At 36.4% G+C, this 72,089-nt stretch overlaps 1 protein-coding gene across 1 annotated transcript; it reads left to right on the top strand.

Moving 5' to 3' along the window:
* Nucleotides 1–59,468: 59,468 nt before the first annotated feature.
* On the top strand, nt 59,469–61,754 carry LOC132277558 (subtilisin-like protease SBT3). Its single transcript, XM_059779406.1, has one exon. It carries the CDS (start codon nt 59,469–59,471, stop codon nt 61,752–61,754), a length of 2,286 nt encoding a protein of 761 aa, XP_059635389.1.
* Nucleotides 61,755–72,089: the final 10,335 nt, after the last annotated feature.

Here is a 72,089-nt window from a genome sequence, read left to right as displayed (position 1 = left end):
ATTTGCGTGTTTTTGGGTGCAAAGCATTTGTGCATATTCTGTAATACCTCTAATTTTAAAAAGGATATTCCTGGTATTTAATGGTATTTAATTTATTATTTAAGTGCATTTTATTTGATTATGTGTCATTATTTTTTTATTAGGTGCTTAATTGTTTTCTTTTGTGGTGATTTAATTTATTTCTTTTGTGGTGATTTAATTTATTTAAATGATATTTATTTTTAGTTATTTGATTGGAATTACTTGTTAGTGTTTTAATTATTTAAGTGGCATTAATGGTTTAAGTGTAATTGGTTTAGTTATTTGATTGGAATTACTTGTTAGTGTTTTAATTATTTAATTGGCATTAATGGTTTAAGTGTAATTGGTTTAATTATTCTATGTGTGTCTTATTTTATGTGTGTCTTATTTGGTTTAATTGGGTTTATTAATTATTATTTTGTTCAATTAGATTATTTGTTAAGTATTTAATGGTGAATAGGGTAATTAGGTAAATACATCTAACTAGGGTTTTAATTACAGTATAAATTAGGGTTTTATATTATAGCCGTCGTAGGTTTCTACATTAATTGGATAGGCCGGTTAGGATTGTGAGTTGGACTTAAATGAACCTAGGGTTTAGGAAAACTCTATAAGTATAAGGTAGACGTCTGTGTAGGGTTTTTTTTAAACAAAGTACACGTTTTGTGGAAGATGAGAAGGAAAAACGTAGTTTTTCACATTCTGCCAAGGTTTGATCAAAGCTCCGATTCCGCTTCGTCCGTAGTCCGATCGAACTGAATTTTGGAGGAGAGGTTCATGACTCAGTGACGCACAATCTGAATGGTGGAGATCAGAGTTTGACCTCGGGAACAGTGATTCGTACTCGTGAACAGTAACTGGGTCGCATAGGTTTTTTTCCATTCTACCCAGATTTCATCAAACATCCGATCCTGCTTCGTCCGTGGTCCGATCGAGCTGAATTTTGGAGGAAAGGTTCATGACTCAGTGACGCACAATCTGAACGGTTGAGATCAGAGTTTGACCTCGGGAACAGTGATTCGTACTCGTGAACAGTAACTGGGTCGGACAGGTTTTTTTCCATTCTGCCTAGATTTCATCAAACATCCGATCCCACTTCGTCCGTGGTCCGATCGAGCTAAAATTTGGAGGATAGGTTCATGACTCAGTGTCGCACAATCTGAATGGTAAGATTTTGAGTTCGGGAATAGTGTTTTGTATCCGTGAACAGTAACCGGGTTTTGGAACTCGCCGGGATTTTTTAAGAAGACGACATTGAAACTTTGAACAAAAGTTTCTGAGGTAAGATTCTATCCTTACTCTTTCCCTTAGGCTTCATACTCTTTGCACTCTTAAATGATTCCAGGATTAATGAAGATTAAACCAAACTAAAATGATATCTGTTTTGCTATGAAACTGGTAGTTACAGTAGTGTTGTATGCTTGTTCAACCTAGACTAAGCATGTTTGTGGATGCATTGTGGTTCTGTGGTTCACGTTTTTCCTTACCACTGCTAGTATAAATTATTGGAAGGATGGGTCTAGATGATAGCTATCTTAACTTCTGTAATAGCAACTGTTGGAACTTAAATACTAGGAGGATTTGAGTTTAACACTAGATTGGTTTTGTGGAACACTATAATTTGAGCATGTGTACATACATACTGTAAATATTGTTTTGATGCTTACATTATCACAGTTAGTATCAACTATGGAGGTTAGGATTTTGTGATACATACCCTACATATCTGTTTGTCATTTGTAAGGTGTTAAATGGAAGTTTTAATTAATTCTGTCTTTATATCAGACTAAAGGGAACAACTTAAATTGGGCATGTATATGTTGTTGTTGTGACCCTGTTTATCAATGCTTATTTTATCACTGCTAACATTGAATGTTGGATGTTGGAATTTAGTTGATATGTATTTGATTTATTGGTATTATTGACTACTGGAGGATTGGAAAGTAGGCATCGGTATGGGACGGTGGCATACTAAGGATGGGTTTGGTTTTTAAAACAATACCATTACCCACCTACTTGGAATAAGGATGGGATTAACTAAAAGTTAAGTCCCGTGGATTTGTATTATCATGGCAACTACTTGTTGAGCGGCAATACCAGGGATTTTGGATGGATTTTATATATGTACTGTTATGGTGCCTTGGTATGAGCTTGAGCCTCAGGACCGATGGCTAGGGAGCGTATATGCATCGGGATGTGTAGCTGGCTACGATGGTTGGAGGTGTACCCTGTAGAGGTATAGGTACATATGCCCACTTCGTGTGCGTTTTAGCATGTTACCTCTATTCAGGTTGAGACCGGCCTGTAGTCCAGTGAGAGTCCTTTAGTGTGACTAGATATATATATATTTATGGACTATTAGCTATTGTTGAATTGTTTAGGATGTACATGCGTATCGGGCCTCTGTTTGGATTGTAGTAGTATAGAACTTGCGCGTAGGCCTGACCCACTTCTATTTTTCAAGTACACGACAGTTCCAGGCTTAGACGTATTTGTGCTGAGCAGAGGTCTCTATTCACTCTTCCGACGATATAGGGCTCTCTCTATAGTTTTATTTCTGGACGTTTATTACAGATGTTCTATCTTCCGTTTGGATGTTTAATAGGGGTCCACTAGAGATGGATTCCCAAGTTGGAAACTGATGGAGTTTTGGAGTTTGGGTTTGATGGATTTTAATAATTATAATATTTTGCAGATTCTATTTTTAGTTCCTTCCAGCTTTAATTTCATTTTTTAATTTATTTTGTATTCCGTGTTCATTATAAAATATTAATTGTTTGATATTCCCTCGGGTTTGGGCCTGGGCTTGATCAACCCGTGTCTCGGATCCGAGGGGTATCTCATATTCCAAAAGATGAAAGGTCCAAACTTGGTATGAAAACGCGACAGTGTATATTCCTTGGCTATGGCCAAGATGAGTTTGGGTACAAGCTTTATGATCCAGTTGAGAAGAAAATTGTGAGAAGCAGAGATGTCGTGTTTGTAGAAGATCAGACGATTCAGGATATTGAGAAAGCAGGGAAATCTATGCCTCAGCAAGGTGATATCTTGACTGATGTGGATCCAGCTCCTCTGAAGAATCTGCCATCTCAAGTTGAGAATGATGTTCAGGATAACCACCAGTGTACAGGTGATGTGGATGTTCCCCTACAGGTTTAGGGAGATGTTGAGACTGATGAGCAGTTGACAGCGCCAGAGATTCCACCAAAGATTCCATCCAGGAAGTCCTCCAGAGACTGACATCCTTCTACTTGGTATTCAGCAGAGCAGTATGTGTTATTGACTGATGGGAGAGAGCCCTAGTGTTTAGCAAAAGCCATAGAAGATGAACACAAGATAGAGTGGGTTGAGGCCATGCAAGATGAGATGCAGTCATTACATGATAACCACACAGTTAAGTTAGTAAAGCTACCTAAAGGAAAAAGTGCTTTAGAAAACAAGTGGATTTACAAGAAGAAGCCAAATGGGTTCTCTTCACGGCCACGGTACAAAGCTAGATTGGTTGTCAAAGGGTTCAGTTAGAGAAAAGGTATTGACTTTGATGAGATCTTATCCTCAGTCGTAAAGATGTCATCGATCCGTATAGCACTCGGCCTAGCACCTAGTCTTGACTTGGAAGTTGAGCAGATAGATGTGAAAACTGCCTTCCTTCATGGTGATTTAGAGGAAGAGATTTATATGAAGCAACCAGAGGGTTTCAAAGTGAAAGGGAAAGAGGATTATGTGTGCAAGCTGCAGAAAAACCTATATGGTTTGAAACAAGCACCAAGACAGTGGTATAAGAAGTTTGAGTCTGTTATGGGAGAGCAAGGCTATAAGAAGACAACTTCTGATCACTGTGTATTTGTTCAAAAATTCTCTGATGATGATTTTATTATTCTACTGCTTTATGTGGATGACATGTTAATTGTTGGCAGGAATGCTTCAAGGATTGACCAGTTGAAGAAACAATTGAGTAAGTCATTTGATATGAAGGATTTGGGGACAGCAAAGAAAATTCTTGGCATAAGAATTAGTTATGACAGGAGTGCTAAGAAGTTATATTTGTCACAGGAGGATAACATTGAAAAAGTGCTTCAGAGGTTTAATATGGACAATGCTAAAGTGGTTAGCTCTCCTCTTGCTACCCACTTCAAATTGAGTACAAAACAATGTCTTTTGACAGATAAAGAAAAGGAAGACATGGAAAACGCCTCAGCAGTAGGAAGTTTGATGTATGTAATGATTTGCATAAGACCAGATATAACCCATACAGTTGGTGTAGTTAACCGATTCTTGTCAAATCCGGGAAGAGAGCATTGGAATGCAGTGAAGTGGATCATGAGATATCTCCGAGGCACTTCCCATTTGTGACTTGGTTTGGGAAACGGACAACCATTGTTAGTTGGCTACATAGATGCAGATATGGTAGGGGATGTGGATACTCATAAGTCTACTTTGGGTTATTTGATCACTTTTGCAGGTGGGGATGTAGGTTGGCAATTGAGACTTCAGAAGTGTATTGCTCTTTCTACGATAGAGGCAGAGTTTATTGCAGCAACGGAAGCGACTAAAGAGTTGCAATGGGCAAAGAAGTTCTTGAGAGAACTTGGTTTCAAGTAGCAAAGGTATGTGTTGTTTTGTGATAGCCAGAGTGTTATTTATCTTGCTAACAATTCTAGTTTTCATGCAAGATCTAAGCACATTGATGTACGATACCATTGGATTAGAGATGCGTTGAACAATAAGTTACTTGAACTTGAGAAGGTTCACACTGATGATAATGGTTCTGATATGTTAACAAAGACCCTACCAAGAGAGAAGCTTGAAGTTTGTTGTTTGATCGCTGGGATGGCGATTCCCTCCACATAGTCGGAAATGGGGAGATTTGTTGGGTTTATTTCCTTCTATATGGAGGAAAGCCCAAGTGGGTTTTATTAAAGCCCAAAGTCTTTAGGGTGAATAACCCTAAGGAAGTCAAGAAAATTAAAAGTAGGTGAGATTAGCCGTAACTTTCCTAAGAAAGAGAGGAAAAATGCAGCTTTTTCATATATTGCCAGATTTCATCGAAACTCCGATTCTGCTTCGTCCATGGTCCGATCGAGCTGAAATTTGGAGGAGAGATTCACGACTCAATGAGCTACAATCTGAACGGTGGAGATTGGATTTTGAGCTCAGGAGTTGGGGTTCGTGCCCATGAACAGTAACCAGGTTTTTTGGTATATTCTTTCCAATTCTCTTTGTTTTTGCCAAGATTGGTGATATCTTGATGAGATGTATTGTAGCCTCTAATTGCGATTAGAAAAGATTTTGTGTACCCATTATTTGGTTGATAGTGGAGATTTCAACTGGACTAGGTCCCGTGGTTTTTCTTCCTCATAGTGGGGAAATTTTCCACGTAAAAAGTTGCTTGTGTTCTTGTGGCTTGTTGTGATTGATTAGTTCTTTATTATTTTCAGCATATATAAAAGTAGAGATACACTATATTTGCTTGCATATAGGGAGAAAATTTATTCCGCTATGTTTGTTTATTGTTATCTCTCCCAACACTCTCTTGGGTCATTATACAATGGAATCCCATGGGTCTTAACTGTCAGTGCTAGTTCAATTGAGCGTTCTTTTACCGGGACTGTGACTCTTGGCAATGGGCTAACCATCACTGGATGGACCATGTTCCCTGCAAGTGCCTTGGTTAATAACATCCCTCTCATTTACAACAAGACTAAGGCAAGCATAAAGTTACAACAAACCATTTTGGGGATAAAGCCTGCACCAGTTGTTGTTTCCTACACTTCAAGGGGTCCTGCACAGAGCTATCCGGGCATTCTGAAGCTGGATTTAATTGCACTAGGATCACTAGTCTTAGCAGCTTATTGTTTATTGTTTTGTACACTGACAAAACAACAATGATCACTCGACCATCCTCATTGTATGATTTCCATCCTTCTGAACCCAAACGAGCGAACCAAATTTGACTGTGTCAATTCTATCCTTTGTATAATTTATTGTCAAATTGTAGCTCTTCTTTTTCATACTTCTTAACAAAAACGATTTTCTTCGGCGAGACAAAGATGGTGGAATGCTCGAGTGCTGTAATCTCAGCCTTGTAAATTACCGGTCCATTCCACCATCTTTGTCTGGCCGGAGAAAATCATTTCTGTTAAGAAGTATGAGAAATAGAGCTATAATTTGACAATAAAGTACATAAAGGAAAAGAATGGCATAGTCAAATTTGGTTCCCTTGTTTGGGTTGAGGAGGATGGAAATCATACAGTGAGGAGTCCAATTATAGTTTCACTATTTAATGACCGTTTGTTTAGTCCTTAAGATGTTAATGCATGGACCATTTAGATTGAAGCATTGTATTTGTTAGTGTTGTGTGTTAAAAACAACATATCTTTAAAATACATGATTTTCTCAGGTATTGTGATTTATTTTACAATCTTTACACTCTCATTACATAATTTTCCTACTCTAATGATAGGGAATCCCGTTTGATTGAGGAATGAATTTTCGAGTAACCAAATAGATGGGTTGCCCCCAAGTGGCTTGCGCAATGGCACATATAATGTGAAGTTCAAATTTTACATGCCATGCTGTTTAGATTGAAAATATAAGTGCTTAACCAGAGCATAGCATTCAAGGCAATGTATTTATAGTGGCGTTGGTAAAAAAAAAATATTACATCTTCAACAGACATGCTTTTTCTCTAAGTACTGTGATTTATTTTATCATCTTTTTTTCTCTCATAAGTGATAGAGGGATAGAATTTTCCTACACTAGTGACTAGAAATCCCCTGTGGTTGAAGAATGAATTTTGAGTAACCAAACAGATAACCACCTGCTGTTTAGGATTATACTCGAGGCAACTAGGAACTTTAACTCAGTATGTTCGCTTATAAAACTTTTATCTTTTAGCATTTGATTGAGAGAGAAAATGTTGTTAATGGTTAAAACTAAAAGGGTACAAGATATTATCTGTTGATTGTTATGTATACATTGATAGCATTTGTAATATAGTCATCCAGATCCAAGCAGTCTTAGAATTATCTTCTCCTGCTGGCTGTGTCGTGAGTCGTACGCAGTGAAAAGTACTTAGAAAGTTTTGTTTAATTTAAAAACAAATCTTGTGTTTGTCTAACTTTCTTTATTTTAGGAATTAACAGATTAATATCATGCAATAAAATAAAGCAAAGTAAAGTTAGAGATGACACTAGGATTTTAGCGAGGAAACTCCAATTGATAAAAATATACGTCAACTATTTGTATATGAAAAACCTCGTGAACTGTGTAGTCCAAAGTAAACCGATCCATTATGTTTGAAACAAAGTACACTGAACTTTGACTCTGACTCATACCCTATCATTCTACCAAACACCAACTGCTGACAATCCTCTGGCTTTGCGACTTCCCGTCCAATAGCAACTTGATCTCAGGCTTATGCTTGATCTTTGAGTAGTAGGTAGATCACACAACACTACTCGAATGCTTCAACCCTTTCAAAGTGTGATTGCTTTTACTTCTATTCAACTTCTAGATTTGATATAGAAGAAGATCTGCTTTTGTTTGATTGATGTAGATACAACTGTATAATCATGATCAGGGTTTGAACAACACAACTCTAAACTCAAGTGTTTATGTGTAGATGTTCTAGAAAGACACACAGAAAATTTTCTAAGAATTTCTGAGACAAAAATCTCCCTAAGGGTTTTTGAGAATAACAATCTGATAATGCAAAAGCCGTGAATAAACCAATGTATATGACATGGCTTATATAGAGTATAAAATGACCTAATCCCTTTGAAAATAAGGAAAAATTCGCGCATAGGATTTGGTATAATTCTAGACCAACTGGGAAACAATCCAAGATAAGGAAATTGAAGTTGTATAGTGAACAAGACTTCTTGAACCTATTCCATAAGTCTTGAACCGGTTCAAGATGAACAGAATGTAAAATTTCCACTTTTGCTAAAGTTGAACCTGTTCAATTATTATTGAACCAGTTCAAGATGGACAGAATGTGTGATACCCCTGGATTTTCGGATACGGGTTGGCTAGGCCCATGCCAGAATACCCGAGGATATCAAAACAAATGGCAATAATCAACATAGAATACAAATATAATAAATAGGAATAAATACAATTTTTGGAAGAAAACTAAAACGATAATTCATTAATAAAATTTCAGAATAAATTTTCATTAATGAATTCTTCTGATATAAATAATCCTCCAACTTATACAACTCAAGAATCCATACTATGTGGACCCCTGGAAAACCAAACTAACCAAATGACAGCAAAACTGTTTACATCAGAAAAACTGAAACCTAAAGAAACTCCTAAGTAACACAATCCAGAAAAGTGAAGTAGATGATCCCTGCTCAGTACGAACAATCCCTACTCCTAATGAATACCTGAAAAATGATGGTGGGTCAGACCCACAAACAAGTTATACTCTATTACAGTCCAAACAGAGACCCGATATGCAGATACATCCTAAATAACCTCAACAATAGCTATATAATCCATAACTATATATATATTTCCACACTAAAGGACTTTCACTGAACTACAAATGGGGTCTCAACCTGAATAGAAGGCAACATGCAAAACGCACCTGAAGTGGGCATGTGTACCTAAGCCTAACAGGGTATACCTCTACCATCATAGCTAGCTATACATCCTAATGCATACACACTCCCTGACCATCGATCCTGAGACTTAAGCTCATATCGCGGTACCATAATATATATTTAAAATCCTTCATTTTTCAAGGTAGTGCCGCTCAACTATTCATTGCCATGACACGAAATATAAATAGGATTTAAATGTTATAGTTAAATTCATTTCTTTAATCCAGAATAGGTAGGAGTTAGTGTTTTGATCTAATCCGTACCTAACATGCCACTGTCCTATTTCGGTGCATATAATCCACAAAACAAACCAATAATTGATAAAATAGAATAAGAAGTTCATCAATTAAAATCCAGAATAGGTAGGAGGTAACGTTTTGATATAATCCGTACCTAATATGCCACCATCCCACACCGATGCATATAATCCACAATCAATCCAATAATTGATAAAACAGATAAAGCAGTTCATCAATTTAAAATCCAGAATAACATCCATGTAATTGACAGAACAAAATTTAATGGTTCATCAATTAAAATCCAAAATAACATCCATGTAATTGATTAAGACAGAATTTAATGGTTCATCAATTAAAATCTAAAATAATCATAATAAAATCTAATACATAAATGACCCTATTATGCATCCAAAACAAGGTTTAAAAATCATGTTACAATCCATTAAATTGTTAAAATAAAATTAAGCAATTAAATCCCCCTATCCGTTAACAGTATGCAAAATTGTTCAAGCTTTCATACTGTTAAATCCATTAACATATAGACATTAATTATGCAATATAAGGTTTTATATTACTTGAATTAATGTTTAGAATCCTCAATATTAAACCATAACAGTCCAGGAACCCCAAAAATATCAAAACAGTACTAAAAACCACGTCCAGTACACATTTAGGCATGAGAGCAAGCTCTCAAAAGTTAAGAACCAACTTTCATCCAACGGGAGCCGGCTCCCGTACCTTAGGATCTAGTTCTATGACTTAGGGAGCTAGCTCCCTCAATCCAGGGAGCTGGCTCTCTCAATCCATGGAGCTGGCTCTCTCTCTTATAGAGAGCCGTGGCCAAAAAAAAACTTAGGGAGCCGGCTCCATTCCCTTGGTAGCCGATTCTGTCCTTGCTTCCTGTCATCGTCTTCATCTCCGACGATGTTAAAAACCCTCTGTAATATCTTAGTTTAAGTTCCTAGAGGTCCAACTATGTTCCAAATCATCCAAAAAAATTATTAAACCCAGTACGCATCGTTACAAGAAATTTAAAACAGAATTGAAACAAGTTATACAGAAAAACAATTTCAATCATTCTACACATATATTACAGTTTAAAATCTGAATTAACATGCATACTTAATCAATTTTAATATTTGTTTAGTTCCTGGAGACTACCTAGGCATGCATAGAACACAGGTCAAAGGAAAAGAGCAAGAAGTAGAACTTGTCTCTGATTTCAGTTTTGAAACCTTAACGTCGTCTTCCTAATTTTTTCGGCAATCCGAGACTGTTCTCAACTCCTTTATTGCTCCTGGTTCAACCCATAGCAAGCGTCCAATACCCCTCCTCGGCTTAGCCCTTGTTCTTGGCCAAACACTAACTCGTTCTCTCTGTTTTTCTCAAACCTCAGTGTTCGTGAATAGGGTTTGTGTTTTAAACCCTAAGCAAACCTAATACGATCTATATATAGGCAAAATAGTTTTAACCTAATTCTATTCATGTGAGGAGTCGGCAAAGAAAACACAGAAATAAAATATAAAATACATATATGTATATAAGTCGGCAATTTTAATCAATATATCTAAAACCCTAAAACTTGATATTACATATATATAATAATAATAATAATAATAATAATAATAGTAATAATAATAATGAAGCTAATATAATTATTAACAATTACCAATAATTAAACTAACCTAAAATACATATATACCCATATACACATATATATCCATCCATGGGTAAAAACTATGCCCATTTACACTATCCAAATAGTCCATTGATCCTATCCAAGTCCAACTTCGTTTAAAAATAGAAATAATATAAACATTTACTTTCAATTAAACAATTTAAACAATTTAAACAATTATACAAAATTACAATTAAACAATTAATATAATAATTAAACATTTATAACTAGCCAAATAATCAATTAAACAATTAATTCAATTAAACACATACCATCAAGCCACATAACCACATAGCCACATAAACCATTAAAATACATAAGAAAATAAAAATTAAATTCCAATTATATCATTTTGAAAATTAGGGGTATTACATTCTTCCCCCCTAACAAAAGGAATTCCGTCCTCGGAATTAACGAAACTTTGAATTCTTTTCATTTTCGTTCCGTTGTGGACGCTACCTCTGTGTATGGGTTCCACTGAATCCCAACTCCTCCTAGAAACTTAATGGTTCCTATATTTAAGAAACACAAAAATATATGACACATAGGTTGTAAGTAACAATAACTCATCCGTACCCAAAATTTATATCAGGGTACAAATCCATATTCCTCCAAATTCGATAACATAGATTCGTAAAACTTTACACCCAACACTAATGTTTTGGTAACGCTAAATTATAGGCTGCTACCCAAAATTATAAACACCTTCCGTGAAAGGGCAATTTAAGATATAAGACTTTCTTTTCTCCAAAAACTCCTTGCTTCCAATATAGAAGACATCCAAAACAACCGTTTCTTGATAGAAACTCTAGTGGACGAGTTCACTATTTACAAAATCCTACTGCTACCACCAAACTGCGCGCAATTCATTACAAAGGAGAGTATTTTTCTCCGCCGTATCCTTAAATGAAGTTAAGGTCTGATTGTATAACCCTTACTTTCATTTAAAACCAACAAATGAGAGGTCTGCACTATAAAATACAAAACCTCAATCGTTGTCACACCAACCTCCTTATGCCAACAACATGACAGACAAAAATCTGAAAAGCGAATTAAACACTTCCAATTATCCATGAAAACCTAGGGCATATATCCTAAGCATATCCTCTATGGTCAAATTTACGTTCTCGATCAAATCCTCTGTCTAGAGATATGAAGCAAAACTACTGCTCCAAAATCCTCCTAAAACTCCTTCTAAATAGCACTTTTCATCCATTATAATGGACATCCACATGCTATAACATTACTATCAGTGCGATATAGAACTGATATGAAGCTCCAAAATGAACACTATTCGAACAATGTCAGTAAGAGAACCTATTTAATCCAGCATTTTTGATCCTATATAGAATTAAAATTCCAATTCAATATTGATAATTCTTACCGTCCATCCATTCCTGATTATTCCTACTCCTATTTTAATATTGGAAGGGCAAAAACCTCCAAGGATATCCAGTTACCAATTTTTATTTTTTTTATTTTTATTTTTTTTAACAAGTTTTTCACTTAAAGACAGTTATGTACATGTCCATATCCGTACCGATTCACCTCTACTAACATTAGATGTCTCAATGTAACACATAACCATCTTAGTGCACCATGAGAAATTTTCAAATTTTACATCTCAATCACTTCGACATCATTCACAAAATCTACTAATCCTTCTCCAGTACCTTAAGCTCTATCTGAGTAAGGTAACACTGCCTCCAGGGTCAGCTCCGATATTTGAAGTTGACCTCTTTAATTTCCTTGGTAATAGCAAGTGTTATTATTACACAAGCTAAAAACTTGAACTAGTAACTCAACAACTAATCGAAAGATTTAAATATCATATCGGTTGTTGAGAGCGTCCACTTCCATATTCTCGTCCACCAGACAAAACTTAATGCAAAGTGTGAATCACCACTTCTATCCATCTAAGTTGTCTCGTGATCTGTTCTATTTGTATGAACTGATATTTTACCAGTTCTAAATAGACAAAATAAAACTGATTTAATTTATTAGTCCACCAATGTTCTAACCAGAATCCTGACCCTTGTATAAAATCAGCAATCTCTCAACTAAATCCATGGAAAATACTCTGTCATTTCGACTTCATTATAGAAAATGACTGCAAGGATCTAGTGATCTCTGATGGTCCATTTGGAGTATTTAATAGATATTAGACTTGGATACAAAATCACTATGTGCCTCCTCCTGCCTGTCCTCCAAACATCTGTTTCATACTGTGAAATATCATATTTCCACCAGGATAAATAAAGTACTAAATGTTGTGAACCTCAGTCCTTACATCCTCCTTCCAATTTGTCTACAGAAAGTATCGTTAGTCTGGTACCACCAGCTTTCGTCTGCACCCATTGTTTAAATTGGAGCATCTTCAAAAGCTCACTCTGCAACTAAATTCTTACATACTGATTCATGATAAACTGACCGCTATGGAAAATCAATCGGTAAATCCATTTATTAAAAGTCAACTAACTACATCTTTTCCATATACACCATGCACCTCTTCTTTATTTAGGTGTTCGGTCTCACCTTCATGTCTTTGGCACATCCTACTTCTCTAACACAAGTAAGTGTCAATCTGACTTCTTGTCTAACTTTAAAAGAATATGGAACCTTTCCATCATTCAAACAAGTCATCAATTTTGTAGCAACAACTAATTGTTGCGAATTAATACCTTAAATTTTTTTTTTTTTTTTTTTTTTCCATATTTTATATAGTGTAGATACTTTGGTTCCTCCTCCAAGTGCAACACCGGCAACTCCTCCAAATGACACACTCATGAATAGTGTCTTGGTTAAGAATAGACTGATGAAGATTTAGTCAGTCCACTATCCTCTCTTAGCATCATTATAATAAGTACCAAAACCAGCACGAAATCCTCCTTCCGTCTTGGTGACAACTTTTGGAATGTCTAAGAAGATGTTCAGCAATTCCAGCACCTCTAATAAATCAACGTGGCGTTACAGTGATCTTTATTTACCACAACCTTACGAATACCGAAATATTAACAACCACCATTATCATGGCGTCGTAATATTATACGAATCCATACCTAGGGTAGAGTATATCAACTAATCATTCCAGATTATTTGACTCGTACTAATGGTTTAACTATCCTATCCTAATTAATGTACCATATTTACGCATGTCCAGGTCCATTAGATTGGCTAGATTTACGTATATCTCCTAAATCCTATGACCTCATGCTCACAATCTTAGCGTAAATACCGCTATTACTCTATGTTATTACAACCAATAGTTGGCTGATCACATACTTGTGTCCCCAACTAAACCATATTCTCAATCCTGAATAATTGCAAAAAAACACGTATGATATACACAATAAAACAAAATATAATCCTACTTAAGACATCGTTCTTTCTAGAGCAGAAAGTCTCCGTTGGAATCAACCTTACCAGATTGGTTCACAATTTCCTTTTTTATAGTTTTGTAGGTAACTATCCAACCTCTAAACATAAACTTTAAACATAGCTTAATAGCAACATCCATTTGCCTAAGCAAATACCAAAGGCTTAACCCTCATCCTCCTTATACGCGGAATGCAAACCGTCTAATGTGGCTTTATAAAGCAACTTAGAACGTCACAACCTAATCCTCATTCTCTCCAGATTATGATATAAAATCATTGCTTCGTTCTGATAAGAACTCCATCCGATTCCTAAACTCCTAAAGAGTATTTTTTTATCTACCTCTTTTAAAGATTATACGAAAGTTTAACTATATGTAGATTGATCCATACCAACTCTACTAGTATCATTCACTATACTACTAGCGAATAAGATTACCCTCCTGTGATCATTATTTAGTACCCTCTTTCTTGGACACGTTGAAATCCCCTCGTTTAGGATTCTCTTCGGACTCCTACTCTTCACTTGTCTCCTTTTTGAGATCAACTAAAGTCGTGCTGGCCCTGATATGCGGTGACCTAACACATACACCTAAATCCTTCCTTGGCTTATACTTTTAAAAGTAGCGCCAACCGGAACTAAACCTTCGATTCCTAATTCTGCCTTTTGGATAAGAAATCGATAACATACTCCTTTACTCCTTTGGGTCTTTAGCACTTTCGCCTTAGACCTAATCTTCCTCCTAGTGTCAACCGTTCTGCGATACAGAATCTAATTGATATCCGCTCCTCCTAATGAACCATAGATAGAGTACAACAAATCCTAATATGGGCTCTAAGTTTTAAGAGACGTAATGCGGAAGTCATATAACGAAAGACACTCCTAAGGACACGTGAACCTGAAGTGCTCTGATACCAACTGTGATACCCTCGGATTTCCAGATGCGGGTTGGCCAGGCCTACCCCCAAATACCCGAGTATATCAAAACAAATGGCAATAATCGAACACAGAATACAACAATGATAAATAGGAATAAATAAAATTTCTGAAAGAAAACTAAAACAATAATTTATTAATAAAACCCCAGAATAAATTTTCATTAATGAATTCTTCTAATACAAATAATCCTCTAACTTATACAACTCAGGAATCCATACTATGTGGACCCTAGGAAAACCAAACTAACCAAATGACAGCAAAACTGCCTACATCAGAAAAACTAAAACATAAAGAAACTCCTAAGTAACACAATCCGGAATAGTGAAGTAGATGATCCCTGCTCAGCACGAATAATCCCTACTCTTGACGACTACCTGAAAAATGATGGTGGGTCAGGCACACAAACAAGTTCTACTCTACCATAGTCCAAGCATAGACCCGATACGTAGATACATCCTAGATAACCTCAACAATAGCTATATAATCCATAACTATATATATATCCACACTAAAGGTCTCTCATTGGACTACAAAGGAGGTTACAACCTGAATAGAAGGTAACATACAAAATGCACCTGAAATGGGCATGTGTACCTAAGCCTAACAGCGTATACCTTTACCATCATAGCCAGCTATGCATCCCAATGCATACACACTCCCTAACCATCGATCCTGAGACTTAAGCTCATATCGCGGTACCATAATATATATTTAAAATCTTTCATTTTTTAAGGTAGTGCCGCTCAACTGTTCGTTTCCATAACATGAAATATAAATAGGATTTAAATGTTATAATTAAATCCATTTCTTTAATCCAGAATATGTAGGAGTTAGCGTTTTGATCTAATCCGTACCTAACATGTCACTGTTCTATACCGGTGCATATAATCCACAAAACAAACCAATAATTGATAAAATAGAATAAGAAGTTCATCAATTAAAATCTAGAATAGGTAGGAGTTAGCGTTTTGATTTAATCCGTACCTAATATGCCATCGTCCCATACCGGTGCATATAATCCATAATCAATCCAATAATTGATAAAACAGATAAAACAATTTATCAATTTAAAATCCAGAATAACATCCATGTAATTAACAGAACAGAATTTAATAGTTCATCAATTAAAATCCAAAATAACATCCATGTAATTGATAGAACATAATTTAATGGTTCATCAGTTAAAATCCAGAATAATCATAATAAAATCTAATACATAAATGGCCCTATTATGCATCCAAAACATTGTTTAAAAATCATGTTACAGTTCGTTAAATTGCTAAAATAAAATTAAGCAATTAAATCCCCCTATCCGTTAATAGTATGTAAAATTGTTCAAGCTTTCATACTGCTAAATCTATTAACATATAGACATTAATTATGCAATATAGGGTTTTATATTACTTGAAATAATGTTTACAATCCTTAATATTAATCCAGAATAGTCCAGGAACCCCAAAAATATCAAAACAATACTAAAAACCACGTCCAGTACACATTTAGGCATGAGAGCTAACTCTCAAAAGTTTAGAGCTCGCTCTGAACCAATGGGAGCAGGCTCCTTACCTTGGGAGCCGACTCTGTGACTTTGGGAGTAGGCTCCCTCAGTCCATGGAGCTGGTTCTCTCTCTCACAAAGAGTCGTAGCCAAAAAAAACTCAGGGAGCCGGCTCCATTCCCTTGGGAGCCAGTGCTGTCCCTGCTTCCTGTCATCGTCTTTGTCTCCGACGATGTTAAAAACCCTCTGTAATGTCTTAGTTTAAGTTCCTAGAGGTCCAACTATGTTCCAAATCATCCAGAAAAATTATAAAACCCTGTATGCATCGTTACAAGAAATTTAAAACAAAATTGAAACAAAGTTATACAGGAAAAAAATTTCAATCATTTAACACATATATTACAGTTTAAAATCCGAATTAACATGCATACTTAATCATTTTTAATATCCGTTTAGTTCCTGGAGACTACCTAGGCATGCACAGAACACAGGTCAAAGGAAACGAGCAAGAAGTAAAACTTGCCTCTGATTTTAGTTTTGAAACCATAACGTCGTCTTCCTAATTTTTCCGGTAATCCGAGACTATTCTCAACTCCTTTATTGCTCCTGGTTCAACCCACAAGCAAGCATCCAATACCCCTCCTCGGTTTAGCCCTTGTTCTTGGCCAAACCTTAACTCGTTCTCTCTGTTTTCTCTTAAACCTCACTGTTCATGAATAGGGTTTGTGTTTTAAACCCTAAGCAAACATAATACGATATATATATATAGGCAAAATAGTTTTAACCTAATTCTATTCATGTGAGGAGTCGGCGAAGAAAACACAGAAATAAAATATAAAATACATATATGTATATAAGTCGGTAATTTTAATGAATATATCTAAAACCCTAAAACTTGATATTACATATATATATATGAAGCTAATTTAATTATTAACAATTACCAATAACTAAACTATCCCAAAATACATATATACCGATATATACATATATATCCATCCATAGGTAAAAGTTGTACCCATTTACACTATCCAAATAGTCCATTGATCCTATCCAAGTCCAACTCCGTTTAAAAATAAAAATAATATAAACATTTACTGTCAATTAAACAAGTAAAGCAATTTAAACAATTAATCAAAATAACAATTAAACAATTAATATTAAACAATTAAGCAATTACAACTAGCCAAATAATCAATTAAACAATTAATTTAATTAAACTCATATCATCAAGCCACATAGCCACATAAACCATTAAAATACACAAGAAAATAAAAATTAAATTCCAATTATATCCTTTTGAAAACTAGGGGTATTACAGAATGTAAAAACTTGTTCCAAACAAAATGGAAAGAGTATAATGTGTCCAACCTTGTTTAGAATCCTTCCTAAAGTGTAGTTCTAACCTTTTTATTCAAAAATCTTTAAGCATGGTAACTTTGAACAACTTCTCAGTTCTATAGTCCCTGTCGAACTTGATAACTTACACAACAAGTAAAGTGAATTACAACTCGACTTGGACTTGTTTAGTCTATGATAATTGCCAAAAATAAAATAATATCTCACAATCTCCCCCTTTGGCAATTTCATGACAAAACCCTAAAAACAATTTTTGCAATTTACCCAAAGTAGAAAAGTAAATTACATACATTATTAAAAGGAAAAACACGAAATATGACCACCATTCTTCTGGGATACAAGGCTTGACCTGATTCTTGCACACTATCAACCAACAACTACCAATGAAGTTTAATAAATAAAAATTTGTAAAAACTCCTCCTTAAGTATATATCCAGAAAAAAATATATATCTGTCTCTCCCCCTTAATACCTTACTATTTTATCTCCCCCTTTTTGTAACAAATTGACAAAGCACAGCAGATAAATAAGAGAACAGAAAAAACATATTCCAAATAAAGCATATTGAAGTCATTGAAAACATATTCCAAGAATATCCAAAAATAATGACAAGGTGATCAACAATTAAATAAAACATGATGTCATGATGCATGAAAAAACAATATTGAAAGCAACATCATGTCTTCTCAATCACTCAGAGAAAACAAACATCATCTTTAGTCTCCACCACTCTCCTCCTCATCGTCAACCTCCTCATCCTCATCTGTATACTCATCCCCTTCCTCATCTTTTTCCTCATCTTCAGCTCGTAGAGATAGATCTGGAGGTGCAGGCCTATATAAATCCTCATCCGGAACCATTGATGGTTGTCCTCTCAGCTGAGTCATCTATAGTTTGAGATCTCAGATCTCAACCATCATCCTATCAAACAACGAATTCTGATGTTGAAGTAGACGAGAATATATGACGTTGGCATATGCTCTCGTGAAAGTTCTTTTTGGAGGAAATAGCTGAGTAATCTCTGAAACCTGTGACGACCCCTCATCAACAAATTTCCTAGCTTTCCTAGTATTCTCCCGAGCAGTCTTTAACTTGTTCCAAGCATAAGAATCCAATTCATTCATGATAGGCTTATGGTAAGCCCTCAGAGGAATCTGCACATTCTTTTTCTTTTTAAGGATTTCCATGATGATCATTAGAAACGAAGAAGAATACTTGCGCGAGTTTTTCTTGTAATGAGCTATCATAAGCTGCACAATAGAGTCGGGCAAGCAAAATATTCTCATTATTAGCAAGAAAATAAAGCACTTGAGCTCACTCAAGAGTTAGTTTATCCTTCTTTTCAAAGTAACCCAGATTAGCCATAGCAAATAAGTTGAAGAAGGCCACTTCATTTGTTGAAAATCATGCTGGAATACTATCTTGGTTCAAAGAAGAGTTCGGCACACATATACTTGCGCGAGTTTTACCCATAATTGTCAAAGGCAGACAATGTCCACACAACTGACGATTGTCCTGAAGGCCAAGGATTGACTCAATATCCTGATCATCAACAGTATAATCAACTCCAAATAAAGAGACAATGAAGTAGGAGTCATGAACTTCATGGATATTAGCATAGAAATAGCTAATCATATATGGACAATAAACGCCTTTGCCAAGCTTAGTGAAGAAAAGCTAATTACGCAACTTGATGAAGTTCACTAGCTCGCGTCCTGCAGTGTCTTGAAGTTTTTGAATATTGACATTCCTCTCTATCTTTATTGGACCATCCTGATAAACAGAGAGATACACTTTCCAAGCTTTTTCTTTGTAAAAATGTGACTTTGTAAATTCAATCTTGACAGTGCTAGAAACTGATGGAAATCTCATTGGAGCTGTTCTTGGTGCTTGTGAACCACTTTGAGATTCTTAGATAGTGATGCCGGTTCGGGACCTTTTTGGAGGTCTTGGATTTGCAATTCTTTTCCATTTTGTTTCCTTAGTCAATTTAGGAGCCATGTTCTTTAGAAAAGATTTCACTTTGAAGCTTGTAACTCTTTTAGGAATTTTATCAAACACTTGGTGTGCAACCCCAAAAGTGTTTATAAAATAACTTGATTCAATTTTCAATCCTCCCAAAAATCAAACAACAATTGCAAAAATGTATCCCCCAAGCACAATTAAGCTTCAATCTCTTCAATCAACTCATCAACTTAACCAATCCTCTAAGTTTTAATCCCAAACTCCACAAAACTTATTGAAACCCATTTTTTTTTTTTTAACTCTTCACACAACGCCTTCAATTCTTGTCTTCAGTCCAAATTTATCATGTAATGATCATTTGTATATTATGGATGAATGACAAAAAAATATGATATGATGCATATGAATATATATATGTGAGTTGTGAAGTATGATGGAACGCGGGAAAGTAAGAGAATTAGTGAGATGTTGTAAACAAATGAGACCTGAAGCATTTTTAAAACACTAAAACTCGAGCTATTGAACTGGTTCAGCCTTCTTGAACCAGTTCAAGAAGGACAGTGTGCAATATCCACAAAACCTTCAACCGGTTCAACTATCTTGAACCAGTTCAAGATGGACAGTCACTTGAGACTTAGCCAAATAACATTCTTGAACCGGTTCTCCCCAATTGAATCGGTTCAAGACCCCTAGTCTTGAATCTATAGTGTATTTTTGAAACAAAACTTTTCCAATGAATTTCCAGAATATTTTAACACATTGCTGATAAAAAAAATTAACAAAAAATAAACTAAAAACCTAAAAAACAAAATCTTTTTGAATTTTACAAATTTTTCATTTTATTTAAATTTTTTTTATAAGAAATAAAATCTAAATCACTAATCATTTATAAGAAATAAAATCTAAATCACTAATCATTAAAATCATCCAGTCAACACATGATTCAAAACCCTTTAAGAGAATTTTAAAATTATCTCAGAGAACAAATATTTGACTCCACAGACTTTTTAAATAATTTCAAATCTCAGAAAGTAATCACAACATGAAATAAAACTTGCAAATTTTACTTGAAAAATTTAGAAATTAATCTAGCAAGTTCATGTGTGTGTGTGAAATCCAATCTAATCCATCTTCAGTTGAATTTCAATTGATCATTGTTTAAACCTTATTCATCGAAAGGCATCATAATAAAATTGTTTTAAGCAATTTTTCAAAGCAATGTGGCTTTCACTCTAAAGAGTAGTTAGCAATTCCCTAACTCAACTTATCTCCACTTTTAGCTTCAATTCACAGTTTAATGGTAGCTTTTAATCAAATCTCAATGGGTAGCCTTTTCCTCAGCAAAGTATTCAGCAAATTTTTTCCTATTTTTTTTCAAGTGAATATTTTTCATTTTTTTTAAGCTCCTATTTTTTTTTTTTAGACAATAACCTTTATAACTTTTGTGAACAATAAACCTTAGTTAATAAATCAAAAGATTTTCAACCAAATTTGTCAGAGATGGAATCGTGCACAAAAGTTTATGAACTTAAGAGATTCAAATATAAAAATCCCCTAATCAATGCAAATCATCTTTTATTGTATAGATTCCAAACTAAGAATCTATATTTATCCAAATTATTATGTGTCTCAATTTGCATTCAAAGATGGATCATAAATTCTTCAAAAGAATTTTCACATGTATATTAAGAAAATTATGATAAGAAATTCAAAACCCTGACTATACCTTAACAAGTGATCCAATGGCAACAAAATTGTCTTTTAAGCACACGCCATGATCACTGAATTTTGTAGGACTCAGTTTGAAGGTAAAGTCCTTTTGGAATCTAGTTCCAAGGACTCAACAGTCACATAATTGATCAAATCAGACTTTTTTGATCCAAACAGTCTTTACTCTTACTTCTTGAAATTCTCTCTCATTCTTTGCCTATTTCTTAGGCAAATTTACAGCTTTAGAAACCTTAGGTGGTACAAAATTTTTCTTTTTAGTAAACACCTTGTTCTTAGCTTGAATATTCTTAAAATGAATTTCTAAAGACTTTTTTCTTTTTTCTTTGAAAACATGAGTGATACCTATGCCCAATCTTACCATAGAAAGTGAAATACAACAGTTTAGGCACATAAGACATATCAGAATGTGATGCATCAAGTAAACATAGTTTAGGCATAGCAGCAGGTTTAACAAAAATTGTTTTACCTTGACTACTTGAAGAGCCTTTAACATATCCTAACCCAGTCTTATCTTTTACATCCTTACCCATGTTTGTTATCTTATTTAAACTGTTTTGACTCATATTGAACCCTTTTAGTTTATCTTTTTCAGATTTTAACTCAATTTCAAGATAATCATTTTTTAAAACAAGACATTCCTTCAATGAGTTAGCAATACTTACCTTATCCTCAAGAATAATAATCTACTTCTCAAGCTCAGTGATGACAGAATTGTTTTCAAAAGCTTTCATTTTACCTTCATCAATCTGTTTCTTTAGATCTTTATTCTCTCCTTTTGCTTGGATAAGCTCATTTGCTAGCTTATTGATCGCCTGTTTTACTTCCATGGTTTCTTTGACCATCTTTTTCAATCTTTCATCATCCTTTTCAGCCTCTTGCACCTGTGCATCATGAATTTCATTGTCTTCATTATCTGAAATATCAAAGTTAGATAAAGACATAACATGAGGACCTCTATCAAGAAAAGTGACATAAGAAAAATCATTAATATTATCCTGAGGAGAATCACTATCACTTAAAGTAGAATTTTCAGACATAGAAACTTTCATTGCTTTTTCTTTATTTTTATTCTTTTGTTCTTTCCTAGGACTAGGACAAACATTGGATTGCTGACCTTTGCCACCATAATTCCAGCAAATAAATTCAGTTTCTTTTGATTCTTCTACTTTCTTTTCATTAAACCTAAACATTTGACGTCTTGTCAAAATTTTGAGGATTAGCCATGTTGCTATTCCTTCTCCTTTGCTGTCTTTGCAAAATCTGACTGAATTACCTTGACAAAAATGTAAGATCATTATCAGAGTCGTCATCCACAAAATTCTCAACATGTGTAGTGATGAGTGCTGAAAAGTGCGCATTTAAACCCCTTAAGTTCGAGGATTCTAAGACCTTTATCTATCTATCTTTCCCGTTTTAGACTAATTTCATGTTATTGCCTTTTTCAGGTGCTTATCCTCTAAATAAGTCAATTCAACCAAATTAGAGTATAAAAGAAGCAATCTCAAGCTGAATGGAAGAATAGAGCAAAGTGGAAGCAAAGTGGTGGAAATCAGCAATCTTCAATCGATCAGGAATATTTTCGATCGATCTCACATTGATCGATCTCACTTCACCAAATGGATCAAGCCCCTTGTCTTTATCCTCAAAGATTTTTCATCTTTGATTGATCCAACTTTCTTCAGATTGATCGAACTTCCTTGTCTTATCCCCACCTACCACTTTTGTCTTTTGTCCCAAAATATCCCAAAAATATCTCAGATTTGTCTTATTCCAAAAAGGCGCCGCCAAGGATTGATCGATCTGGCCTAACTTCGATGGATCTGGCCACAGTTTGATCGATCTCACCTGAACTCGATTGATCGAACCTTCTCAAGTCCAAATTAAAATAGAGTGAAGCTTATTAAAAGATGGCTCATGGTAAAATCATTGAAAGGACCCTAGTGCACGAGTCCAGACCATTGGGTGTGACACTTGAGCTACCTATAAAAGGATTTTGAGCCATTTTTACATCATAGCTTAATATCATTATAAGATTCATTTTTACATATATACTTAGAGACTAAGAAAAGAGAGGAGGAGAGGCTAGAGCTTAGAGAGATATACATCATTTTTGGGGAGTTCTTCCATTCTTCTAGGGTTTTCATCAAGGAGGAGAGCATTTCTACCATGGAGATGGCCCTTGAGGGTTGGATAACTACACCAATGAGTGGCTAAACATCTTCTTGGGGCTAGAGTTAGCCCTAAGCATGCCTTCTAGACCTTAATGCTTTGTATTTTGAGGGGATTTGTGTTGTAATGTTGTTTTGACACTTATTTTATATATGAATCTTGTTCTTACAATGATTTGTGTTCATTAATACTTCCAATTGATCATTTCATTCTATCCATATGTCTATGTATGCTAGAATAGATGTTCATGTGTTTATCTCTTGGTTTTGTGATATTAATGCAAGTCTATGTGTATTGATGCTATGAATCTAGAGATTGTCAAGGCATAGTGCTTGAATAGAATACTCTTGTGGTTTGTTTGATGGTTCATACTCATTTTTTGATGGATTGTGCCTCTACCTCAGTTTAATTAGTTTAATTTTCATGTCCTTAGCTTAAAAGTAATGTAGTTGCTTTACTTTCCTAGATGTGAGGACAATCCATGCTTGTTGTTTGATGTTCCATACTTTTGAATGCAAGTAGTATAATTCTCTAACTTATTAGTGTGTTGATTATGAGCTTAAATGAAGGATTAATGGCTTAGTTTGATATATTGTGCTATCACTAGGTTGTCTAGACAATGTATGCTTAATTAGTCAATCCATGCTTGTTGATTCAATTAATCATACCTCTTTGAATTGCAACACATGTTTCCCCTCATTCTTTACACATTAAATGTCTAGAATGGTGATGTTTAGTGGTGACCTCTAGATCCCAAGACCTCTCTCTCTTGTTCTCTACCCTTTTATTTACTTCAGTTGTTTAGTATTGAATTCATTTACATTATAGTTTAATTAACCAAACAAACAATCTTTTGATCATTTGACCTACTAATCCGACTTTGTTTCCATATTAACATAGCCCTCAATCCCTTGGGACGATCCCTACTCACCCTAGCTACATTAGTAGTTAGAGGTAGTAGTGGCACTTTATAGATTTAAACTTGGCTATACTTTTATTGCAACTTCGGTTGATCGATACGACTAGGGTCACACCATGTAGATTTTAAAACAAGATTTTTCTCCTTCTGAATTAAATCAAAATTCTACATCTCAAAAGTTTTTAATGAACCTACCATTTCATCAACTTTACAGGTAGTCAAATCCCAATGTTCAGTGATGGTTTTAACTCTAATCTGAAATCTTTTAGGTAAAAACCTTGAGATTTTTCGACAGAATTTCTTATCACTAACTTTTTTTACCTAAGTGACACAGTTCAGAAATTATTTCAAGAAGACGAGAATAAAAATCAGAAAATGATTCATCTTCTTTCACCACGATGTTCCCAAATTTATGAGAAAGCAACTGAATTTTGGCCAACTTCATTTTTGAAGTTCCTTCATGCGTAACCTACAAAATATCCCAAGCTTCTTTAACAGTTATAAAATAAGAAATTCTAGCATATTCAGATGGAACAACAGAATTAATCGTTGAATATAAAGCTTTGCCATTAGCATCATTACACTCAGTTTCAATAGCAGTAAAAGAAAAAAATACCTTTTAACTCTTTGACTATTACCATCCACAGTTGTATCTACTGTAGGAAGTGTATAGCCAGATTCAACTATTGCCCAAGTTTTACCACCAGAATTTTGTAAATAGGCTTTCATCTTTGATTTCCAAAAATTATAATTATCTCCTTCAAATAAAGGACCACGTTGATTAGAACCGCCTTCTTTCAATGCATAAGACATGATTTTGAAAACAATTTTTGAAAAACAAAACAAAACTTTCCAGCAAGGATCAACTCAATGTGTAGAGATTGGTTTTGATACCAATTTGTGAGTCGTACGCAACGGAAAGTACTTAGAAAGTCTTATTTAATTTAAAAATAAATCTTGTGTTTGTCTAACTATCTTTATTTTAGCAATTAACAAAATAATATCATGCAATAAAATAAAGCAAAGTAAATTTAGAGATGACACCAAGATTTTAGCTAGGAAACCCCAGTTGATAAAATACGTCAACTGTTTGTATGAGAAAACCTCGTGGACTGTGCAGTCCAAAGTAAATCGATCCATTATGCTTAAAACAAAGTACACTGATCTTTGACTCTAGCTCACACCCTATTTCTCTACTAAACACCAACTGCTGACAATCCTTTAGCTTTGCGACTCCCTATCCAACAGTAACTTGACCTCAGGCTTATGCTTGATCTTTGTAGAAGAGTAGCAGGTAGATCAAACAACACTCCTTGAATACTCCAACCCTTTTAAAGTGTGATCGCTTTTACTTCTATTCAATTTCTAGATTTGATATAGAAGAAGATATGTTTTTGTTTGATCGATGTAGATGCAGCTGTATAATCACGATCAGGGTTTGAACAGCACAACTCTAAACTCAAGTGTTTATGTGTAGATGTTCTAGAAAGACACACATAAAATTCTCTAAGAATTTCTGAGACAAAAATCTTTCTGAGGCTTTTTGAGAATACCAATCTGATAATACAAAAGCTGTGAATAAACCAATCTATATGACATGGTTTATATAGAATATAGAATAACCTAGTCGCTCTGAAAATAAGGAAAAATTCGTGCATAGGATTTGGTATAATTCTATACCAACTGGGAAACAATTCAAGATAAGGAAACTGAAGTTGTATAGTGAACAGAACTTATTGAACCTGTTCGATAAATCTATGTAAAAATATCCATCAATTAATTAGCTTTATGTAATAGCATCATGTGTGAACAAATAGGTAGAATAATCCAACTTATTATAAGACCACAAAGAATTAACATAGAATGATAAAACAACTAACACAGATCCATAGGAATTAATATATATAGCTAGCACAGTGCATCTACAAATTAGGTTTGTTTAATCTTGTGACACAATCAAGCATCATTTTAAGTAATAAGAGCACACAGATGGTGTAATAGATGGACGCTTGACCATTTATTTAAAAGGATAAGTGTAACAGGTGAGCGCTTGTCCATTTATCAAGAAACCTAAGTTGTTGGGTAGTGCTGCATATCCATCCTCTTATACACACTTTAAGGTTCATCTAAATCCGATGTCCTACTTGTAACATTCTTCCCCACCCGAACCTGACACCGGATTAAGGATTGGGTCTGATTCTGATACCAACTATAATAGGTGGATGCTCATCCATTTACCCAAAAACTCAAGCTATCAGGTAATGTTGCATACTCACTTACTTCTACACACTTCAACCCCAACCAATCTGATATGGGACAAGCCCCACTTGTAATAATAAGCTATTAGATAGTGTGGCATACCCACCCATTTTACTACCCATCTGGATTCGATATGGGACAAATAATTGTAACGGGTGAACACTTATCCATTTACCCAAAAGTTTAAGCTATTAGGTAGTGTTGCATACCCATCAATTTATACTCATTTCACTTCTCATCCAGATTCGATGTGCGACAAGTACCCCTTGTAACAGATGGCCACAACCAAGCCTTCTCCAAACATTCAAATCTTTGTTGATCCTTGCTATATAATAGGGGAGAATGCACCTATGCTGAACATAAACCAAATCAATGTTGTTGTTATTTCCATTGATTGGATAGGAGCCTCATAGTATTAAAAAAATTAAACTTTTTATCAATAAAATTCTTCCATTTTCTTCATCATTTCAAAAGGCTTCGAGTTGTAACTCTTTAACTTAAAATAAAAATATTGAACTTCTTTTGAATAAAATGGTGTTGTTGATGTATGTAGTTATATTTTTTATTTTCGGTATCGTAAACATCGAACAATTACGGATTTCGTTTGTTAAGGACATCCTTTGTCATCCCTAATATATATACTTAACCTATTTTAGTAATATATTGGTGTGGCTTGTCGCGTGTGCACCCCAAAGTTTAGCAAAAGAGAGATGAGATGTTGAACTAAGATGAGTGTGGCCAAGTTTTCCATTTATAATTTGCCACTACTACCTTTCACTAAAAATATAGTTAGGGGAGTAGGGATAGTCCCAAGGGATTAGTGGGTTGTATTAGGTTGTGGAATCGAGATTAGGGTTAGTAGGTCGAGTGATCAAAAGATTGGTTGGTGATTGAATTATACTAAGATGCAATTTAAACTAAAGCAAACAATTAAATGCAATAGAGAGAAAATAAGAGCGAGAGATCTTGGGGTTTAGAGATTACCACTAGGCATAGCTTTTCTATACCCTTAATGAATGATTAATGAGGGGGAAAACATGTATTGCAACATTAGTGTGTGTGTGTGGTTATTTCAACAAGTATGGATGACTAATTAAGTATATATTATCTAAGCAATATGGTGGATAGCACAATATATCAAACTAAGCCATTAATCCTTTCTTTAAGCTCATCACAAGGTTAGAGACATACGCTACTTGTTTTCATAAGTATGGAACATCAAACAAAAACCAAGGATTGTCCTCCCATTTAACATCTAAACTACAACTACACTACAATTAAGCTAATGACATGAAATTAGACTAATTAAACTAAGGGAGAGGCACAATCCATCAAGAAATGAGTATGAACCATCAAATAAATCACAAGAGCATTTTATTTAGCACTATGTCTTGACAATCTCTAGATTTATAGCATCAATACACATAGACATGCATCAATAACACAAAATCTAGAGACAAACACATGAACATCTATTCTAGCATACATAGATATATGGATAGAATGAAATGATCAATTGGAAGCATTAAACCATATAAATTATTGAATAAACAAGATCTATATATATAAAAGTATCAAAACATATATCACAATGATTGGATGTATGTATGTCTATATGAAGGCTGATATTCCCTATATAGGTAGGTTAAAATGTCACCCCCAATGACCTGGGCTCGTACACCAATATTCCTTCTAATGATTGGATATGAGACAACTTTTAATGAGCTAGAAATTGAATTTTCTCGCACTTGGGGAAGTTCGATCGATTGAAATTGTGGTAAGATCGATCGAACATGGCTGAGATCTATCAAACTTAAGCTGGATCGATCCTCTATGGTGGTACCTTTTTGGATAAAGAAAAATCTGAGATATTTTGGGGAACGAGACAAAAGTGGTAGGTATGGTGGTACAACTGGATAAGATGGAATCTTTTCGATCGGTCTGAAGAAAGTTGGATTGATCGAACTTTGTGGGATCTTTGGATAAGGACAAAAGGGCTTGGATCCATCTTAAAATGTCTAGATCGATGAACTTTCGATTGATCGAATATTTCCTGAGATCGATCAAACTTGCTGAATTTCCACCACTTGCTTCTTTTTGCTCCCATTTTGCTCCTTTCTTTGATTCATTTCAAGATTGCTTCAATTATGCTCTTTTTTGGTGGAGTTAGCTTATTTTGGGGTTAAGTACCTGAAAATGGAAATAATACAAATTCAATCTAGAGCGGGAAAGTAAGATAGATAAAGGTTCTAGAATACCTAAGCTTAAGGGGTTTAAATGCGCATTTTTCAGCGCTCATCATACCCCTAAACTTAAATATTGCTAGTCCCTAGCAATGAACTAGAAAGTAAAGAAATGAAATGAACAACTATATAACTATGAACTCGAAAGCAATAAATGGATATAGGGAACACGATTACATTTAGCGTATGCAACAAGCCTTTTAAATCCCTAGGTTACCCCTAGTGGGCAAGTGAAGTCTCGTGATAGTTTCTAAAAATGGTACCTACAAACATTAAGCTCGTTCTTTCAAAAGAGGCACCAATATTGCAAACAAGCATTGGGAGAAAACTACCTCAAGTATGTAATTTTTCAACCCTTTCCAAGCAATCTCCCAAAATTTCAACATCAAATAAGCAAGTATGGTCCTCCACACATCAAGAAATTGATCATGCAAATCAATACAACTCTAGAATCCTTTTGAGTGGACCGGCATCAACTATATTGCTATCTTAGCCAACTAAAGAAATGATCACATCCTTACCCTCAAACTAGCATACAAATCTAGTACCGATCATCAAGACAAAAAGTGGACCTTTTATTAAAGTTTTATTCATCTAGGTGCGCTTATTCTTTTCACTCGATTTTTTTTTTTTTTTTTTTTTTTTTTTTTTTTTTTTTTTCTATCCCTAAGGATCAAAGATGGAAGCATGGTGCAATGTAGTGATCTATTAAGCTTTATAGCGATTCATGAGGTTGAACGTTAAGTCAATGACTGCCAAACTAGACGGCTTTAAGGCACTAGGTGTTCAAACACCCCTAAGGACTTACAAGCTCAAATCAACTAGGCTACAAATCAAGACAACCTCCATCTAATCACTTCCCACTTCTCACCTTTTGGAAGAAGTCCTCACTTTTTTATTGCTTTTCCAACTTTAGAGTTTGGGCCCTCCACCTTTCGGCGCAAGAAGTTCAGTACTTGATGAGGCTAGAATCCTGGCTACTTAGTGAAAAGGGGTTGTTATCCACCTTTATCAAGAATGAAAGCTTTCAATGCACTACTAGCTTAATTGAGATATAACCAATTCAATAATCAATAAAGCATGTACCCCACAAATGAATGCTAGTATGCGCTTGTGCTAGTGTAGAATACTAGAGTGAATCTCAAAACAATCACAAAATCAAGATGATGTGGACCACAAGTGCAAGCAAGATATCAATCTTTCGAAAAATTTATTCCTAAATGGCATCCACAAGGCATACAAGGAGTATTGGACTCTCAAGTCAAGTAATTTTTAAATTTTAAGCAATATAGTCCTTAAAAGATCAAAATCATAGCTAGTTATGGACCAATAATAAACAATCCCTCAAATACACAAGTAATGCTCAAAATTTTGAAATTAAACCAAATACTGTAATTAACACCATTACCTCCCAAACTTAAATGGCACAATGTCCTCAATGTGCAAAGAGAACAAAGGAAAGAGTATACCAGTGCAGCTAAGCAAAGAATGGCCGGGACATAAGTATCCAAAGTAGGTGGCATAGCCCCCCCAAACTTGGGATTAACTGTGGTCCTGAAAAGATGGCACTAGATAAAACTTATTCGATAACAAAAGGGATAATAATAGTGCACAGTGGACATGCAAGTGTAAATGGGATAAGAAATTGAAGAAAGGAGAGAGGAAAAAGGGTGGTCTTGAAAAATTCGGGCAATACTCTCTCTCACTGAAGTCACTGGGATGCACCTGATGGACTCAATCACAGACAGATATATCAATACGCATATATGATGATCGGTATGACAATTATACATCAACCTTTGCAATAACACAAATTATTATAAAATAGGGCTATTGGTCGGGTAAGTCGAACCACTGGGACTACAAGGTTATGGACAACTAAGATATTTAGAACCACTTTTAAAATGATGAAAGGGGTGTAAAGAGGTTTGTTGGTTTGTCACGAAAACTAAGAATTGAATAATGCATAAAACAATATTGTGCTAGGAAGTAAGAGATAGAAAAATAAAGAGAGAGGACTAGGGAAGTGAATCCACTACCTATCAATAATCATGCTGGGACATGATTTACTTGGGGAAATAACATATATATGTATGACCATGGAATGCAACACGCAAAATTGCTACATTACCTTCAAGAAATTTATGAAATCAATTGGTAAGAATAACCTATCAAAGCATTACATGTCTTGGTTACCTAAACTAAGATGCAACCTTGGACATGATCACTAAACCAAAGATTATCAAACCATTAATCTCATAATAAAAGCACATGTAAAAGAAATCAAGAATAATCTATCAAAGGAAAGCCCTAAACAATAGATTATCAAATTTCATAAATGTCATGCCAATAAAAACACTTCCATAAACTCATCTCCATTGTTACTATGAAAATGTAGCAATATAATCATACGAGAAAGACAATCTAAGACAAGATATTTAACCCAAAATGATCATTAATAGACATTGAAGTTCTTTACATCAAATAAAGTGCTCTAATTCATGGAAAGGTCACATATATACATTAAACCCCCAAATATAAATCAAAACAAAGCAAAGCTTACAAAATAGAGCTTTATCACCTCCCTAGATAGGGAGTTAGTTACCCATGAAGACAAAGAATGAAGTAGAAGATGAAGAATCCCTTTCCATTTTCTCACCTTAAGCTCAAGAACACCCAAGACCCTCCAAACTCACTATTTCTCTCTCTAGAACTTAGCCAAAAGTGAGATATGGATCCATACAAGCCTTCCCCCTCTTATCTAGGCAAAAACCTACTTCTATCCACTCCATCATGAGCTTCAACCACCCTAGAGGTCATTTGGACCACACAAAATGCAGAGGGAACAAGGAGAAGCACAAAAGCAAGAGTAGGTAAGCTGCTCTCTACAAATCGGCGCTACTGTGATGATTGGCAGGCGCTCGCAGTGGCGCGGCGGGCGCCCGCAGAGGTTTAACTTCCAAAAGCTCTCAGCCTTCTCTTTAGCCTCCTTGGATGGTCAAGTGATGCAGTCATCATTTTGAATACAATGCCGTAACATTCATACACATGATGGCTCAAGGAACTTGGCTTAAGTAACAGTCCCCAGCAACGGCTTACTTTGATTCTTCAAAAGATTGTCAAAACTGTTCCTTTAGCTACATTCGGGGGAACCAACCAGAAAATAACGAAAACAAACAAATAAAGCTAAACTATACATCATTATCAACTAATAGACTTAACTAATGCAAATAAGGGCGCTTGAATATGCAATATTCGGCGCTTATCATATGACATCCAAAAACAAAATATGCATAAAAAAGAAATAAAGTATAGTACAGTACATCTAGTGTCTAGACCAACAGACTGGCCGCAAGTATATAACAATAGCAAAAATATGGCAGATATCACAGATATATAATAGGAGAAGAAAATATGAAAATCATGAAGAGAAGGTAGGACGGGCAGGGCGCGCTCCGCGGATGTCTCTAGATAGATCTCGTAATGCGGCTATGACATCCGTACGGAGTGAAGTAATATTAGCCCGAATGGAAACCATACCATCCTCCAGAGTCTAAAGGCGCTCTACAAAGCTGGGTATCGGAATTGGAGCCTCAGGTGTTGCTGGAGCGGGAGAATGATGATCCTGAGCCTGTTCCTCATCATGAATGGGCGACCCAACCGGAGAGTGATGCTCTGGGTCCTCTGCGGGCTACTCTAAATCAATGTCCATATGCATGGCAGCCGGATCGACTGGTACATCATCCGCCACTTGCTCTGCTGCTGCTTACTCTAAGTCCTCTCTCTCAAGCTCCTCAGCTGCCTTTATAGTGTCCTCTTGTAGACTCTTGATAAGAACCTTGTAGCTCTTATTCCAGTCCTTCTTTTGGAACAAGCAGGCCCCAGACTCAGTACTCTCCCGTGGTTGGAACGGATATCGCTGTTATCTCAGAATCTATGTGATAAGATGGCCAAATGGGAAATACTTAGCCCGTTTGGGCTTGGCCTTGCTGATGTGACCAACATATAGCTTCATCATAACGTTCTAGATGAGCGCTGAAATGGATAACCAATACCCTCTATAGAAGGCGTATCAAGCTATCAGATAGTCGCCGCGCCTCTGTATCGTGTGGCCGGCCATGAAAACATTTTGGAATAGCACCGAATCAAAGAACCAAAGGTCGTCTAGCAGATAAGTTCGAGTGGCGAAAGTCTCGCCACCTGCATAGTGACCTGTGAGTGCCACTGCCATATCTACATAAGAAGGCCTCCACAGAGTAGGATATATAGTCTGGAGATCGGGAGGGTAGACATGTGGACATCGGCATGATCTGGATAGAGTGTCCATAGTAATACTGATGGGGTAGCCGTCAATGGTAGTCCGCAGCTCCACCAGGTTACTCGGGGCAGGTCGGAGGTTCTGGAAGAACATTCGAACCAACCTCGGGTACACTGGATATGTAATAGGGGCTAATATGGCTGAAATGCCTATTGTCGAGCATATAGACATTGATTTGGAGCGACCTGCAGATGACGCAGAGCAGCACTCTCCAGCCAGGTTGCCAGTACATGAGGAGGAGCAGACTCAAAAGCTTTCTTCTAATTCATCTATACCTGAGGCTCCTAGTCAGACCCCCGGCTTTGGAGAGCGTCTTCAGGCTCTTGAGGATGCAGTGGTTGCTATCCGAGCTGATACTGCTACCATTCGAGCCGATGTTGTAGCCTACTAAGCTGATTTTACTACATTCCACATGGATGTCATGACTGCACTCCGAGACTTATCTCGCGATATCCGCGGAGCTCGCCCTGCCCGACCTGCCTCCTCCACCTGAGATTGCCAGTTCTTCTATCTTTTCATATTACACCTCTGTGCTCAATACTTCATTTTTATCACTGTATATTATATTTGCAGCCGGTCTGTCAGTTTTGATCTTTTGATGTACTCTATACTTTATTTTCCTTATATATGCTTTTGTTATGGATGTCATGTGTTATATTCTTATCTCTATATGTTTGACTCCATCAGGTGCACCACAGTAACTTCAGTTAGAGAGTGCTACCCGATTATCAGGACCACCCTTATACCCCTCTCACTGTTTTATTTTATTTACACTTGCATGTCCAATGTGCACTAATTATCCCTTTTTATTATCTGATGAGTTTATCCGAGTGCCAAATTTCAGGATCACAGTTAATCCCAAGTTTGGGGGGGCTATGCCACCTACTTTGGATACTTCAGTCCCAGCCATTCTTTGCCTTAATTGTTTTCTTTGCACATTGAGGACATTATGCCATTTAAGTTTGGGGGTAATGGTGTATGTTACAGTGTTTGTTTTTAAATTCAAAATTTTGAACATGACTTGTGTATTTGAGAGATTTTCTATGATTGGTCCATATCTAGCTATGATTTTAATGTTTTGAGGTAGTATTGCTTAAAATTTAAAAATTAATTGACTTGAGAGTCCAATACTCCTTGTATGCCTTATGGATGTCATTTAGGAGTAAATTTTTTGAAAGATTGATATCATGATTGCACTTGTAGTCCACATCATCTTGATTTTGTGATTATTTTGAGATTCACTTTAGAATTCTATACAAGCACTGGCGCACATTAACATTCATTTATGGGGTACATGCTTTGTTGATTATTGAATTGGTTATATCCTAATTGGGCTAGTAGTGCATTAAAAGCTTTCATTCTTGATAAAGGTGGATAACAACCCCTTATCACTAAGTAGCCGGGATTCTAGCTTCATCAAGCATTGAACTTCTCGCGCCGAAAGGTGGAGGGCCCAAACTCTAGGTTAATAAATGAATTCAAAAAAAAATTTAAAATAAAGAAAAAAAAAAAAAAGGAAAAGTTGCAAAAGCAATAAAAAAAGAGTGAGGACTTCTCCCAAAGAGGGAGAAGTGGGAAATGATTAGATGGAGGTTGTCTTGATTTGTAGCCTAGTTGATTTGAGCTTGTAAGTCCGTAGGGGTGTTTGAACGCCTAATGCCCTAAAGCCGTCTGGTTTGGGAGTCATTGACCTAACGCTCGACCTCATGAATCACTAGAAAGCTTAAGAGATCAATACATTGCATTATGCTTCCATCTTTGATCCTTAAAAAAAAAAAAAAAATTTGAGTGAAAAGAATAAGCGCACCTAGAACAATAAATCTTTAATAAAAGGTCTACTTTTTGTCTTGATGATCGGTACTAGATTTGTGTGCTAGTTTGAGGGTAATGATGTGATTAATTCTTTAGCTGGCTAAGATAGTAACATACTTGATGTCGGTCCACTCAAAAAGGATTCTAGAGTTGTTTTGATTTGCATGATCATTTTCTTGATATGTGGAGGACCATACTTGCTTGCTTGATGTTGAAATTTTGGGAGATTCCTTAGAAATGTTTGAAAAATTGCATACTTGAGGTAATTTTCTCCCAATGCTTGTTTGCAATATTAATGCCTCTTTTGAAAGAATGAGCTTAATGCTTGTGGGTACCATTTCTGGAAACCCTCACGAGACTTCACTTGTCCACTAGAGGTAACCTAGGGGTTTAAAAGGCTTGTTGCATATACTAAATGCAATCGTGTTCGCTACGAAAGTGGCGTTATACATTTATTGCTTTCTAGTTCATAATTAATTAGTTGTTCATTTCATTTCTTTACTTCGTAGTTCATTACTAGGGACTAGCAATATTTAAGTTTGGGGGTGTGATGAGCGCTGAAAAGTGCTTATTTAAACCCCTTAAGCTTAGGCATTCTAGTACCTTTATCTATCTTACTTTACCGTTTTAGATTAATTTCGTATTATTTCCATTTTCAGGCACTTAACTCGGAAATAAGCTAACTTAGCCAAATAAGAGCAGAAATGAAGCAATTTTGGGATGAATCAAAGAAAGGAGCGAAGTGGAATCAAAAGAAAGAAAAAAGTGGAAATCAATATCTTCGATCAATCTCAGATCAAAGTTTGATCGATCTAACATGATCGATCTCAGCACTTCAAGATGGATCAAAGCCATGATGACATTTTCGAGATCTCAAAAGCTCGATCAATCCAACATCATTCTTCGATCGATCGAATAACTTTGTCCTTATCCAAATGATTGATCTTATCTAGTTGTACCACCCTACCAACCACTTTTGTCCTTTTCCCAAAAATATCTTCAAAATATCTCAGATTTGTCTTTATCCAAAAAGCGCCACCAATGAAGATCGATCTAGCCTAAGTTCGATAGATCTCAGCCATGTTCGATCGATCCAAGTCCAAGGTTCGATCGATCGAACTTCCTCTAGTGCGAAAAAGTTAAATCTCCAGCTCACCAAAAGTTGTCCTTTATCCAATCATTGGGGAATATTTTGTGCACGACCCCAGCTCATTTTGTGTGCCATTTTGACTTACCTATATAAGGATAAGGATTACTTTTTAGAGAATATCACCTAATATCATATCATATCATTTCTTGGAGAGCAAGCTTAGAGGAGGAGGAGGCTAGAGACACCATTGGAGATTCTTCATCAACCAAGGAGCAAATCTCTACCATGGAGTTAGCCCTTGAGAGTTGGAGAAGCACTACCATGAGTGACTAGACATCCTCTTGGGGCTAGAGTTAGCCCCAAGCATGCTTTCTACATCTTGATTTTGTGTATTATTGAGGGATTAGTGTTGCAATACATGTTTTGGCACTTTTATATATACAGATCTTGTTTATTCAATGATTTATGTGGTTTAATGCTTCCAATTGATCATTTCATTCTATCCATATGTCTATGTATGCTAGAATAGATGTTCATGTGTTTGTCTCTATTTCTTGTGCTATTGATGCATGTCTATATGTATTAATGCTATAGATCTAGAGATTGTCAAAACATAGTGCTTAAAGGAATGCTCTTCCGATTTTCTAGATGGTCCATGCTCATTTCTTGATGGATTGTGCCTCTCCCTTAGCTTAATTAGTTTAATTTCATGTCATTAGCTTAATTATAGTATAGTGGTAGCATAGTTGTTAGATGGGAGGACAATCTATACTTGTTGTTTGATGTTCCATACTTTTGAATGCAAGTAGCATATGTCTCTAACCTTGTGGTGTATTTGGCTTGTGAGCTTAATAAAAGGATTAATGACTTGCTAGATATATTGTACTTTTCACATGCTATTTAGACAATATATCCTTAATTGCTAGATATATTGTGCTTTTCACATGTTGATTAGACAATGTATACTTAATTGGTCACTCTTGCTAATTAAATCAACCAAAAACACACACACACAACAATATTGCAACACACATTTCCCTCATTAGTCACTAGTTAAGGGTGTATAAAAGCATTGTTTGGTGGTGACCTCTAAACCCCAAGATCTCTCTCTCTTACTTACTCCTTATTGCATTCAATTATTTAGTTTAATTTGTTCTCTAGTTTAATCAACCAACCAACCATTTGTTTGATCACTCGACCTACTAACCCTAATAGTGATTCCACAAGCTAGTACGACTCCAATCCCTTGGGACGATCCCTATTCACCTTTGCTACGTTAGTAGTAGTGGTGGTAGTGGTTTCATAAATTTAAATTTGACCTAAAAGGCTTTTCTTGAACAACACATTCACTACATTATTTTGGCGTATATTGTTCCCGACGTCTGTTTGGGGTCCTCCATGCGAGTACCTTGTGTGGTAGAATTAGGATTCTCCGTCGGCATTGCTGTGGAAGATGTAGGATTCCCAGACGGTGGTGGTGTGAAAGTTGCACGATTCCCAGTTAGCGGTGCTGTGGAAGACGTAGGATGCCTAGATTGTACTGGTGATTCACCGAAGGTCTGAACTTCCAATTTGTTCATCAGTTTAGTGATTTGCAAGTCCTTCTCTTCAACAGTCTTTGTGAGGTTCTCAATGGCACGAGACATAGTTGCTAGTTGTTCCTCCATCGTAGCAGCTCCAGTCATCATAGCAATAACCACATCTAAGTATGATAGGCCTTGAGAGTCAATGTTCCTTGAAGTGATTGATTGCTCTGAAGTTTGACGTGGTGATTCTGGGGGTGAACCGACACAAGAGTGAGTATCATAGACAGAATGAGGTAAATTTGGTGGCGGAATCTCCTCTGGAACAACGTCAGGGTTTTTGACATGTTGAGTTTTCACATTCGCCGGCTTTGCAGGATCGGTTTTCACCGAGTCTTGCTGATGTTTGAAGGACGCGATTGCTTGGGACTTGCTATGTGTCATAGGGTCCGCAAACTTTTCATGGTGGCTTTGGCGTCGACCTTTGTAGCACTGATATTTTTTTGGGCTTTCTTGTCTGTCTGAGTCTTAGGGGGAGCCATAGAATCTAATAAAGAATAAACTTGATGATAGGAGAAAGAGATGAGAGGCAAAGGATGTCCTACCAGGTGTGCCAGAATTTGTACACACAAATTTTGTAAGTCTACAATAGAAGCAAAATATGAAGCAAATAATATAGTATTTTATTAATTTGGATAAATGGGGTACAATCCTCTATAATATTCTTTACAAAAGAAATATGATACGGTGCTCTGATTTGATCTCCTGTTTGGTTGGTTGGATTCAAGGGTTGCACAAGTTTGATATTGAATCACTAGGGAATTTAGATGAAGAACGACACATCTTTGGATGTGCTTGTTGTTGATCACCGTGGAATTTGATGAAGAACGGCACGATTTGATGTGCTTGGTGTTCTTCGCTTTTGGATTTGGATGTTGGGGATGAGAGTTTCTGTATTTCTCTCTGAAATTCTAGATTTCTGAATTCTGAATTTTGCACCCTCTGGATTTCTGGCCCTCTAGATTTCTGGACTCTAAATTTGTGCCCCCTTCTTCCTTCCTCCAGGCCTCTATTTATAGGCTTCTTGGATCCATAGGATGATGACACGTGTCCTCTCTGATAAGGAAAATATCATAACTGGGCCGGGCCGGGCTGGTTATATTATGATAATTATCCTTAAAAATAATTTGAAATATATTTTATTAGGAATAATTACCTTTATATTTAACCATCTAGGCTGGGCTAATTAAATAATTTAAGTAGACCAAACTTGGGCCAATTAAATAACTTAATTAAACATTAGGCCCATATTTAATGGGTCCAATTGTCAAAATCATAGCCCATTAAAATTTTAGTGTCTACAAGGACACTTTTAGCATGCCGGCAAACTAGAAGCAGATAATGCAGCATCTTATGGATGAGTGTCCTTCCATCGATTATCAATAATATTCTTGTATGTAAGATAATTAAGTTAAAGGCAAATTAAGTTCTTTTACTTTTTCCACTCGTTTTTATCTGTTCATAATCAAAGTCGTAAATAGTTAAGCTAGTAGATAAATAATTATACTTTGGTCCCTTTTTCATGTGAAATTATACAATACCCTAATGGGAGAGTACACTTGGTATCTCTCCCAATGCAAAGTAGGCCACAATGGGACAAAGTTATAAAGTCATTGATGTAAGATAGAATTCCGAATAGTTCGACAATAAATTTTATAAGTCCGTTTTTAACCCGAGAGAACTGTTTTTTTTTGGTGGAAGCAATGCATTGAGAACGACCCATTAGCTTGAGCTTGTGGGCCATGTTGGTTTTCTGCAGAAAACTTTCGTTTAGAACTTCGAAATCTCTTTTTATTGTGTTACTAGAGGTTTGCCAATGCTATGAGATTTTATATTTAGTAGTTTTATTTTTTAATTATTTTTTAAATTAATTCAGGGTGTCTGAGATGGCATGAACTCTTAGGGTCCCTCAATAACCCGACTAATCCCCGAGAACCCGGAAGGGCACCTCCCCACCCGGGCCGGGTAAATCATTGCAGGGGCAACGAAGGCTAGCTACAAAGAACACCCAATGGGATTTGAACTCCAGACCTCGAGTTTACTAAGCTCCAAAGTCAAGCGAGTAAACTGTTGGGCCATATCCGAAGTGGATTAGTGGTTTTATTTGATTAGTTTTCTTTCTCTATTTTTCTACAATTTTTAGACATAATTTATTTTTAGGCTTATTTATAGGATTAGATATATTACTTATGTTTTTAGTTTCTTCTAGTATTAGGTTTTCTTTCATTATAAATATTTTCATTATAAATATATGTAATGGAGAGGGAAGAATCATTCAACATTTTTATTTCAGAATTCTTTATGAATTTATTCTCATTTTGTGAATTCAAAACATTTACTTTGTAAATTTAAAGTAAACTATTCATTGTGAACGATTTTATTGCTTATGCTACGTCACTCATCGATGAGAAGAATGATGGTATTTGTTGATACAAGTATAAATTGTAATTATGAAAAAATATACTTTATGAACCGCGAAAACTAGAGAAAGTGAGAAAATATTAAAGAGAGAATGGAGAGAGATTTGTAAAGAGAAATAGATACGGATAAGAATGAGCATAAATGTTGTTGAGAGAGAGAAAAAATAGTTATTGTGAAAATAATAGCATCCAAACATGATACAACTTTGTGGGGGGTATTATGGTCCATTGAAAAGGATATTTTGGGGTTTTAAAAGTATTTTCCGTCAAAATTGATCATAGGGGCAATTTGTTTCAAATATATATATATTTTTTTAAAATAAGAGTATTTCTTGCACATTTTTTTTTTTTTTTGGGTATAATGAGGGCGTTTTTTTTTTACAGTTAACCCTTATAAATAAGAATAAACTCATGTCATGGGCTGGTGGTGGGGATCTCTAATTAGAAGACCTATTTAAAATTTTTATTTTTTATTTTTTAAAAAAGCCTCATCTTATGTGTTTATGTCTATAATCGGTACATTTGCGAATACCAATTCACATTTAACCCATCTACATTTTCCTATTACGAAAGGATTATCTGTTTTACACATAAAAAAAAAAACTAATTATGCGAGGATGGCAATAAAAGAAACTCCTCTCTTTCAATTGGCAAAAAATTAATTATATTAAAAAAGGGTAAATTATACCTAGACCTCCTGAGGTTAGGTCATTTTTCGCGCAGATGAAGATTTGGATTTTAACTTTCACTTACACCCCAATTTGCTTTTTGGATTCTGACACATGTGAATTGACCCTTTTACCCTTAATTTTTTTTCATACAATTTAATTCAAAAAATTCTGTTACTATAAAAGACAAAACTACCCCTTTCATTATATACTAACACACACTAAATGACACACACCAAACAAACACCCAACACCCCTCTCTGCATCTCTCTCCAAACCAAATACAGACCTAGCCACGGACCGACACACGAAGAGACGAAAAAGAAGCAACTGGATTGGGAAGATCAAAATAGAATGTGTTCTGACGAGGGAGAAAGCATTGCATACAACTGACTCAACTGCTAAAAGATGCTCGGGTAAGGATCTCAAACCGGATCAACTCACTCAATTGCTAATACTTGCTCGGAGAATCGGACTAATCCACTTCTTTCTTTTCAGGGACGCTGTCGAATCATCTTCCTGGATCTTGCTTTCCCATATGAAAAAGACTGAATCCTGGACGGTTGAAGAACCCTAATTTCAGGTACGATCAGACCCTAAATGTTTATGTTTGCATGTCATTTCTTATTAACCCTAATTTGTTGGGGGTATACTTAAATTAAGGTTTATTAACCGTAATTTAATGAAATTTCTAGTTCTCATTTTAGACAATTATTATTATTATTTTTTTTTTATTTTTTTTTTATTTTTTGTGTAAAATATGCCATTTTTATTTCTGAAAATCTGGTAGACCAGTTATAATTTTTATGTTCATACCAAATTGAATTGATGAATTTTGAGTGTATTGAATATATATGTATTTTTTGTATTATACGATTGCAATTAGTCTTTGTGTTTTTTTTTTGGTTCCTTTTTTATTTCTATCAATTTATCCTCTGATTTAATTGTTTCCTTTTCATTTATTTGTTTTTTTTTTTTTTTTCCTTCTCACCGTGTAAAATATGCCATTTTTATTTTTGGTTATAATTTTTATGTTTAGTTGATCTCATACTGAATTGAATTAATGAATTTTGAGTGTATTGAGTATATATACACAAGGCTCTTAGGTGTCCAGTTCATTTTTTAATCCTAATAACAACAAAAAAACAAAGCTCTCAGGTATATAATTGTATTATAATAAATATTTTTGGTTTCATTTCAGGCTTCATGTTGCACCAGGAAGCAGAAGAAGAAAAGCAACAAGGACCATTGAGATGGGATTTTTTGGTGTTTGGTATTTATGATATTTTGAGACTTTAAGTTGGAAATGTATTAATATATTTTGAGACTTTAAGTTGGAAATTTTTTTATGTATTTTGAGACTTTAAGTTGTTGTAACAGGTTTTCAAAATTGGGTTACTGACATAACATATATTTTGGCTTATCAATTGCTGTAACAATAGGGTTTAAAACAGGTTATGATTTTAGAGGTTTAAAAAAAAATTACAATTGTTTTACAGGTTTTCAATTAAAATTAAAATTTGTTGGCCAATTGTGTTACAGGATTGTAACTAGGTTTTTTTTTCAAAAAAAAAAAAAAAAAAAAAAAAAAAATCCCATTGTGCAAGATGCAAGAATGCTACTATGATTATGATAGCTGTTTTACATTCTAATATGCAAGCAATTAAGAAAGAAATAAGATACGCAAGCAATTAAGAACAAAATAAGTCTTTCTTAATTAAGCAATTAAATAATTATAATAGCTAACGTCAATGTTAGGAAAATAATAATAGCAAAAGGCAACAGCTATATGAAGCGAACAACTGCTGCTTGTAAGGTCATTGGGATATTTTTGTCATGAAAAATTTGAAACACACTTTTTTTAAGTCAACAAATGGTCAAAAGGGTAGAATAGTCATTTTATACCTAAAAAGTATTTCACTTATATAGAGGTATTTTGAGACTTTAAGTTGTTGTAACAGGTTTTCAAAATTGGGTTACTGACATAACATATATTTTGGCTTATCAATTGTTGTAACAATAGGGTTTAAAACAGGTTATGATTTTAGAGGTTTAAAAAAAAATTACAATTGTTTTACAGGTTTTCAATTAAAATTAAAATTTGTTGGCCAATTTTGTTACAGGATTGTAACTAGGTTTTTTTTTCAAAAAAAAAAAAAAAAAAAATCCCATTGTGCAAGATGCAAGAATGCTACTATGATTATGATAGCTGTTTTACATTCTAATATGCAAGCAATTAAGAAAGAAATAAGATACGCAAGCAATTAAGAACAAAATAAGTCTTTCTTAATTAAGCAATTAAATAATTATAATAGCTAACGTCAATGTTAGGAAAATAATAATAGCAAAAGGCAACAGCTATATGAAGCGAACAGCTGCTGCTTGTAAGGTCATTGGGATATTTTTGTCATGAAAAATTTGAAACACACTTTTTTTAAGTCAACAAATGGTCAAAAGGGTAGAATAGTCATTTTATACCTAAAAAGTATTTCACTTATATAGAGGTATTTTTAGGGTAAATTACACCTAGACCCCTTGAGGTTAGGTCATTTCTCACCTAGACCTAGGTGTATTTTTAGGTTCATGAGGGTGTTTTAATGAATTGATATTGTCTTGTTCGTAATATTTTTTTAAGGAATTGATACCGTTAAACACCCTCATGAACCGGCCAATTTACATTAATTTTAGTCCGAGTCCGTTACGATAACGCGATTGTGAACTATGAGTGTGACACAAACAAAGGAAGTTTCAAGTAATTAATAAGAGCGCACAGATGGCCCCAAGCAATCCTTCTCCAAGCATCCAACTCTTTAGACTTTATGGTAATCTTATTAACCCTTTTGCTTGTGTGTTCAGGTGAAGTTCTATCATAATTTGTGTAAGAGACATTGATATATATATATATATATATATATATATATATATATATATATAAATCTTTATCTATAAAAGAAATATTGGTCATAAGTACTTAATTAAGCTTAAGTACTTTTTTATTTTTGATATCACAAACATAAAACATTGGAGGGGTTCCCTTTGGTAAGAACATCTTTTTGATATGTGCGCAAGCTAGAAGCAAATGATGCAGCATGTTACATACCAATGTCTCCCATGGTTTATCACAATCACAAATAGAGAACAGTATTCTTATATATAATATACTTTAACTAAATTAAGTTCTTTTTCCTTTTTCATTCGTTTTCAAATGTTCATAATCACAGTAGTAAAATGGTTAAGCTAGTATATTCTTTTTTAATCACATTATCCACTCTCAAGAAGTTTTTCTACCGTTGCAAGTTTGTTTTGTTAAAAAAATAGAATAAATCAATCTACTTTCGTCCCATTTTCACGAGTAGGTATACCATTCCCTAAGGCTATTCTTCACATGGTATCCCACCCAATATATGCACAAATTTTATTAAAAATTCTCCATTTCTTGTGTATCTACGTAAATTAAGAGTTTTTATGCACGTGCATTGGTATCGAGTATAAGTACTACTGATGTATTCTATATCTTCTTCATTTTTATCTTCTCGCCTCTGCCGTTGCATCCCCACCATTACCAACAACTGTTTCGCTGTTTTTTATTTTATTTTATTTTATTATTATTATTATTATTTTTATGGGTGTGCTAGGATCTGTTTCAATCCGAAGAGTTGAATTGATAGCAAAAACTACCCTTGAAGGCGACTGAATCAGCAAATCAGTCTCTAAATGGAATCCGGCGATTCTTGGAAGGCAATGATGACCTCTTCCTTCAGGTTCTTCGATGCCTCAATGAAGAGGTCTCTGACAAGAAGGGTGGAAGTGGAAAAAGGGAACAACACGAACTGTTCAAGCGTTCTTCAATTCCGGATTTTGGAATAAATGGAGGAGACAAAGTGAACATGGATTGACATTTGAGTGAAACTTGAGGATGGGAGGGAGTTCTCTTTCTTTTCTAGGATTGAGGTTGATACGTGAATTCCTCTTTTCACTTGTCTAAGTGTCCCTCTAATCCAATAACAACTTACAAAACAAAATGGAGGAGACACAAGATCCAAGCGTCTATTTTATTTAATAAGAAGTAGTCTTCTACAAAAGTACAAGAACAAGAGTTGTATTCTAACACTGTTCCTATGGAAAAAGAGAAATACAAGTAAAACTTCATTGTAAGAAAATGCAGTAAAATGAAGAACTACAGCAACTCAGTTTTTGTGTTAGTCGGGAACCTCTTGCAATATCTTCTCAAACGTCTTTTATAGCCAAACTTCAAGGTAGTTAAGGTGGTTACTCCACAGCTGGAACCAACCATTTGATTCAGATTCAAATTCAAATTCTAGTATTTAAATTTAAATGCAGGCACATCGATTTGTAGCTATCTCTTTTCTTTAGTTCCATCACAATGCCCCCCAGAAATAAATTTTTAGGTCCAGCCACATAGTGCAAATTAATTGGAGAAATAGAATTGTTTAATTTCTCCAAAAGAGAAGTAATTGGTGAATCATCCAGAGCTTTTGATTGTATCGATTAACTTGATCTTATGAAGACATATGGCCCAAGATGATTGGAAAGAGAAAAGTTCTTCCTTGTCCAAGAAAGTGACGACAAGTGATAGTGTTTTTAAAGCCCAATTCAAAGACATGAATATATGATGATTGTCAAGCTTTTTAAAAATGAGATCAGGTAGAATTTTTGAAGGGCTGAAACTGATTGATCACAATTTAAATTGATCACTACGAATCGACCGTTCTAAATCAGCCACTGAAAATTAATCGTTCTAAGATTCAACAACACATCAACACTTACACATTTTATTCAAGAACATTTTTAAATGGCTGAACCTCTATGTAGTCTTCTTTTAATTATTCAACACCTTTTATAGCTTCTTTTTACTGCTCTATATTTGCTTTCAACCACTCCAGAATTGCTTTTGACTAATGCTGAGTTCCAATGGATCCTCTAAGATCGAATAGGAATAGACTATTTAGCTTTCTTGGGGCCGAATGGGTTGCCCCCCATGGCCAAGTAGTCTATCTCCCATAGGGTGTTGATTTTGTTGTTCTTTCCTTGTTGGAGAAGGAAACTTAGTGATGCAAGCACACTTCATTCTAGGGTTCGATCTTTTGTCCCCTTCATATTTGTCTTCTTCCATTACTTTTATGGCTTGCTCTTGTTCGGCCGCTATAACTAGCCATTTTTCTTCTAACCCCTTGACCTTATTCTCTTCAAAGTCAAATTTCTTTAGTGGTTGGCTATGTGTTGTAACGATTCCAAAACTGATACTTTTTAAACAAAAAAAAAAAAAAAAAAAAAAAAATCGGCATGACCTCCCCTAAAAATAGGCTTATCACAACCTGTTTAAATTCATTTTTAACCTATCATGGCTCAAATTCCGAATTCACGGTAATAGTAGATGATAATATACAATCAAATGACCTCAATAATACTTCAAACTAGTATTACTCTCCCCATTCATCAATAAGGTTTACATGTTATCAAATTCACATCCAAAATATCATCTAATAATATAATTATATTACCTAACCATGGTTTTGAAAAATAAATACACATTACTACACTTTTGGGGCCTTACAAAAATGGGAGATACACAAAAGATACAAAATGAGCTCCAAGTCATCCTTAAGCTTGTGGAAGATCAGCATCCACTACCTCCTTACCGGTTCCTGAAAAATGTTAAATAAAATGGGGTGAGCATAAAGCTCAGTAGAGAGTGCCTAAGACGCACCTCTTGTAGCCCCGTGAATCCAAACAAAGCATAGGCCAATAGGAAGAGGGGTCATGCAAAATGAGGGAAACACATATTAAATTCCAATTCCAAACAATCATATATAAAATGCCATGAATGCTATGATATGCGTGTCACTCCCCATTTCTCAGAAAACAACCATACTTTTCAAACTGTTAATATAACCCGCCCTTTGGTGACCCCGCAGCGACACGAGAGGAGGATTGGCTAGTGTCCCTGACCGTTGGTAACCCCGCGGCATCATTATGGGGCCCAGCTAGCTCAACCACGCTAGGGCGACTCCCTAGTCCCCTCTAGGCTATATTAACCTCCGGCTCTTTGGTACCCCTGCGGCGACCGGGTTTCTCAAAAAAAAAACTTTTTCAACAAAGCTTTCCCGAAAATCTCCATTCTTTCATTTTTCAAAAGTCATTTCCATACGTGCAATCCCCAATGATGAATTCATGAATGCCACATACTTTCAATGTTGTAATATAAGGGATTTCTAACATTTGTCATGCCGTGACAATATCATAAAATGGGGAATTTAATACCACAATTTACCACACATGCTCACAACAATCAACTAGATATTTAGCATTATAATAAGCATGATAAATCAACCATTTATCACAATTTCCATACAATCCAACAAATACACATAGATACATGTTTCACATACACAATTAAATCATTTAAGGAGTAATCCATCTAAACTAAGCATGCTTATCACATAAGTCAACAAACACACATATATAAAATCTTTATATGCACCATTAAATCATTTTTAAAGCAATCAACCTTAAATCAAGCATGTTTGGCGAAAATTTTAAAGGAATAACTCACTAAGGTACAAGAAAAGTGTGAATTAGACACATTTACCTCTAATTGAGCAAAAACTCCAATTTTCTTCACAAACCCTAGAAATGGGTCCTAAGATTCGAACTCCAAGGAGTGCACTAAATCTGAAATCGCTTGTATGGATGTGTAGAGCTTGACACGAGCTTCATTTTGCCTCAAACGGCACTCAATTTCGATAAGAAATGAGATCAAGATCTTGTTTCAAAGTTTTGGAAATTAAAATAAAAAGAAAAACAGAGAGGAAGAGGGGAAGAGAGAGGCGCACGGGAGAGAAGGAGAGAAATGAGACCATTTGTGGTCTCTTGGCCCTTAGTTGGTTTAATGGTAGGTCCCACCACCTTTTATTTTCTTTTTCCTTTAACTTTTTGCTTAAATTTGAGTCATAACACAACATAATACACATATTATATATACACCTATGCACATAAATACACAGACATTACATTTTCCCCAACTTAAAAGGATTTCTTCCCCGAAATCAAGACATACCTGAGGAAGAAAACAACGCTGGGTACTTGGACCGAACCTCCTGTTCGAGCTCCCAAGTAGCTTCCTCGACTCCGTGGTGTCTCCAAAGGACTTTCACCATTGGTATCGTCTTGTTCCTCAACACCTTCTGTTGTGTGTCAAGGATCTGAACTGGTCCTTCCTCGTAGGAAACATCCTCATCAATGTCTACATCTACCCAACTCAAAATGTGAGATGGATCCAGTTCATACTTCCGTAACATCGATACATGGAAAACATTGTGGACCCTATCCAACTGTGGTGGCAAAGCAAGCCTGTAGGCAACCTCTCCTACTCGGTCCAAAATCTCGAATGGTCCAATAAATTGTGGTGATAACTTGCCACTCTTCCCAAATCTCATCAATCCCTTCCGTGGAGAAACCCGTAGAAAAACGTGGTCTCCCACCTCAAAGGATAACGGTCGTCTCCGCTTATCCGCATAGCTCTTCTGTCGGCTCTGAGCTGTAAGTAACCTCTGTCTTATCAACTTAATCTTCTCAGTAGTCTCGAGTACAATGTCGGGTCCTAAGGCGGCTGTCTCGCCTACCTCAGTCCAACAAACAGGAGACCTACAAGGTTTACCATACAACGCCTCAAATGGAGCCATCTGGATGCTCGCCTGATAACTGTTGTTATAGGCAAACTCAATAAGTGGAAGGTGATCCTCCCAACTACCTCCCAAATCAAGTACACATGCCCGAAGCATATCCTCCAAAATCTGGATAGTACGCTCCGACTGACCGTCTGTCTGTGGATGGAATGCCGTACTAAGATGCAACGCTGAACCAAACGCTGCTTGAAGTCCCTCCCAGAACTTCGAAGTGAACTTGGCATCCCTATCTGACACAATGGTTACAGGGACTCTATGTAACCTTACAATCTTTTTCACATAAAGAACACCAAGCTTCTCTGCATCATCTGTTGCCTTAATAGGCAAAAAGTGAGCCATCTTGATCAATCTGTCAATGATGACCCATACGGCCTCATTGCCCTTCCTTGACCTTAGAAAACCTGTCACAAAATCCATAGCAATATGCTCCCATTTCCATTGCGCTACAGGTAACGGTTACAACAAACCTGCTGGCCTCTGATGCTCGGCCTTCACCTGCTGACAGGTAAGGCATCTAGCCACAAACTGTGCAACATCATTCTTCATCCCGCTCCACCAATACTGACGCCTCAAATTGTGATACATTTTAGTACCACCTGGATGAACTACAAAGCGGGAAGTGTGAAACTCCCGTAGGACATCCTCACGACAAACTGTGGGAACCACCAACAAGCCCCTGAACCGTAGACCCCCATCTGCATGCAAGGCCCAATCTTTCACTGTCTCACCACTAGAGATCAAAGCGTAGATGGCATCTAAGTCCAGGTCCTGTCTTTGTGACTCAATCACTCGTACAACAAGAGTAGGCTGAGCCACAAGACTAAATAAGAATGCCGACTCACTGCAAGCATCATCATCACAACACTGTAATCCCATCTCTGCCAGATCTTCAAGCATCTTCCACTTCCGAATAGCTAAACTGGCCAAAGTTCCACGAGATTTCCGGCTTAAGGCATCCGCTACCACATTCGCCTTGCCCGGATGATATTGCAAGTCAAAATTGTAGTCCTCCAAGAATTCGACCCATCGCCTCTGTCTGTTGTTCAAGTCCTTTTGGGAGAAAAGGTACTTGAGACTTTTGTGATCTGAAAATACCTCGAATCTCTCACCATACAAGTAATGTCTCCAACACTTCAAAGCAAATACAACTGCCGCTAACTCCAGGTCATGAGTAAGGTAGTTGTACTCATGAGTCTTCAACTGTCGAGACCCATAAGCCACTACTCTACCATCCTGCATCAACACACATCCCAACCCGTCACGTGAAGCATCACAATAGATCACATAACCTAAGCCACGCTCAGGTATCACCAACACTGGAGCTGTAGTCAATCTCGTCTTCAACTCCTGAAAAGATGAATCACAGGCCTCATTCCAGACAAACTTGACCCCTTTCCGGGTCAAACGGGTCATAGGAGCTGCCAAACGGGAGAAATCCTTCACAAATCTCTGATAGTAACCTGCTAAACCAAGGAAACTGCGGATCTCAAACACATTCTTGGGTCGCTCCCAAGTCAAAACTGCTTCAACCTTTGATGGATCAACTGATACTCCACCTTCTGAAACAACATGCCCCAAAAACTTCACCTCCTGTAGCCAAAACTCACATTTCTCGTATTTGGCATACAATCGGTGTTCCCGCAAAATCTGTAAAACAATACTCAAATGGACCTCGTGATCTTCCCGAGTCCGTGAGTACACAAGAATGTCATCCACGAAAACTACCACAAACTGGTCCAAGTAATCATGAAAGACGCGGTTCATCAAGTCCATGAATGCCGCTGGCGCATTAGTCAAGCCAAAAGGCATAACAAGGAACTCATAGTGTCCATACCGTGTACGGAATGCTGTCTTCGGGATATCCTCATCCCTAACCCGCAACTGATAATAGCCAGACCTCAAGTCAATCTTCGAGAAACAACTGGCTCCCATCAACTGATCAAATAAATCATCTATCCTTGGCAAAGGATACTTATTTGATGGTGGCACGATTCAACTTCCTGTAATCAATGCACAACCTCAAAGAACCATCTTTCTTCTTAGCAAACAAGACCGGTGCGCCCCACGGTGACACACTCGGTCGGATGAAACCTTTCATCCTCAAATCATCAAGTTGTCTTTTTAATTCCTCCAATTCAACTGGTGCCATACAATACGGTGCCATAGAAATCGGCGCGGTACCTGGCATTAAATCAATAGAGAACTTCACTCCTCGGTGTGGAGGCAACTCTGTCAAATCATCTGGAAATATGTCCAGAAAATCACAAACAACCGCAGGATAATCCTCTTTCCCAACATCATCTTCTTCGGCTATAAGGCTAGCCAAGAAGTAATCACCATGACTTCGTCCACGAACTCCATAAAACGATAAAAAGTGGGAATCACTCCGATCTCCCATGAAAAAGAAACAGTCTCCCTCGGGAGTGCAAACTGTAACACTTCTTCTGTAACAGTCGATCGTGGCATGAAATGAAGCCAACCAATCCATCCCGAGAATGACATCAAAGCTAGTCATCTCCAAGAGGATAAGGTCAAACACGAAAGTCCGCCCGACTATCACAATAGGACACTCCCGCACAATTCGGCTCAAAGACACTAAAACCCCAACTGGCGTATCAACACTCAACGCCCGTTCCAAGAAACTAACTTCCAACCCCGATGCAAGTGCAAATGATGATGAAATGAAAGAATGAGATGCACCAGAGTCAAACAAAACACGGGCCCAACAACCAAACACTGGAAATATACCTCGAAGAACTGACGGTCCAGAAGATGCATCGGTCTGTGCCAGTGCAAAAACACGTCCATGTGGTACCTGTGCCTGAGGACTGCCAACCTGAACACCTGACTGTTGCACTAACATAGTAGGAGTATCCCTCCTAACTGACCGTGAACCCTGTGAAGACATGGCAGGCTGTGGTGGTGGCGGTCTGAAACCTGACTGAACTATAGCCGACTGAGATGGCCTCTATCGTGACCCCCTGCCACTACCTGTGCCTGCTCCCTGCCCTGGACAATCACGAATCGAGTGACCCTGCTGGCCACACCCATAACAAGCCTTCAGAGCTGACGAAACTGAAGACGATCTCATCGGACAACTGGACTTGTAATGTCCGGGCTGCTGACATTGAAAGCAAACAACTGCATTCCTATCAAACCCAGCTGGCAACAGAGTGGTAGGAGCAGATCGTACAGACTGCTGTCCCTGAAACTGAGATGGACTGCCCCTGTTCCTTTTCCAAGAAGATCCCTCTGAGGATGGCCCTGCACCCCTCTTTTGCTTCAATTGCTCTCTTCTTGCATCCTTCTCTCTATTGTCAGCCTCCAGCATCAAAGCCCTTTCCACTGCTTCAGAGTAAACCTTAATAAACTGTGCCGTGATCAACGGCCTCATTCGATCATTAAGACCCGAGACAAACTTCCGAGTCTTGTTAGCTTCATCTCTCACCACTTCTGGAGCAAAACGGGAGAGTGAGGTGAACTTGTTCTCATACTCCGCCACTGACATGTTCCCTTGAATAAGATTATGAAACTGGTCTTGTAAGTCCCATCTTTTGGAAAGCGGAAAATACTTCTCATAAAACAGTTCCTTGAACCTGTCCCAGCTCATCTCTTCAATCTTGTACTGGTTGGTGACTGACTTCTACCAAACCTTAGTATCCTTAGCAAACTTATACATAGCTAGGATGATCTTTAGATGATCCTCTGTCACATCCATTGAAGTTAGTTGGGTTTCAACTTGATCCAAGTAGTCATCTGCTACCATTGGATCCGCACTGCCCTCAAACATAACCGGTATCAGCTGAGAAAACCCCTTAATGATCTTGAGACGCTTCTGAGCTGGAGTCTCCTCAACTTGAACTGTAGGTTGTGGTACCAACTGCGGCTGAGCAACAATAGTTGCTCTCACGACATTTTGCAACAAACGATTAAACTCCAGTGCCACAGAACCTTCACCCACTTCTACGGGTACGGGTGTTTCAACATTCTCTCTTCTTGGGGGAACATCTCTTGGGGGAATCAAGTCCCTAAGAAGCATGTTCTCATCAACTGGCTCCGCCGGATTGGAGCTAGAGCTCTCACCAACATTGCCCCTTGTTGGCCTAGGGCCAACTTCTCTAGGTTCCTCACGCCATGACATCGTGCTATAACATAAGAAAACGATTCAGAAACATGACACTAAGGTCCACTGTGGACGACTCAACAAGAATTAATACCGTACAACACTTAGCATGCAAGACTATGCAAGAAACATTTTAACATAAACAAGTAAGCAAGTAAGCACATAGGCAGTTAAGCATGCTCATTTAAATAAGATACCACGTAGCAAGTAGTCAAGTAAACAATATAAACAACATCCCATGCGACTCTATATAGGCCTCTACCCATCGTCCTAAAGGTTTTCGAACCTTTGCTCTGATACCACATTTGTAACGATTCCAAAACTGATACTTTTTAAACAAAAAATAAAAATAAAAAAATTCGGCATGACCTCCCCTAAAAATAGGCCTATCACAACCTGTTTAAATTCATTTTTAACCTATCATGGCTCAAATTCCGAATTCACGGCAATAGTAGATGATAATACACAATCAGATGACCTCAATAATACTTCAAACTAGTATTACTCTCCCCATTCATCAATAAGGTTTACATGTTATCAAATTCACATCCAAAATATCATCTAATAACATAATTATATTACCTAACCATGGTTTTGAAAAATAAATACACATTACTACACTTTTGGGGCCTTACAAAAATGGGAGATATACAAAAGATACAAAATGAGCTCCAAGTCATCCTTAAGCTTGTGGAAGATCGGCATCCACTACCTCCTTATCGGTTCCTAGAAAATGTTAAATAAAATGGGGTGAGCATAAAGCTCAGTAGAGAGTGCCTAAGACGCACCTCTTGTAGCCCCGTGAATCCAAACAAAGCATAGGCCAATAGGAAGAGGGGTCATGCAAAATGAGGGAAACACATATTAAATTCCAATTCCAAACAATCATATGTAAAATGCCATGAATGCTATGATATGCGTGTCACTCCCCATTTCTCAGAAAACAACCATACTTTTCAAACTGTTAATATAACCCGCCCTTTGGTGACCCCGCAGCGACACGAGAGGAGGATTGGCTAATGTCCTTGACCCTTGGTAACCCCGCGGCGTCATTATGGGCCCCAACTAGCTCAACCACGCTAAGGCGACTCCCTAGTCCCCTCTAGGCTATATTAACCTTCGGCCCTTTAGTACCCCCGCGGCGACTGGGTTTCTCAAAAAAAAACTTTTTCAACAAAGCTTTCCCGAAAATCTCCATTCTTTCATTTTTCAAAAGTCATTTCCATACGTGCAATCCCCAATGATGAATTCATGAATGCCACATACTTTCAATGTTGTAATATAAGGGATTTCTAACATTTGTCATGCCGTGACAATATCATAAAATGGGGAATTTAATACCACAATTTACCACACATGCTCACAACAATCAACTAGATATTTAGCATTATAATAAGCATGATAAATCAACCATTTATCACAATTTCCATACAATCCAACAAATACACATAGATACATGTTTCACATACACAATTAAATCATTTAAGGAGTAATCCATCTAAACTAAGCATGCTTATCACATAAGTCAACAAACACACATATATAAAATCTTTATATGCACCATTAAATCATTTTTAAAGCAATCAAACTTAAATCAAGCATGTTTGGCGAAAATTTTAAAGGAATAACTCACTAAGGTACAAGAAAAGTGTGAATTAGACACCTTTACCTCTAATTAAGCAAAAACTCCAATTTTCTTCACAAACCCTAGAAATGGGTCCTAAGATTCGAACTCCAAGGAGTGCACTAAATCTGAAATCGCTTGTATGGATGTGTAGAGCTTGACACGAGCTTCGTTTTGCCTCAAACGGCACTCAATTTCGATAAGAAATGAGATCAAGATCTTGTTTCAAAGTTTTGGAAATTAAAATGAAAAGAAAAACAGAGAGGAAGAGGGGAAGAGAGAGGCGCACGGGAGAGAAGGAGAGAAATGAGACCATTTGTGGTCTCTTGGCCCTTAGTTGGTTTAATGGTAGGTCCCACCACCTTTTATTTTCTTTTTCCTTTAACTTTTTACTTAAATTTGAGCCATAACACAACATAATACACATATTATATATACACCTATGCACATAAATACATAGACATTACATGTGTAGAAACATAATTCATGTTGTTTGCAACAACCATAGGAAATGGGTTATTAGCCATCACTTCTCACTTCTTCCTTGGGAACTTCAACAGCCTTTCCTCAAGCGTATTATGAGGATTTGGTTTAAACATTGGGTTGAAAGATGTCCAATAGATTGTCAGTTTCCCACTTTAACTTGCCGCTGATTAATGTTTTATTCAATTGACTCCTAAGCGGGTTGAGGCACCAACGTCTTTTGGGGAAACAGAAATTTTTAAAACTTTATGAGGGATTTTCAAATAAAGATCTTGATTCATGTGTAAAGATAAGTTTTATGCATGAAGAATATGATGATTCGTTCAATTTAAGAATAAAAAACTTACATTAAAGTTTGAGTAAACCTTAAATCTCTCTTCTAAAATAAATGTTCTCACTTATTGTAAATCACTTTTGCTAGATACCTCTTTCATGGATCACCATCTTGTTGGTAATGATGTTGCCTTTAGAAATCATCTATAAGCTTTCATGAATGACCTTAGAATGCTTAGCTTGTGGGAGCCTTCATTTGATGAGAACATGAACCCTAAAATTCTAGAGAGAATTATTTTCGTATCTTCTAAAAATTATTGTACAAAGGCGTAGCCTAAGATATACATGGACCCATATATATATAGGCAAAATAAAAATGATAATTAAAGACATTATATTTTTCTCAATCTCTAAAAGTAACGTAATATCTCAAATCTAATGGGTCTCCAATATCAAGTTGGGTTATGAGTGAGAATCCTTTGGGCTTATTATTTTATTGGTTACAATGAATTAATAATTGGTCTGGTCCATCGACCTAATTCAATTAATTCATACTTTAATTTCTACTCCACTAAAAAGAATTAATTGAACTCCAATTAAATAATAAATAACCTTTAAGTTAATGTTACATTTTGACCCTTCTATTCATAATTAGTTATCGGATAAATAAAGCCATCAATTCGATTACTAAATTAATATATTTATTTTGGTACCTTTAATTATTTTCGGTTTGATCACAATAAAACATTTGTTTGACAAAAATAATAATTTAAATAAATAAATATATAATAAATTATTTTGTCTAAAAACACACGAAGGCTTTCGAATTTAGTTTATGATCAACCATAATCAATACAAAAGAAATACAAGTAGCAATGATACGAATATTGAAAATCTAACCCTCTAACTATTAATTACATAATTATCTAAAATGCTGGTCTAAGGATTCCAAAGGATCCGCCAAACAAATCAAAGTAATTACTAATTAATAAAAGAGTCTATACTTCTCTCATGCTTAAGAGTCAAATGCCATAACAGTGATAGGGAGCAATTGCATACGACGGCTCTCGCAATATATCTCAACCTAATGCGGATCCAGTTCAAGTCTTAGTTAATAAATGAGTTCATCCATAATTAGCGACTATGAACTATTTATGATTACTATTTATATTCATGTATTGATCGTCATCACATATATATATATAAATATCTCTTGTAATCAAGTGGACACTATCAATTCCATAATAAATCAAAACATAATACATTCAATTCACTAATTGTATAAATCATAAATATTTTAGATATGTCAGGAACATATGTCACTTTAATTAATCCAAATAGGAATTTGTTATGCCAAGGCATATAAATCTAAATAGTAGCGGCCAAAGGTAAATCTGTTGCTAAAGCGATTGATATATTTGTTGGCCGTGCGACTGATAATAATAATTTTTTGACTGAAATACCTTTTGGTTGTGTTGATAAACCAGATTGAGGGGTTGCCAATTGATGTTCTGATCAACCTCTCCGATCGGTTGACACTCCGCTGGTAATTGTTGTTGTGGATGATTAGCTTGCAATTGATTGGCCTGGGATTGACACTGGTCATACAACTACTGCTAAAGCAGTTGAAACCCTTGTTGCCATTGTCACTGATGGTAATAATTATGTTGATACCTAATAGGCCCTCGAACCTGTTGTTGTGCATGCAACAACAATTCACTTGCATTTGGTTATACCATAACATGATTAAATCTTGTTGACTAAACAACTAGTGAATCATTCAAATTTGCCAATGTATTTTGTATTGGCTTGATTGCATTACGGAAATTACAGTTAGTAATCTCTACACTTTTTGCCAAATTTTTAACGCTTTTAGCCAATACTTTATCACTTGGTTGCTGATTCACTATGAGTTTAGCCTTCCGTTCTTGATGAGAAGGTTGTTGATTAGGCATATTTCGAAAACTTAAATAGATAATCACCATGAATTTGATTTTTTCAAATTCCAACGCTTCTGATTTCCCGCGCTTCTAATTTTCTAATTTTTAGCACTTCTATTTTTTTGATATGATTTTGACACATCTGGGGAAGTCCCACTGGTCGTGTCAAATTGTTTGGCTATGTTTTTTTTATAGGCGTGCCAGGGTCAGTTTCGACCCAAAGTGTTGAATAGATAGCCAAACTGTCCTTGAATGTGCCTGAATTAATAAATTAATCTCTAAATGGAATCAGGCGATTGTTGAAAAGCAGTGACGACCCCTTCCTTCAAGCTATTCGACACCTTAATGAAGAGGATTTCTGACAGTAAGGACTGGAACTGGAAGAAGAGAACAGCATAAATTGTTCAAGCGTTCCTCAATTCTGAATTTTGGAATAAACAGAGTAGACGAATCGAACTGTCCAAGCATCCATATAATCCAAGAACAATTTATCAAACAAAATGGAGGAGACACAAGATCCAAACGTCCCCTTTATTTAATAAGTAGTAGTCTTATACGAAACTACAAGAACGAGAGTTATATTCTAACACTATTCCTATGAAGAAAAAAAAAGAAATACAAGTAAAACTACATTGTAAGAAAATGTAGTAAAATGGAGAACTACATTGTATGAAAGTGGACCTCTCATCTTCTCCAGCATCTTTTATAGCTAAACTTCAAGGTAGTAAAGGTGGTTACTCAACATTTGGAACCGACCATTTGATTCAAATTCAAATTCTAATATTTAAATTTAAACGCAGTCACATCAATGTGTAGCAATCTCTTTTCTTCAATGCATGTATCATGTATATCAAAATATAATCAACGACTATTGCTGACTTGGCAATCATCATATTTCATGTCTTTGAATTGGGTTTTAAAAGCACTAATCACCAATTGTAGTCTCTTTCTTGAACAAACAAGAACTTTTCTCTTTCCAATCATCTTATGCCATGTGTCTTCACCAATTACTTCTCTTTTAAAGAAATTACACAATTCTATTTATTTAATTAATATGCACTGTGCAAACAACATGTTTTGTCTTGTTTTTGTTTTTTTGTTTTTTACCTGAATCAACATGTTTTGCTGTAATCGTCTATTTAGGAATTTTGCCTTGCATTCCCTTTTTGTTTCTCCCTCTGCTTGCTATTCGGTTAGTAATACTTTAGGCGAGATTTTGCATTCTATTTCTCCTTTTTTTTCGTGATTCATTTCTGAAATATTTATGATTTATTTAATTTCAAATCTTGTTTTTTTTTTTTTTTTTCTCTCTCTTTTATTTATTTATTTTTTCTTCCCTTCTACTCAAAACTAATTTATTAGACGTTAATAGGAAGTTAGTTATTTGTTAAAAATTTGTAATGCCCGGTTTTTGTTCTGTCCGCGTGTTTAATTTTATGTCTGTTTGGTCATTTCACTCATGCTTTAGTTGTGTGCATGTGTGACAAGTGTAGAGTTAAGATATTAGTTGTGTGCATGTGTGACAAGTGTAGAGCTAAGATATGTGCTTGAAAAATATAAGTATAATTTGGAAAAGCTCAATAGACAAGTTAGCCCATTGAATAGACAAGACTTCCCAAGAATTTTTTTTTTTTTAGCGAGACTTCTCAGATTTAGAGGTGTGAAATTCTTGGAATTTAAAAGAATTAAGTCAAGACAATTCTAATTAAATAATTATCATTATTTTCAGCTAAAGTGTCTAATATATATATATTTGTGATGTTCTAAATTAATTGTCCCATTTTAAAAAAAAAAAAATTAAAGTAAAAATTTATAATTGCCTTTTAACCTTTTAAAAATCTCTCCACATAATAATATGTGTATTTAAATAAAAATGGACAAATTAATAATTTTAAAATAGACACTATCCTTTTAAAAAGTTATAATAACAAAGGAAAAAAATTTGTTCTCCCTCTCGTATTGTACATGATGTGAACACATTAAGCAATATACACTTGGATTGTATCATCTGTCACTGTCAGACACACAGTAATATTACAAACTCAATTTGTTTTGTCTGTGTGAAGTGTGAACAGATTACTTGCCTTCCACGCGTTGAACTCGTGATCACAAAACTCTTGCTATTTGGATAATTATGATATTAGCCAGCAAAACATAAAAGAAACAGTAATAATAATAATAAATAAATAAAAAAGAAAACAAATTTCTCTGAACGGTGTACTTGGTTTTACTCAAATTATTCTCAAACAGTCCTGCAGTCAACAATCCAGTTAGAGCCTGTGGGCCCAGCATAAAACCATAGCCTGGCAAAGTTTTCAGGTTCATGTACTGATTTGTGGACATAAACCCTAGGGATGGAGGCCAACAATTTCTATATAAACAAAGACACACCCAAAGTTCTAGTACTAGTAGTGTGAGAAACAATGGGACTTCTTACTAGTGCTCATTTTCTGCACTTGATCTTCTTTCTTTCTGCTACTTCTCACTCAAAAGCAATGGAGAGATTCACCTACATTGTCCACATGGACAAGTCCTACATGCCCAAGTTCTTTTCTAGCCACCACCACTGGTACACCGCCATTGTTGACGCCACAAAACCAGCCACTCCCACAACACAAAATGACCACCAATCCACCCCAAAGCTTGTCTATGCTTATGACACTGCTTTCACAGGTTTCAGTGCAGTGTTCTCCCAGGATGAGCTAAACACCCTCAGAAAGTTTCCCGGTTTTGTCTCAGCTTATGCTGACAAAATTGTCACTCTTCACACCACTCACACCTTTGAGTTCCTCTCCCTCAATCCTGTGGCCGGACTATGGCCAGCTTCGAATTACGGTCAAGGTGTCATTGTGGGTGTCATTGACACCGGCGTGTGGCCAGAAAGCCGGAGCTTCAACGACGATGGAATGACCAAAGTGCCCAAAAGATGGAAGGGGACGTGCCAAGGAGGTCGAGATTTCAATTCTTCTTTATGTAACTCCAAGCTCATTGGAGTTAGATACTTCAACAAGGGCTTCATGGCAGCAAATCCTAACACTACCATTACCATGAACTCCGCGAGGGACACAAAGGGTCATGGGACACACACTTCCTCCATAGTTGCCGGAAACTATGTCGAGGGCGCATCCTATTTTGGCTATGCTTCAGGGACTGCAAGAGGGGTTGCACCGCGTGCTTGGGTGGCCATGTACAAGGTCTGCTCAAACGAATTTGAAGACTGCTACGCCTCCGATTATCTCGCTGGTATGGACAATGCCGTGGCTGATGGCGTCGACGTGATGTCGATTTCGATGGGTGTTGATGGTGTTGTCCCTTTGTATGAGGACCCTTTTGCCATCGCTTCATTTGGAGCCATGGAGAAGGGTGTGCTTGTGTCTACTGCAGCAGGAAATGAAGGCCCCGCTCTTGGGTCATTACACAGTGGAATCCCATGGGTCTTGACAGTCGCTGCCAGTTCAATTGGCCGTTCTTTTGCCGGGACTGTGATTCTCGGCAATGGGCTAACCATCACTGGATGGACCATGTTCCCTGCAAGTGCCTTGGTTAATGACAAACCTCTCATTTACAACAAGACTTCATCACATTGCAATTCAACTGGGTTGTTGTCTGAAACCCCTTATGATGGCATCCTCATCTGTGATGCCGGGGACACTAATTCTCTCTACACCGTTGCAAGTCTGTCAATGGCAACTTCAGCCATCTTTATCTGTGATGATCCACACTTAGCCGAGGTGGAAGGTTTCACTTATCCTGGAGTTGTGATTGGCTCAAAAGACGCAGAGGTGGTGATCAAATATGCCAAAAGGTCTAAGAAGCCCAAGGCAAGCATAAAGTTCCAACAAACCATTTTGGGGACAAAGCCTGCACCTGTTGTTGCTTCCTACACTTCAAGGGGTCCTGCACAGAGCTATCAGGGCATCCTAAAGCCTGATTTAATGGCGCCAGGGTCACTAGTCTTAGCAGCTTGGCCGCCCAATAAAATTGCAGCCTCAATTGGTTTCAATATAGATTTGTCTAGTGACTATAAATTTGTCTCTGGGACATCCATGGCTTGTCCTCACGCTTCTGGCGTGGCTGCTCTCCTAAAAGGCGCGCATCCAGAATGGAGTCCGGCTTCTATAAGGTCCGCCATGATGACCACCGCGAACCCATTAGATATTACTCTTAATCCTATTCGAGACCTTGGTCTGGACCTCAAAATAGCCTCACCTCTAGCTATGGGGGCAGGACAGGTTGATCCAAACCGGGCGCTTGATCCCGGTCTTATATATGATGCAACTCCACGGGACTATGTAAATCTCCTCTGCTCCATGAATTTCACAAAGGCACAAATCTTAACCATTACAAGATCAAACAGTTACACTTGCTCCAACCCTTCTGATGATCTGAATTATCCATCATTTATTGCTTTGTACACTAACAAAACAACAATGATCACTCGAACATTTCAGAGGACAGTGACAAATGTTGGAGATGGACTGGCAATTTACAAGGCTGACATTAAAGCGCCCAGGCATTCCACCGTCTTTGTCTGGCCAGAGAAAATTGTTTTTGTTAAGAAGTATGAGAAGCAGAGCTATAATTTGACTATAAAGTACATGAAGGAAAAGAATGGCACAGCCACATTTGGTTCGCTTGTTTGGGTTGAAGAGAATGGAAATCATGCAGTGAGGAGTCCTATTGTGGTTTCACCAATGATCACTGTTTGATGATCATTTCTTTTAGTCCTTAAGATGTTAATGCACCTGCCATTTAGATTATAATCCCATCTTTGATTGCTATGAAAATAAACAGAAGCTTACAATGACATAATTTGTTGATCTCTCTTTTTCCTCTGCATCAACTCCTTAAGTGTCAATTGTAAAACAAAAAAGACAAAAAGGACTTTTGGACATTTCATGGGCACTCTCATTTATCAATATGCTCTTTAACTCATTGTATATGAAGGGGCATGATCATGGACCCAGTATTCTAGTATGACTTTCTCTTATTCAAATTAATAAAAAAATTAGGCCTTCAAAAAACAGAAGGGGAAACATATATATACACATGAAGGCTCTCATGCTCTCATGCGGTTCAAAACAAAGGACTTTTTAATAACCAAAAGTCAATTAGGAAAATTAAACCTTATTACTTTATCAACATAAAGATAGTTAATTTACCATAATTAGTCAATATCTTTATTCAATCTTTTTCTCCTTAATTTCTTCCATCTTCCTTGCAATCTTAATCACTACCACCATATTCACACAATCACAGCCAACATCTTTACCACTACCGCCACAACGCAACTATCATATGCATTCTCCAAAATCGGATCCACGTCACTATTTCTTTCTCTCTTCTTTTTGCACTTTGATTTATTTATTTATTTATTTTTTGCTCTCTTTATTATTATTTTTTTTTACTTTGATGGTCTGACTGTTGCTCTTTTATTTATTTTTTATTTTTTATTTTTTTCGCCGACCCATTATTCCACACTTCGTGAATATACTTTTTTTTTTTTTTTTTTTTGGTTCAAAGGATACCAAATTTTTAGGGTTCATGAATAAGCACAACCTCCATTAATGGAATCTCAAACTGAAAGCATATATTGTTTAATCCTGCCATGGAAACAATAAAAGGTCTCCAAATTTGGGTTTTCTAGAACTCCAAGTATTAGCTAATTATGGTAAATTAACTATGGTTAAGTCTGATAAAGTAATAAGGTGTAATTTTCCTAATTGACTTTTGATCTGTTGAAAAGTCCGTTATTTTAGACCGCATGAGAGCCCTATATATATATTGTGATAGCTCATAACTTTAGCTATCATTTTTTGGGGGTGATTGATGAAATCGCCTTTCAAATGTATCTTAATCAATCACTGCTTGCTTAAAACACTAGAATGTGATGCTTTGGTTAAGCATTTAGATTTTCAATCTAAACGGCACATGCATTTACATCTTATGGACTAAAAGAAATGATCGCCAAACAGTAATCATTGGTAAAGCTCTTGTAAAAATACCCCTTGGACTATGCACTTAATGAAACATTTCCCCCGGCACTGCCAGTCTACCATGCATATTCGAAAATATTCCTTACCCAGGAACAATGCTCAACAATACCAGATCATTAATATTAATTATATATTAACATATCAACCAAATAACACTACAACCATGATTAAGATGAAGTGAAATATATCTTTTGCAAATTGAAAAAAAGAATTCATAAATTTATTTTAGTCCACATTCCAACTGCTGTTTGCAAACCAGAATTCATGGTAGATTTGCTAGTTCAAGGGAAATCACGTGTACTATTTAAATTAAGGAAAAACAAGACAGCAAAGATTGGCGCTTTGGACTTCCCAATTGGAATTCTTATTCAAAACTTCCTTTTGATTCTGTCTACTTCTTGGTAGTTCTATTCGGTACATGACGAATAGAACCTGCAAATAGCCCGTCAAAGTGATTCAAAAATATGATTTAATTCAAGCATGTCTTCTACCTAGAAATATATAATTTAATTCAAACCTTATTTCAAAATGCATTTGAATCACTTTATTTACCTACCATGACCTTAGTCATGTAACAAGCTCTAATGTAATATTAACAGAAAACTAAGTGGAGATAAAAATAATAATTAAAAAAAAAGTCAAAAAGCGCAAGGAAAAACTGTGGACAGAGCATATAATTTTTTAGTAATCTCAAAGAAGAACATTATTAGTTTTCCTTTCTATTTCTTATTTCCATAATTTAGACAAATTGTTCTCCTAATTGAATTATGATTTATTTATGAATGCAGTTGAAATGGAAACATGCAGGGCATATCCAAATAAATGGATCAAAGTATGAACTCATCTTTATGGTCACTAGGCAACTTAACTAGGGCAACTTAACTGTGGAATTTGATGAAGAACGGCACGTTGTTGGATGTGCTTGATGTTCTTCGCTTTTGGGTTTCGATTCTGAATTTGTGTTTGAATTCTGAGTCTCTGGATTTCTGAGTCTCTGAACTTCTGAATTCTGAATTTGTGTCTGAATTTGTGGACTTCTGAATTCTGAATCTTCTCCCCTTTTTTCTTCCTCCAAGCCTCTATTTATAGGCTTCTTGGATTAATAGGATGATGACACGTGTCATCTCCTGATAAGGATAAAACTATAACTGGGCCGGGCCGGTTATATTGTGATAATTATCCTTAAAGATAATTATTCAAAATATATTTTATTAGGAATAATTATCGTTTCATTTAATTATCTGGGCTGGGCTAATTAAATAATTTAAGTGGACTAAGCCTGGTAAATTAAATAATTTATTTAAACATTAGGCCTATATTTAATGGGTCCATTCGTTAAAACCAAAGCCCACTAAATTTTAGTGTCTACATGAAGCAACGCATGCAATGAAGGAGGCACATTCTGGGATTTGTGGAGCTCATCAATCTGGTCCAAAGCTGCACTTTCGCATCAAAAGAATGGATTATTATTGGCCCACCATGGTCAAAAATTGCTTGGAGTATGCAAAAAGGTGTCAAGCCTGTCAATTCTATGCCAACTTCATACACTAACCACCGGAACCATTACACCCTACTGTGACGTCATGGCCATTCGATGCATGGGGATTAGATGTAGTTGGTCCTTTAGAAAAGTCTTCAAAAGGCCACTTGTATATCTTGGCTGCAACTGATTATTTTTCCAAATGGGCGGAAACTACACCCTATAAACATGTGAAAAATGAAACAGTGGTTGACTTCATCAAGTCCAACATTATTTATCGATATGGTGTCCCTCGATACATCATCACTGATAACGGGACGAATTTTAAGAACAGTTGGGTAATTGACCTTTGTGAGAAATTTGGATTCAAACAACGTAAATCCTCCATGTACAATGCCCCTGCAAATGGTCTCGCAGAAGCATTCAATAAGACTCTATGTGAGCTATTGAAGAAAGTAGTCAACCAAACAAAGCGAGATTGGCATGAGCGAATGGAAGAAGCATTATGGTCATACCGCACTACGCATCGGACACCTACTCAAGCAACTCCATATTCTTTAGTCTATGGCGTAGAAGCAGTTCTTCCATTGGAACAACAAATCCCTTCATTAAGGATAGCCATACAAGAAGGTCTTACAAGTGAAGAAAACGCCATCTTACGTCTTCAAGAACTGGAAGCATTGGATGGAAAGAGATTAGAAGCTCAACAACAGCTAGAGTGTTATCAAGCTTGACTTTCTAAAGCGTTCAATAAGAGAGTTCGACCTCGGTCATTTCAAGTTCGAGACTTAGTATTAGCTGTTCGTAGACCGATTGTCATAAATCGCAAGGGAAATAAATTTGTATCCAAATGGGATGGACCGTATGTTGTTCGCAAAGTTTATACTAACGGCGCATATCTCATTATTGATGAAGACGGAGTAAGAGTGGGGCCCATTAATGGCAAATTCCTGAAGCGCTATTACCCATGAAGGCAATGCTCCTGATTGTACGAGCTTAAACTGCACTATGCTCCTGGCCTACATGAGTTAAAACTGTGATTGAAAAAAAAAAAAAAAAAATTCTTTATAAACTCCTGACCCGCAAGAGTATAAACTGTGAACGGTGAAACAAATAAATAATGATAACATCTTTGTAAATAAAATGGAGATAATAAATCATTTGTTTTATTGCTAAAATTCAAAGTTACAACTTTTTTTGAAAAAAAAATGAGGATCAATACTAAAATTCCATAGCGATAATTTCGTCACGTTCTTGCCATAATATCTCTTCCAGTTGCTTCACTACTTCAAGATCGCGATTCGAGATGACGTTAGCTTCTTCTATTGATTTTCGATCTTCCCAAAGTTTGGTGATGGCTTCCTTCTTCTAAGATAACTGTGCATCCGTTGTCGATATGAGGACTTTAAGCCCTTGAGTCTCTTCCCTGACTTCTTGCAATTCTTTCACTAATCTAGCTTCTTTAAATTCAGCTTCACTTAAACTAGATTGAAGTGATTCTATACGCTTAGCACCATCATCTTCTATAGACCTAGCGTTGGTGAGCTGTGCATCAATACTGGCCAATCGTTGGAATTGAGAGTCTGAAGTCATCATACAGGCATATGAAGAAGATGTAGCAATATAATTGGCCGCATTATTGGTATATGAGTCAATTCGCCTTTTCAAAGCTGAATGGTGTCTAGGGAGTTTTGCGATTCCTTCATAAAGTGTTTGAAGTTTAGGTGCTCGAGACGGTATTTTATCGGTAGGAGTATCGCGTATGATATTCTTTATGAAATCAATAAAGAATAAAGTAGCACGACGATGAACATCAAGAACGATCTCTTCCGCATTGAAAATTGACATTTCAGAAGGGGCAACACGATGCAAAGGTGGACCCTGTTCTCTTAAAATCAAAGAAGGGATAACTACATGATCTTTACCAATATTTTCAACCACCTCCATAGCTTGACTAGTCACTTCAGCAACCCCCAAAACATCCGAGTGTTGACTAACTCTGCTTCTTTGTAGTGAAATCTCTGTACCTTTTCCTATCGCAGTGGCCAACTCTAAGGCAGACGGTCCATAAATAGATTCTTCACTACATGTTGGGTTAGCAACAATGACGACATCTTCCCCAAGAAATCCCTTGCTGTCTTTTATCTATTAAAAAAATAATAATAAATAATGGTAATTTGCAGTACAAAAAAAAAAAAAAAAAAAAATATATATATATATATATATATATATATATATAATAACAGTTACCTGTATAGGTTGTGAACTGCTAGGTACCCCAGTAAAAAATTGATCAAGAGAAGTGGCAACACATTCCTGTACTGAATCAAGTCTCACTTTGTCGGTGACATGCTTCCAGTTACGATCCTCATCATAAGCTTTCACATCCTCATCTAACTCCATTGACAACTAACGACGGCGACGGTTATTGATTAGTGGTGGGACATCTTCTACTGTTTGGTGATGGCTACTAGATCCTCCAACAACGTCACAATCATTATGAGATTTGATGGTTAACTTTGGCACTGGCTTAGATGGGAGATTTGACTTCAGCCCCTTAATTAAAACCTTCCTGATTTTAGTTGGTTTCTCTGGTGGGGAAATCGTGCGTTTAGATTGCTTTGAAGTAGTTTCTTTCTGTGTAAATGGATCAATATATACGCTGGACCACCATTTGGCATATGCTCTGGTAACTGAGGATTTTTGGTGGCTGAAGGTTGAAGGAAGCAACGCATCACAACCAGAAGAATAATGAACGGATGAGTTCCAATGCTTTAAAAATTCCTCTAAGGTGCAAGTACGAAAGTCATTTTTTAATTTTCCAGGAATATCTTGATGGTACCCAAATTGTCGGCTAAATCTGTGTGGACTATACGGCTCAATGATAAGACGGTCATTTTGGCACAATGTCAAATAACATGATCGAAGATTGATTAGGGTGTCAAAGTCAGCCTTTTTCATCTCGCCATTATCTACAATAAGTCGCTCCTTTGAAGATCTTTTAGCCATTCGAGTTAAGTTTATTCCTTTACATGATCTGGATAAATTTTGCGCTTCAAAATGGTCAAAGTATCTTGCTCCTCCTTCGCCTGCATATAATGTCATTCTAGGCCAATAGTCGGTATTAGGAATGGTGAAATTAGTTCTGAAATATTCACTCAACCATCCGAATACATAGTGAATAGGAAATATCGCAGAGCAGCTTCCAGGATCTGGTGAGGAAACAATCTCGTTCAAGCCTCTGTAAATACTGGCCAGAACCGGGATGGAAAGACAAATGTTGCAGCCATCTGCTAACATGCCCAGGACGAATTATGTTGCCAGGGTGTGCAGGTAAGGCAAATTTGCAGAGCCAACATGCTAAAAAAGCAGCTAGATAAGTGGTGTCTCTCGATGTTTCATCTACACCAAGGTTGATAAATACTTCTTTCTCTTTGGTGGACATCGACCGGACAGGAGGGATCACACCAGACGGATTTTGAGTCCTCATAGGGCGGTGAACTTTATTTTTTGTTTATTTCTTTGAAGGTTTGGCATGTCGTGATGCACATTTAAACCAGAAATTAATCCAGTCAGATATCTTCACATTCTGATCTCCTTTATACTTTTTGGAAAGTCTGTGGAAGGCCAAAAATAGGTGTTGACAACTCAAAGGGATAGAATTTTTGTTGTTGCCAGCTCTTGATAGTTCATCTGCACAAGGAATAACTTCATCATAAATTGTTCCTTGGTGAGGGAGACCACCTAGCATATATAGATCTCGAAGAGAAATTGATAGCTTGCCAATAGAACAATGAAGTGTATTAGTGGCTGGGCACCAACATTCAAGGAATGCTTTGAATACATCTTCATGACGATCATAGGAAAATAGAGAGGCGAATAAAGCACCATATAGTTGTTGTTTTGATAGAAAGTCGTGGAAACGCGCCAAGACATCTTCTAACCACTCCCAATATAGTTCGGTGTATAGCAATTCAGCAGGAAGTTTATAGGGAATACTCCATGATATTTCTCCTACATGCGTGGAGAAAAAAAAAAAAAAAAAAATTGTTCTCCTACATGCGTGAAAAAAAAAAAAAAAAAAAAAGAAGAAGAAGAAGAAGAAACACGCGTACCAATTATTTGTGATCTGACAAGTCTTTAGAGATTTTTGGAATTGATATCAAACCTTACAATATTGAGGGTATATATAGGCAACAAGATACCTCCAAGTTGTATTGGGATTTGGACAATTCAATTTAAATAGGAAAGTACAATTAAGATGGAAAAAAAAAAAAAAAAAAAAAAAAAAAAAAAAAAAAAAAAACCTTCAAGTCCCACTTGGAAAAAAAGACAAGTCTTGGGACTTGAAGTGGGGGCAATTTGTAGACACTAAAATTTAGTGGGCTTTGGTTTTAACGAATGGACCCATTAAATATAGGCCTAATGTTTAAATAAATTATTTAATTTACTAGGCTTGGTCCACTTAAATTATTTAATTAGCCCAGCCCATATAATTAAATGAAACGATAATTATTCCTAATAAAATATATTTTGAATAATTATCTTTAAGGATAATTATCACAATATAACCGGCCCGGCCCAGTTATAGTTTTATCCTTATCAGGAGATGACACGTGTCATCATCCTATTAATCCAAGAAGCCTATAAATAGAGGCTTGGAGGAAGAAAAAAGGGGAGAGGATTCAGAATTCAGAAGTCTACAAATTCAGACGCAAATTCAGAATTCAGAAGTTCAGAGACTCAGAAATCCAGAGACTCAGAATTCAGACACAAATTCAGAATCGAAACCCAAAAGCGAAGAACATCAAACACGTCCAACAACGTGCCGTTCTTCATCAAATTCCACAGTGATTCAAGAACAAGCTCGTGCAGCCCTTGGACCAACCAACCAAAAACAAGGAGATCGAATCAGAGGACCATTCTTTTTTTGTAAAAGATATTACAAAGGACTGTACTCCACATTCATAAATTAATAAAATTCTATTTTGCTCCATATTTTGTTTCTGTTGCAGACTTACAAAATTTGTGTGTACACTTCATCATTTCCAAGGCAGCGAAGGAAAAGGCCCTCATAGGAACGCCTATACAATGTATCATTGTAATAGATGAAACGAGGTGCTCGCCTTCATATTTCAGTCTTATGGCGTAGGTTTTCGGGAAGCTTTCCATGTTCCAGATAATCAATGATAGGGATTCTCCAGTCTTCTTCCTTTTGTGTCCAACAAGAAACCACATTACTTTCTTCAAATTTATCTTCTAAGACTTGTGGCAAGACCCATCTTTGACATAGAGGAACATCATCCAGGTCTTCATCAGTTAACGCAAATGTTGTAGCCAAATTTGCCAAAGCATCAGCTATCCGATTTTCTTTTCTTGGAATGTGCTCTAGTATGACGCTATCAAACCGTTCCAACAAATGAGAGGCGTAACGATGGTACGGTACTAGATCATCTTTCTTAACCTCATATTCTTTAAGAAGTTGGTTGATCACCAACTTAGAGTCTCCATATATTTCGAGGTCCGTGATGTTCATCTCATTCGCCATTTGAAGGCCGATAATCAAGGCTTGATACTCAGCTACATTATTTGAGCAGTTTTCAGCAAGTGCAAAAGAGTATGGAATGACATGTCTCTTTGGAGAAACAAAAACTACACCTGCTCCAGCCCCATCTGATCGTGCTGCCCCATCGAAAAACATCATCCATGGAGGGAGGATGTCCACAAGGAAGACTTCTTCATCGGGAAAATCTTCAGAAATTTCCCAATCGGCTGGAATAGGATGGTCAGCTAAGAAATCAGCTAAGACTTGTCCTTTTACTGCTTTTCGTGGCACATAAATAATTTCAAATTCATTGAACAAAATTGACCACCTCGCCAATCGTCCAAAAAGGACCGGCTTGGACATGACATATTTGAGAGGATCTGCCCTTGCAACAAGATGTATCGTATGAGCCAAGAAATAATGCCTCAATTTCTTAGAAGCGAAGACAAGTGCGAGGCATGTTTTTTCAATTGGAGGATAATTTCGCTCCGTCGGGGTGAGTCTGCGACTTAAATAATACAATGCCTTCTCTTTATGTTCTTCATTATTCTGAGCAAGTAAGGCACCCAGCGATTCCTCTTGCGCAGTAATGTAAAGTATGAGTGGCTTTCCAGGTACCGGTGCTCCCAATACCGGAGAATTGAGAATGTACTTTTTGATGCTATCAAAAGCATTTTGGCATGAATGGTCCCAATTAAATGGAACATCTTTTTTTAGGAGTCGGTTAAAAGGCTGACAACGACCCACTAAATTTGAGATGAACCGACGAATGAACGCAAGTTGACCTTGTAAACTTCTAAGTTCACGTAAATTCTTTAGTGGCGGCATCTTTTGAATGGCCTCAATTTTATTAGGATTAATCTCAATACCACGATGACGTACGACGTATCCCAGGAATTTCCCTGAAGTCACACCAAATGCACATTTAAGGGGATTCATCTTAAGTTGATATTTTCGAAGGCGATTAAAGACAGTACGTAAATCCTGTAAATGATTTCTTCGTTCTTTTGTCTTAACCACCAAGTCATCAACATAACATTCAACAATCTTGTGGAGTATGTCATCGAAGATCCTTTGCATAGCGCGCTGGTATGTTGCTCCCGCATTTTTTAGTCCAAAGGGCATAACTTTGTAACAATATATGCCTTTAGGAGTGCGAAAGGCAGTTAACTCCTCGTCCCTCGGAGTCATTCTTATCTGATTATACCCAGAGTAACAATCCATAAAAGAGAGAGCTTCATGTCCAGTGGTTGCATCTACAGTGAGCTCAGGGATGGGAAGAGGAAAATCATCTTTTGGGTATGCCTCATTCAAATCACGAAAGTCCACACAGATTGGAATCTGTCCATTTTTCTTCTTCACTGGAACAATGCTCGAAATCCATGTTGGATATTTGACCTCACGGACAAACCCTACTTCAATCAATTTGTTGAGTTCTTCCTCTATCCTTGGAACTAGCTCTGGATGGAAGAAACGTTGAGACTGCTTAATCGGACGTGTCCCACGTTTGACAGCGAGATTGTGCACTATAATTTTAGGATCAAGACCGGGCATCTCTTTGTATGTCCAAGCAAAGACATCCTTGTACTCAGACAATAATTGAAAGTAATCATTTTCTTCTGAGGGGTTTAGGAATGCACTAACAAAAACTGGTTTGGGTTGATCGTCAGTTCCTAAGTTGATTTCTTTGAGTTGATCAACAGTAGCTTGCCCCCCGTCTTCTAGTGTTGGTGGAGCTTTCTCGATATCATCTGGTTGTTCACAGTCAGGTTCCTCTTCAACAGTGATGTGGTATGAAGTAATACAAGACGATTCGCCAGTGCCTTCTATTCTATCCACTTCTACTGATTGATTAGTAAATACAATGGTTCGCCTTCGAGCTTTCAATGTAACATCATTGGTGACATCTATCTCTGTCTTACGTTTCATTCGCGAAGGCACTAGGCTCTAAACCTCACTATTATTCACCACGTCGATGTTAGCTTCTTCTGACTTCACAATCTTGCTGTTTTTTAGTGGTGCA

Source organism: Cornus florida, unplaced genomic scaffold (assembly GCF_030987335.1).
Source record: "Cornus florida cultivar Cherokee Brave unplaced genomic scaffold, ASM3098733v1 CherokeeBrave_3.0.0_Hap2_Chr10, whole genome shotgun sequence".
Taxonomy (NCBI): Eukaryota; Viridiplantae; Streptophyta; class Magnoliopsida; order Cornales; family Cornaceae; genus Cornus; species Cornus florida.
This window is presented reverse-complemented; position numbering and strand designations above follow the sequence as displayed.

Bases quoted from the DNA above. Each gene is read 5' to 3' on its own strand.
- LOC132277558 (XM_059779406.1), top strand. From the start codon at position 59,469: ATGGGACTTCTTACTAGTGCTCATTTTCTGCACTTGATCTTCTTTCTT.